The 72089-nt window shown below is 36.8% G+C and overlaps 1 long non-coding RNA gene across 1 annotated transcript; it reads right to left on the bottom strand.

The window, feature by feature from the left end:
• Positions 1 to 26927: 26927 nt before the first annotated feature.
• Positions 26928 to 65639, bottom strand: LOC115836294. Its single transcript, XR_004031240.1, has 3 exons — positions 65466 to 65639; positions 58222 to 58429; positions 26928 to 27061 (listed from the first exon to the last, which is right to left on the bottom strand). It is a non-coding gene; the product is annotated as an uncharacterized LOC115836294 (long non-coding RNA).
• Between the last annotated feature and the right edge of the window lie 6450 nt (positions 65640 to 72089).

The following is a 72089-nucleotide window of genomic DNA, read 5'->3' as shown; positions in this document are numbered from 1 at the left end:
TTTTGCTGCAAAGAAAAGTTAAAAAAAAAGAGTGATATATGAGGTGGAGTTGAGAGGGCTTTTGTTTGTTTAATGTTGTTTAAGATGGAGCTAGTTAAATATGCAAGACGCTAATGGAAATAATCCAGTAGATGAGCTTCCTTAGGAAAACAAAACTGCTCACAGTAATGTGGGCAGCAAGGACTGGCAGCACATGGCAAGATGAGAGCCTACTTGTCTGGGTTTAGTGCAGGATATCTGATCCTGAAAGGGCAAAAGGAGAAGAAGGAAGTAAAATTGCTGATTTAGGAAAATATGAGACTCCTGCAAGAAATTAGAGAAAGGAGTTGGGCTCACATCATAAGAAAAGACTCAAGTTACTGGAACTGGGACATGAAGCAAAAACTTGTTTTAGAAACAAAGCACAAGTTTAGAGGCAAAAGATCAGAGCAATAGCAGCAAAAGGTCCAGCTCAATGTTAAATTTTAGGACTACCAATTGTGATTCCAGTCAAGAGACAGCTTAAGAGACCTCTCCCCCAAGACACAGCTAAGTCAATAGCTGGTAATTCAGTTCTTACCAAAGAGCTGGACATTGGAGGGATATAAGATCAAAGCTATGAATAGTATTGTATATAACTCTTTAATTTCGTATATCTTTCTCTGAAGACTCAAAACATCACTTAAAAATTGTCTATCAACTCTACTTTCATTTCAGATTACTCAGCATTTAACATATTTTTCTATATTACATTTTATAATACATTTCATAATACATTTCCTGCCTCATTTTTTACATTTCTATTGCAAAATGTCATAAATCAGAAGAATACAGGTTTTATAATCCTACACACCTAGTTTTAAATCTTCAGTCTACTACTTACTACATATGTAATATTTTACAACTTAAATCTAAGTACTGATTTGCTTTTTGTAAAATAGTGTTAACATCTGATAATTTTAAGTGTTTTTTAAAAGTAAAATGGCATGTATGTAAAATATCTAGTGTGATCGAGTATATAGTAGGTATTCAATAAATATGAGTTTCTTTTTCCTTTCACAATTTAATCAACATAGATTAGAAAAATACGTGGTGAAATCTCCCCATTCTGTTTGCATTCTTTGTCTGCTTTATTCCTTTGACAATAACTTTGAGTAAGTTCATATCCCTAAAATACCCTTAGTCGAATGTTTAATAGATTATCAACAACATAATCTCTAGATTTAGATCTCCAACTATCTTTTATGTAAATTATCAAATTCCAAGTCAGACTTGGCCATTTAATTGCTGCTTAAAAATGTGCTTCTTCAGACTAGTGTTTCTTTCCGCTGCCTCTGTTTAGAATGTTCTTCCTAATTCTCTCGACCTAACAAAGCTTTATCCATCAAGGCCCAGATCTAGTAGTGTCTTTCATCCACAAAGCCTTATGGTATCCCTGAGCCCTTAATGAATGTTTCTCATCCAAAATCAGCACTTATTTTTTTTACCCCTCATTTGGCAATTAATCTTATATAAGAATTGCCATCTGCAATGCTCCCCAACAGTGTTAATTCTTGGTTCATTCACTGCTAGGTAACTAGGAATTATGCTCTCCTTTGCTAGACTTTACTTAGTACTATACTACTTTCTGGAACTAGACTTGGATAAGGCAATGGACAGGAGCAATACTAGTTGGTGTACTTCATTCATTTAAGTACCTGAAGGTCCTTTCCATGGAATCTCATAAATATCTGGCTACCTGCCAACATTTCAAGGATCCTCATGGCCCTTCTCATTCTCCTTACACAAATATTCTTTGACTCTCCCTTGGGAATTACTTTTTCTTTCAAGAAAAAGTGGTTTTGATGTTGGGAATGAAAAGAAAAAAGTAGAATAAAGGAAAAGAGAGAAAGCATCTGTCCATATACACATAATTCAAGTAATGAACCATCAAATATTTTCACATTTCTATGCCTTTTATAAAATAATATTATCCAATTTTAAGTTTAGTTTTAAAGCAAATAAAATAAATCTAAAAGCCTCAGCATGTTATAGAAGATTTCTTGAAGGACAACATAAAAATGAAAGAAAAGAAGATAGCTGAAATTTCTGTGGATGATCTTTATAGGAGATAAATTAACTTAGGCAGTTATTCATTTATCCATTCAATATATATTTACTGAACATGAACTAGATGCAAAGCAGCTTTGCTCCAACCTAGGCACAAAGATGAATAACCCATTTGCTTCCTGGCTATTAGGAAAGATACATGTTAATCAACTTATTAAAAAACATGAAATTGGCTAGGCACAGTGGCTCACGCCTGTAATCCCAGCACTTTGGGAGGCTGAGGTGGGCGGATCACCTGAGGTCAGGAGTTTGAGACAGCCTGGCCAACATGGTGAAACCCCGTCTCTACTAAAAATACAAAAATGAGCTAGGTGTGGTGGTGGAGACTTGTAAGCCCAGCTACTCAGGTGGCTGAGGCAGGAGAATCACTTGAACCCGGGAGACGGAGGTTGCAGTGAGTCGAAATCGTGCCATTGCACTCCAGCCTGGGTGACAGAGTAAGACTCCGTCTCTAAACAAAGACAAACACATGAAATTGTGATAATGTCAAGAGCTGTAAAAGGTGCCCAGCACTATGGTAGCCCTAATAGAAGGACTTTGTCCTAGAAAGGAAGCACATAGAAAGCTTTCTTAAACAAAATAGTAATTACCTAGGTAAGGAAGTGGAGATTTTCTAGGTAGAGAAAATCACATGTGCAAAGGTCTATGCTATGAAGAAATGTGAAAATTGCAATGAACCAAAAGAAAGTCAGTGGCATGGGTGAGAATGATTATGAAGAAGAGCAAAGGGCAAGAGGAACCTGGAGAAGTCAATGCCAATGACAAGCCTTCCTGGCCATGAGGAGGCACTTGCTCTTATCCCAAGATCATGGAGCTATTTTTAATTGTGTCAGACATGAGGAAGAGTGACACAGATTAATTTTAATTTTCAAAAGATCACTCCAGCTGCAAAGTTGCAAAAAGAAGAAGAGTTTTTGGGATAAAAGGTTAGGACACTGTTGCCATAATTTAGGCAAGAGAAGATGGGGGAATTAAAGATTGATATAGAGATAGAGGGATTCAAGAAATTTTTTATGGGTAAATTAATAAACAGCAATTATCAAAGTAGACTACCAGGTTTTTGGCTTTTATAGCTAGATGATAGGTGGTAGCTCTCACTGAAACAGAAACATTGGAGAAAAACCACATTGGTGGCAGACAACATACAGGTGATTTGTTTTGAACATACAGTTTGAGATACCTCTGATACATCCAAAAGAAGGCATCAACCATGCAGTTGTACATACAATAAAAATAATTGCTAAACTTATAAAGCATTTAACATATTCCAGGTTCAAGTGATTGAATATATCAACTCAAATGTGTTCTGGAAATCCAAGGAGAGCTTAGCTAGACATACAACTGTATGAACTACCTGCATTTAGATGGTAAATTTATCTAAGAGTTTGTATAATATTACCTAGAAAGAAAATATGGAATGAAAAGAGAAAGATTAGGATTGAGTCTTGAGCAACTCAAATTTTTAATGCCTCATAGATGAATTTAAAAACCAAGGACAGTGAAGAGGAGTTGCCAAAAATGTAGAAAGAAAAACAGGATATGGTTACTTTAGAAAAACTAAGGGAAAAGAATGCTTCAAAAAGGGCAAAGTGATTATCAACACTTAGTGCTACCAGGAAGTCAAGTAAAATGAAGACTCAAGACTATTTGTAGATTGTAGTGAGACACAGCCCGTGGTATCAGTAGTAAGAGCTCATTCAGAGGCATGGTAGATTAGATTCTTTTTTTATTGTGTAGATATGTGAGAGAAAGGTGAGAAATAAAAGAATGTAAGAATAAATAGACAGCTCCTTTGAGAAACTTTACACCAAACTGAAGGAAATATGTAGAGGAGAAGAGGGAAAAAGGAATAGATACACAGATGAGAAGTTGAGTGAGCATGTTTTCTTTTTTAAAAGGAGAAAAATTTGAATGAGTAAAACAACAGCAACAGTTATCATATCCAAAACAACAACAACACAAACATTGGAAAAAAATCTATTAGAGATCGAGAGGCTGACTACAAAATAGAGAAGCAGTAATTGTGCAATTGTTCTTGAGAAATCAACTGAAGAAGTTAGGCTTGTACAGAAGAGTGACAGAGAACGTGGATTTATTTTTTTGGTATCTTGAAAATGAAGAAGTTGCTGTTTAACGGATTATATTTTATTGGTAATATAGGAAGATGAGAAAACTAAATGGAGAGTTTGAGGAGAAATAGTCTAAGAGGTAGTGGGTGGTAGAGTGAGTAAACAGAAATGTGGTAGGACTTTTGAGTAGTATTGAAGGATCATTTGAGATTGAATCATAAATGTATAATGGATGCCATCTTCTGTGTTGTCTGTCTCTTACTAGCAAGATCAATGAGCTACTAAGAGACGGGCATGGAGGAGTGGATAATTGGTATATTGGCTATCATAAGGTTCAACTGTGAATAACCAAAAAAAAAACCAAACCAAACCACAACAACAATTGATGATAACAATAACAGTAGCTTAAGAAAAAGAGAAATTTTAGCTCCCTGAACATTCACTAACTTTGGGGATGTTCTATCTTTGAATGTTGGTCATGCTCCAGTGTTCCATCCAGTTCATTTGCTGTGTGTGGCTTTTTTCCACATTTATATCATGAAGCAAAAGAGTTTCTGAATTCCAGTTGTTATGTCTAAACTTTAACAAGCTTTAAACGGGAAGGAGTGAGCAGAGCGTGTACTCTTTCTCCAATGATACTTCCTGAAATTGCACAACGTAGTCACATGGTCACCACTAGCTGAAAGAGATGTTGACATCTTTGGTGTTTATTTCAGACTTCCATGTGCCAAAACAACATTCAAATGTTCTGTTACGGATATGAAGGGAAGATTAGCTATAGATGGAACCTTGAAGTCTCTCTCACAGTTGGGACAATCCAGGAAAAAAAATTTGTCAAGGTGGGTGGTGGTAGTAGTTGCAAAAGAAGCACCTGGATAACACAAAGGCTATCGCTGAAGTGAGATACTTAGATTGGAATTTGATAGGTGAGGCAATGATAAATAATGAAGTAGCCAAGGCATGCCAGAGGATGTCCGTGGACATGAGGTGAGAAGCCGAGACCCCTGTGATTGAGTCTCAGAAATTCATGTTAATGCTGTTTCAAACGAGAGCAGAGTTTGGAGCAGGGAGAAAGCACATCCCAGGAACTGAAGTTATTCCTGAATTAGAAGTTATCAGAGGCATGGCAAATTATAATAGGAGAGGACAGGAGAGAAGGATATGGCTGACTATCATGAGCTTTGGAGAGATAGGTTTTTAAGACCATATTGGTGGGGTGATGATCTGAAAGCAGCAACAAGTAGCAAAGATAAATCTAGACCAATTTCTAGTTTGAAGATGTAAGATTTGGGAAAATAAACTGCCGCCATCTAAGAGGTCTAGAGGAATCAATACCCTCTGAAGATCAGCAGGTGTCAGTTAAGGTAATGAGAAAAGAAATTAAAGACTGAGAAATATTTGTTGGTCCATGAGCTGCAATTTCATAGAGAGAAACTTTAGGAAGTCAGAGAGGCCAGGATGAGGGAGGGTTTCAGATAAATATGGAGTAGATAGTGGGGAAGACGATGAATGGGAATTGTAGGAAAACAGGGAGCAAGGGAAGGGACATTTTGTTTCTACAGCCACCTTGACTTGGATGGACCCCAGGCATAATGGCCTGGGAACTTCTCACTCTTGTGAGGTGATGGCAGACCCAGAAGGCAGAGACTCCACATGCATCAGAGACTAGATGAAGAGAGAGTCATAGCTGGAGGCTCGCTGGTTAGTTATTTTGGATCATGGTGATTCCAGGAACTTGGAGGCATCACTGACTATCAGTGGGCTGATATTAGACCCACTCAAATCACTCCCCGCTAAAATACTTATTTAAAAAAAATTTAAAATATTTAGTCATGTCTAAATTAATATATATTTTATAAAATATAGATATGTATCAAGAAGAAATTTTTAATCACTGGTATTTTCATCCTTCCAAGCAAATATCTTTTAAAGAACAGGGAAAATATTGTATATTAAGTATATAATGCATGTAGAAATTAATGCTTTTGTTAAAAAGTAATTAAATGTATTCAAAGTCTGTACCTTTTATATTATTTTTGGTTCTTTTGCATAATCCATGGATGCTGTACCTTCACATTTCAGTTATTGGACTCTGATTATAATTTAAATGATTACCAAGGTTTAGAGTTTGCATTTGCTAGGTTATTCTTTCTAGCTTTGATTTATGTAATATAGAATGAAGGGCAAGGAGTGCAACATCCAATGGTTCCATTATCATTAAAGTGGTCGATGGTAAAATGCAGTTTCCCAGGATCATAAAAAATCGAAGCTGGAGATAAAGTTAGAAATCGTCGTCTAAAATCCTCTCATTTTACATGAGGAAACTTGAGCGCATGAGTTCTTGAGCACAGCGCGGTCTTGTCATCAATCACTGAGCTAGTTAGTAGTAGGGATGAAACTAGAACAGTTCTCCTATCTACAGAGACCGTGCTCTCCCAATGCTTCGCTTCCATGGTATTTTCTGTTACCCTCTAAGTACAAACTGCTCTGAGTATCTGTTCAAGAACGGGGAGGCAGCCATCCCCTGTGCTGATTGGTGACATCTTTTGTGCCTCCACTTAAGCATCCCTGTGTATAAAGTTGCCCTTCCTCTTACATGTCATCATTGTAAGTTGCCTATGGGCAGAGATATGATCTGGTTCACTCCATATTCCCTCAGCACTAAGCAGACTATTGCAGACAGATTGGACCTTCAATAGTGTTTGCTGGATGAACACATGGCCAAATAATCCTACTTTTTCTCCTTAGGTAGGGTGGGATAGGAATTTTTAATAATGTGTAATATTTGGTTTGACAGAGGGGTAAATAAAGAACATCTGAGTGAGAAACAGTGTTGCTCCATCAGAGGCACAGAGTGATCCCCCTTAAATGGTGGCCCAGCAAGAAAAATAGGTTGTTTACGGTAGGGGATGTGTCCTGAGGGGGGACTCCCTGGTGAGGCGGAAGCTGGTTTCCGGAGGGATCATCTCATTTAAACAGAGATGGGAACATTCAGGTTAGTTTGACATATCTTTGAATGTTTTTATCATCTTTGTAAACCAAAGTTCTGAAGTGTATCAGGGCTCAAAGCCAGGCTCTCACTATGAATAATGAACTTAAATGAGGCCTTTTGTGTTGATTATCTGATGATTCATTCTAATGCAACCGTCATTTTGGGCTATACTGAGAAAAAATACAGGATGTGTTCAGGTGGCATTTTTGATTCATGGCCTTTCTTTTATAATTTATTATTCTGAGGTATTCAGTTTGAAAAGCAAATAGTTTGATACCAAGTGATAGATTATTTTTATTCAGTGTGAAGAAAGCCATGTTGACAAGCCCGGAGGAGGGACTAACAGTAGGAGGGGAGAAATTTCTGTCCTCATGATCCATCAGGAAGAGGGACTGACTCTGAAAATGAGACACTCTTTGTATAAAATAATCATTTGTTGAAGCCTTTTATTCCTTTAATAAATAATTTTGAATACAAGCCTAATTTAATGTCAAGGCCTTTACTAAGTACAGTGGAGGAGTAACAAAGTGGAAAACCGGCAGAGGCTCTTAGAGAGAGACAAAACATGTTACAGGAAATGACTCAAGAGTGGTGAAAAGGCCTCATAACAAATGCACACTAGAGTCAAGCAAAAAAATGAAGGGAAAAAGAGCAAGGAAGTGATCATAGTGAGATAGAATTTATCAGGAAAGGCTTCGGAAGAAAACCAAAGACGTTAAAATCAAACTGAATTCAGGCATTTGCAGAAAGCTGGGCTCTGGAAGATCAGGTGTGTAGATGTGGTTGCAGAATCTCTGCTGTCTTGAGATTACTTTAAAAATTCTGAACAGAGAGTAGGGAAGAGAAGAGAATTGTGAAACTGTACTAAGGGCTGGGAGCGGTGGCTCACACCTGTAATCCCAACAGAGGGATTTGAAAGGCTGAGGCAGGTGGATCACCTGAGGTCCGGAGTTCAAGCCCAGCCTGACCAAAATGGTGAAACCTCATCTCTACTAAAAATACAAAAATTAGCCAGGCATGCTGGCAAGTGCCTGTAATCCCAGCTACTTGGGAGGCTGAGGCAGGAGAATCACTTGAACCTGGGAGGCAGAGGCTGCAGTGAGCTGAGATTGTGCCATTGCACTCCAGCTTGGGCGACAAGAGTGAGACTCCATCTCAAAAAACAAAAAACAAACAAACAAACAAAACTGTACTAATGATATTTTAAAAGATCAAAATAAATGCAAAATACATATTATTTTATGGAGAAGAATATTGTGATAATATAAACTCTACCCAAGTCCATCTATATATTCAAACCAATTCTAAAATATTCCCAAAAGACTTTTATGAACTGGATTCTATGATTGTTAAATTTATCTGAAAGAGCAAAGTGCCAACGATAGCCAAGAACTTGCTATTTTTTTCAAAAAGAAGTAGAAAAAGGTTCTTGCTTTTAGGACTTTTAATAAAGCGATTGCAATAGCCTAAGGTCGTGAGCCTAGGAATAAATAAATTAGGCAAAGGGATAGACAATAGAGCTTAGATCCGATCCACATCTTTCTGTGTCTATGTTAGGGAAAGAATATAAAGCTAATTTGGGGCGAAACTCTAATTTCAACTAGCAACTTTTACGAAAATGTTGTTAGAATTTAAAACAAGTTGTAAGTACTTGGCTAGCTAAAATAGACCTCTTTAATCTTCAGTTCTATTCTCCAGTGAATGTCACAGATGTGGATGTCATTCATTTGGTCAATGTTTTTTACAATATATATTTTTGATTTTTAAAATTCAAAATTTAATTTTTAATCATTTCTTTATTTTAAATATATAATTCTCAAAAAATTGTAAGTTGTATAATGGCCTTATTTTGACCCCTTTAAATGTTGATTCCTTGGTGAAGGGGCTCCTGACTCCCTGTGACCAAAAAATTGCTGTGCTCTTTGAGTTTCCCCAGCTATCTGAACAAATACTCATTATAATGTATTTTATTAAAAAAAAAAATCTGTCTTCCCTTCTATACAGTAAGCTCATCAAGGGAAAAGGCAATATCTTTTCATCTTTGTGTCACTTGGGCTGAACAGGGCAGTCAGTTTATGGTTAAGCATTAAATAAATATTTATTGAAAGAATAAAAGAATGAATGGATCTTTCCAAGATGGTTTAGATAAAGTGCTTTCTGAATGCCAGGACAGAGCCTGGAATATTACTTAGGGAATTGTTTCCAGCATTGTTTTACAAGTCACTGATGAAACAGGAATGGGGATGTTAAAGACCCAAAAGTAAAAACAAATGAAAATTCAATTTATCCAGAAAACATTTTCTTTTCCATTGCAAGCATTTTAAAGTTACATAATTTATTCTCACTACTAAACTAGTAACTTCAGAATAGCAAAAAAGTTATATTTTATGCTTTCGCATTAGAACAAAACGTATTAATTATATTGTGTGAGAAAGAATAAAAGGTGCTTTAAAATTCCAAACAAAAGTGATTTCTCAATGACAAGAGGCGAACAAATTAAAATCTGATACTGAAAAGAAAAGTTTGGCAACTGCATTGTAACAGACATTTTTGAGAATGCTGCCGGGACAATGATGCTTGTCTATCATTTATTTCAACCTAAATAAGACTAGGAGCAAAAGAGACCTGTCGGGAATATTGCATAAATTGAGTTATGAACTAGCCCAGTGCATTGGTTTAGGATACACTTGTGAATTCCCAGAAGAGGTTTCTATATCCCTCTTCATATAGTTAATCACCAGTTTAGTCATTTGTTCATATATACACATCTCTACCCAACTGTATGTTTTTATTAATACAGAGAATATGACAAAAAAAATTACACATCTTCTCTAAGTTAAAGCCCCAATTTTCCTTCTTAGAAGCCTTTATTAGGCAGGACTTGCCATGTTGCCAAAAATCAGTAGTTTATTTTTATAATTCAAAACTGTGAGCTCTAGATATACCTTTACAATCATTAATTTAGGTAATTGGTATAGTTTGGGTTCTAATTTCATTATGAAGATCTTTTTAAATAGTAATTCTCATTTGCTGTATTCTACTTGCATTTGTTGAGGCATATTTATCATCAGAACATACTGTTTCATAGCCATTCCATAGACTTCAAAAATTAAAGTAGCATTGTATAGGGGTTACAAACAGAGACTCTGGAGCCAGAATACCCGGCTTTGAATGTCAACTGTCACTCACTCGCTTCATGATCTTGGGCCCATGGCATAAGTCTTCTGTGCCTCTGTTCCATCATTTGTAAGATAGTTGTGATGACAATGAAAGTACCTACTCATAAAGTTATTTTAAGATTTGAGAAGTTTACTCTCTATATTAAATCATTTACTTATTTTTTTTTTTTTAGACAGGGTCTCACTCTGTGCAATAGTGCCATCTCGGCTCACTGAAGCCTTAACCTTCCAGGTTGAAGTGATACTCTCACCTCAGCCTCCTGAGTAGCTGGAACCATAGGAGTATGCAATCACATTCAGATTTTTTTTTTTTTTTTTTGTAGAGATGGGGTTTTGCCATGTTGCCCAGGCTGGTCTCGAACTCCTGGGCTCAAGCAACCTGTCCATCTTGGCCTCCCAAAGTGTTAAAGCATTTAGACTACAGCCTAGCATACAGGAAACATTGTATGCACTTATTATTGCTATTATTATTTTTGTTGTTATTGTTATAGGCTTCTGCCAGGATACCATACTATTTTAACCATAACATCTTCAAACCTACTCACTATAAGTGATCCCCAGAAAGGCAAAGTGAAGTACTAGTGTGGAATCAAACATGTATAGACTGGCATTGTAATGTATTTATTTGAAAATAAACAACAGGTGCTGGAGAGGATGGGGAGAAATAGGAACACTTTTACACTGTTGGTGGGACTGTAAACTAGTTCAACCATTGTGGAAGTCAGTGTGGCAATTCCTCAGGGATCTATAAATAGAAATACCATTTGACCCAGCCATCCCATTACTGGGTATATACCCAAAGGACTATAAATCATGCTGCTATAAAGACACATGCACACATATGTTTATTGCGGCACTATTCACAATAGCAAAGACTTGGAACCAACCCAAATGTCCAACAATGATAGACTGGATTAAGAAAATGTGGCACATATACACCATGGAATACTATGCAGCCATAAAAAATGATGAGTTCATGTCCTTTGTAGGGACATGGATGAAACTGGAAAACATCATTCTCAGTAAACTATCGCAAGGACAAAAAACCAAACACCGCATGTTCTCACTCATAGGTGGGAATTGAATAACGAGAACTCATGGACACAGGAAGGGGAACATCACACTCCAGGGACTGTTGTGGGGTTGGGGGAGGGGGGAGGGACAGCATTAGGAGATATACCTAATGCTAAATGATGAGTTAATGGGTGCAGGAAATCAAAATGGCACATGGATACATATGTAACAAACCTGCACATTGTGCACATGTACCCTAAAACCTAAAGTATAATAATAAAAAAAAAGACATAAAAAAAAGAAAATTAAACAAACTGTCTATGAGTCACAGAAGTACCACCCACCCCTTTCATAGCACCACTATCCCTGGATACAATTTGAGAAACTTTACATGATTTACTTTTGTGCATCATTGAAGAGCGTGGGTCAGCAAACTTTTCTGTAACAGTCAAGAGATCATGTATGTTCAGCTTTGTTGGTCATACAGTCTCTGTAGTCATCTGGTAGTGCATTATGAAAACAGCCACAAGCCAAAAGGTAAGCAAAGAGATGTGACTGTTTTCCAGTAAGGCTTTATTTAGAAAAATAAGCCTGGGCTGGCTTTTGCCCATGGGTTATAGTTTGGTGACCCCTGATTCAGAGCATCAAAGATACTGATTTTAGTTTTGAGCAACTCTGTTGACTGCGCATGTTATGATTTTTTGCAGAGTAAAGGGTCACTAATATCAGCTTCTGCTTTCTTCCCTGCCTCTAAGTTTTCTAGCTCTATCCATGAAGGATTAAGTTATCCGTCCCAACTATAGATTTGGACCCTTGTTGACTTCCTTTCTTTTGCCTTCCAGATCAACTCTCCACACTTCAACAATCTTGTTGGGCTGATGTATTAGTCTGTATTCACAATGATATAAAGAAATACCTGAGACTGAGTAATCTATAAAGAGGAGAGGTTTAATTGGCTCACAGTTTCACAGGATGTACAGGAAGCATGGTGAGGAGGCCTCGGAAATTTACAATCATGATGGAAGGCAAAGGGGAAGCAGATATGTCTTACATGGCCAGAGCAGAAGGAAGAGAGCAAAGAAGGAGGTGCTACACACTTTTAAACAACAAGATCTCATAAGAACTCACTCACAATCATGAGGACAGCAAGAGGGTAGTTCACTCCATGATCTCATCACCTCCCACAAGACCCCTCCTTCAACATTGGGAATTACAATTCAACATGAGATTTGGGTAGGGACACAAATCCAAACCACGTCATTCTGCCCCTGGCACATCCCAAATCTCATGTCCTTCTCACATTACAAAATACAATCATCCCTTCTCAACAGTCTCCCAAGTTCTTTTGTTTTGTTTTGTTTTGTTTTTTGAGATGGAGTTTCACACTTGTTGCCCAGACTGGTGAGCAATAGCACGATCTCTGCTCACTGCAACCTCCACCTCCCAGGTTCAAACAATTCTCCTGCCTCAGCCTCCCTAGTAGCTGGGATTACAGGCATGCACCACTAGGCCCAGGTAATTTTGTATTTTTTTTTAGTAGAGATGGGGTTTCTCCATTTTGGTCAGGCTGGTCTTAAACTCCTGACCTCAGGTGATCCACCTGCCTCGGCCTCCCAAAGTGCTGGGATTACAGGTGTGAACAACCATGCCAAGTCCCAAATTCTTAACTCTTTCCAGCATTTACTCAAAAGTCCACAGTCCAAAGTCTCATCTGAGACAAGGCAAGTCCCTTCCACCTATGAACCAAAATCAAAAACAAGTTAGTTACTTCCAAGATACAATGGGGGTACAGGCATTGGGTAAATACTCCCATTCCAAAAGGGAGAATTTGGCCAAAAGAAATGGGATACAGACCCTGTGCAAGTCTGTTGCACAGTTCCAAAGTTGCTTCCAAATTTTCAGGTATCTTTATAGCAACACTCCACTTCTGGTATCAATTTTTGGTATCAGTTTATTCTCACATTGCTACGAAGAAATACCTGAGACTGAGTAATTTATGAAGAAGAGAGATTTAATTGGCTCACAGTTCCACAGGATGTATAGGAAGCATGGCTGGGGAGGTCTCAGGAAACTTACAATTATGGTGGAAGGCGAAGGGGAAGCAGTCACATCTTAACACGGTTGGTGCAGAAGAAAGACAGCAAAGGGGGAGCTGCTACACACTTTTAAACAATCAGATCTCATGAAAACTCATTCACTATCATGAGAACAGCAAGGGGGAAATCCACCCTCATTATCCAGTCACCTCCCACCAGGCCCTTCCTCCAACATTGAAGACTACAATTCAACATGAGATTTGGGCAGGAACACAGACCGAAGTTACATCAGTTGGTGTGATGAGAATGGTAAGGTTGGATGCTAGCCCATGGGGACTACATGACTGGGTTTCCACATCCTCTAGCTTTCAGTTACGTTCATCCAATAGGGATCCCAGTTAGAGATCAAAGGAAAAAGAGAATTGAGGTCAGGGTACTTCTTTCTCTATGTTCTCTAACTCCCTTCCTGTGACTACCCCAGGGTGGCTGTGTTCTTCCACAGAAGTACTAGTCTTCTCAAGGTGAGCAACACACTACAGCACTCTTTTCCTCTTTGGTTTTATGCACTCCTTTTTGACCTCATACTTTTGAGCTTATGAGGAATAAATTCTGGATGACCAAACTCTTTCTTGTGATTCCCTACCCCCACATCTATGGAGGTAATGCTTTGAGAATGAATCATTATCAACATGTCCTAATTTGAATGTTTGATCAGTTTCCTGTTGAGACCTAGGCTAACAAAGACTTGGTCTCTCAGAATAAACCCTATAGGAACAGAACTGGCATCAGCAGGCTCAACATCAATGTCTTATGAGCCTTAGCATTTGTTTTATTACTGATTATTCCCGCAATGTGAGGTTGGAGTTTACAATAAAGAGTAGTCGGTGTTGACTGTACAGGTCTTTGAGCCACACAGCATGTTGGGAAATGTTTCTCAAGAAGTTCTGAAGAGAGGGAGTTATCAGAAAGTTAGCATGGTAGCAGAGAAATGAAGGCAGAGATGAAATCTCTGGGAGATACAACTGGCAATTCAAGACTCAACACAAATAGATCAACTTCAGTTTTAGGCCAGGCACCAGATGAGGAGGAATTTGATCTGGTGAATCAGAGAAGAGCACAATTTTGCTGCTGAGACAGAAAGAAGTGGGTACTGAGTGTAAGAATTTCATATCCAATGTCACAGGTCCGTTGTGCTGGATCTATGAGTTAACCCATAGGTCTGCTTCTGTCTTGCCTTGGGTGTGGTACTGAAGTATACATATCTGAAACTGTCTTCTTGAGAGATTCCTTCAGGACATTGTAAGAAATTCCATCCAAGTCCATAGTATCCACCAGATACTACACCAATCCCTTCTATTTCCCTACCCCACTGTGTTGAGTCATCATTCTTTGTATTCCTAACTACAGGTTGGAGTCCTATTATATCACAATATCCAATAGCTAAAATGCAACAACTCCTTTGTAGTCAGAGTTCTTCTGAGAAATAGAATCAATAGGATATATATATCTAATATATATCTATATACATATTATATATGTATACATATATACATATGTGTATATGTGTATACATATTATGTATGTATACATATATACATATGTGTATATGTATACATATATTATATACATATGTGTATATATAATATATATAAATATATATATATATATATAGACAGAGAGAGAGACAGAGAGTTTTCTTTTAGAAAACTCTTTTAGGAAAACGCTTGTGTGATTTTGGAGGCTGAAGATCCCATGATGTCATCTGGAAGCTAGAGATCCAGAAAAGCCAGTGGTGTAATTCCACTTTGAGTCCAAAGGCCTAGAAATCTAGGGTGCTGATGGTGTAAATCTTAATTCAAGGGCAGAAGAAGACGAATGTCTAATCTAAAACAGGCAGGCAAGAAACAAAAGAGGGTAATTCCTTCTTCCTTTGCCTTTTGTTCTATTTGGGGCCTCAATGAATTAAATAATGGCCATTCACACTGGGGAAGGCAATCTACTTATGGAGATCACTGATTCAAATATTAATCTAATACAGAAACACCCTAGCAGACACACACAGAAATATTTAATCTGAGTACACATTGGCTCCAGTAAAGTTATCACATAAAATTTACCATTATGCTTTATTTAGTAAATTCTTGCCTTCTGTCTTAGATTGATATGTTTTCTCACCAGAATTGAATCTCCAGGAACAAACTCATTGTATTGGACCTTCTAGCTGTACTTGTGTAGACCAATCTCTATAGCCAGGTTAATTATCTGAGAACTATGTCATAAAAGTCAGAGAAAAGGACTCTGACCAACAGGCTTCACCTTCATTCACTGTGTGCTGCCCATTCTAAATGCTTTGCTATTCTAACTGCTTTCTATTTTGAAGTTGGCCTGTCTGAAAATTCACTGTGCTTCTTGACCTTGAAACATCCACACATTTACACACATGTGCACACACACATACAGGGAATGCAAAATGCTCTTTGATTTCAAATTGCATTTGGTTAAAAGCAACAAAATCTAAGTGTGAAGTATTGAGGAATCAGAAAACGCATCTACTGAGAGTCAGGATGCAGAGATAGTCATAGTTTTCATCTTTACAAGAAAAAAGCCAGGCCAGAAGTGATATATGGAGAGTGAGAAAAGTGCAAACTAATGGGTGGCTGGTTAAATTAATCTTCAATAATTCATTTAGATATGAGTAGCAGAATAGAGCCTGAGAAATCTGAAAATGTCAAGAAGAGAGACCTATTAAATGACTTTCCAACTGTTATCCAAGGTCAGGAGAAACATTAGCTTGAAACCATGAACGTCCTGCCTCCTAGGTTCCAATTTTAACAACCAGATGATGTGTCCTGTTTTTCCAGGTGCAATCTTCATTCACTGAGGAATGAAAAGGAAATAAACCCAGAGATAAACAAATTTAATCCAGATTATTCTGGCTTTATCTGTTAAAAGACATTTGTTTAGTAGAAGTAGCAGTAGTGTGAATTATTCAACGCCCATATCCTTCCCAACTTTAAGGATTTTTTAAAGCTAGGTATAAAGACCATTAATAATTGATAAAGCATTTGTAAACCCTTAGCAAATGAACTGTCAAGGGACACATTAATAAAACATCTTTTAAAATCTCCATCTCTGGGCTGATTCTCATCATGCTGTCCCAAAGCAGAGTACACCGGGCTGCTTACCCTGCAGCTCTTGGTACTGCCCAGCATGTGTAGCAAGGTGAGACAGAAGACAGAGGGCAGGGCCTTTTAGGAAACCAGTGCCATCTTTCACACAGGTATCCACACCCCTCCAGCTGATTCACAGCTTAGAACCATTCCCTAAGTAAATAAATCCTTAGCCAGAATTTTTCACTGGGTCACTAAATATAAATTTATAGATGGACCTTTTGACATTTCTATTTGCAAAGCAAAACATTCAAGATCCTAGGGGAATTGAAGTGTTAGGCATTTAGGAGGAGCCAATGAAAGTTTTCACCTTGCGGTCACTGTTCACATTCAGCCCAGGCTAAAGGAGTGGTCAGGGTCACTGAACAGCACAGCTTCGAGGCAGTTAAGTGGCTTGGCTCATCTTATTCTCACTGGTTAATGCAAAAGATATAAAAATGTATTTTACTGACATGGCATCTTTCTTCTTCACAATGAAGAGCAGTGCAGGCACAAGAAGAAACCAGCTATTAGCATATCAACCTGTCACTGCCCTTGGACAGAGCAGGGGTTGTCAGGAAAGCTCAGTGTAAATAAGACCAACAGCAAGGATCCAGAATCAGGAGCAGGAAGCATTTTCTACAATCCTATAAAAAGAACTACCCACCTGGGGTGTGACTAGAGGTTACCTAGTAAGGATGTATTCATCAGGTAATCTGTCCCTATGTCAAGGCACAGAATAGTCATTTTAGGTATGGTGAAAAATTTTGTCATTAGTAGCACCCCAAATACTTATTGAACTCTAGCTATATGAATGACTTTGTTGGCACTGAGTGTATAATGATATCATAAGAGCCAGTCTGTGCTTTCCTGATGATATCACCCCATTTTTGAAGGTAAAATTCATAGGTAAACAGGAAAATAATTTTTCAAGGTGGCACAAAATTTCAAGGTATCAGTAGAATCAATTTTACAGAAGTACTGAGATGAGATGGGTGTTTTAAGAGTCTACAACTGATATAATTAAGGACATTATAGGATAGTAAAACAAAGATTTTCTTGATTCCTATACATTTTGGCCTAACTTACTTAACACTGTGCCCACTTAGAATCCCATATGTCAGTTCAGTTCTGCTTCATCTAAATGAAGGATGTGAGCCTCTTATTTGCCGGAACACTAGTTGAGACGCAGAGTTTATATTTATTGCTCTGAAGGAAGTCTAGAGTCTTTGGTTCATCTTTTGAAAGCAAAACTTTATCAAACCTATATCCAAATTTCCAAAGGAGAATAAAGCCCTTTCTCTGTATAATTTCCCCACTATTCCCTTTAGCTTGTGGAAGGGTTAGAGTTTGGGTTAGGTAAGGATTAGAATTCATGTTGCCCCACATTTTCCTGATTTATAAATAAAGGTTGCCAAAATAAAGACATGTGTTCATTCCAGGAAGACTTCCTCTTTGTTTCATTTAATTGCCTACGTATTTAGTACTCAACAACCCCAGGGTGAAATGATATAATCCGCCTTGGTTCAAGACTCATTCACTCTCATCTGGGCTAACACATCCTCCTTATAACTGGTCTTCCTCTTGTCATTCTGGCACGCTTATAATCCTGTTCTACACAACGTTCAGAAGGGTCTTTATCAATGAAACTTAGTCTGTATTACCCATCTGCTTAAGATGCTCCTTCTCACAGCCCACTAGCGCTAGCTAATGGTTTCCCCAACTTCTATCCATCCCTTAACGTTTCCAAGAGCACATACCCACATACTAGCCATTTTTTCTTTGCTGTGCCTTCCAAGTTCATAATTATCTAAGAAAGAGGCTTGCTCTCTGTTGCTTGTCCATAAAACACTCTAATAAGATATATTTGCATCTTCAGTTCTTTCTTTTCCTTCAGGCCTCAGCTTGAACATCCCAGAAGCCTCTTCTGATTATTCAACTCCTCTACTATCTACCTCCTCATGCATAACAATCCACCCCACCTCCACCGCCTGGTCACTCTCTACAACATGACTGTTTTGTATCTTTTAAGAATGTTTACAGTGTTAATACGTTTATCTTATTATTTTATTTGCTTCTTTATTTTTTATTTTCTCTACCCCTACCTTCAATTAGAAATGCATTCCAGGAAAACAAGACTATGTTGAATGTTCACATTTATGTGACAGTGCACTTAAGATATAGACCCCACTCTTAAGAAAGATATGTAGTAAAGAAAATTGGAATGCACCAAAATAGGTATGAAAGACAATGTGCAAGAAGTATTATAAGTGAAGGTGAGCCACAGATTAGAAGAGGTCAAGGAAAGATGACTTCTACCTACAATGAATAAGGAAAGCATTGTGATCGAGGTGATCCTTTAATTGACAAAGGATCTGGGTTTGACGGTGATTTGGGGGGACTATTCCACTCAGGCTAAAGCATAGGCAAATATTTTTCAAGACATGTAGAAAATGAATCCCAAGCTACCATCCAAGAATGATGGAACAGAGACCAGGTGAGGCAGCCAAGGCCCTCCAGAGGATTTTATTATTTCTTTCACGATGTGGCAAAAATATTTCCCATCATTCAAACTAAGAAATTCAAGGCAGTTTTTCTTAAAGATTTGGAAGCAGTAAATAAATAACTTATTTTAGGGAATTATATTACCTGGCACGGTGGCTCATGCCTGAAATTCCAGCACTTTGGGAGGCCAAGGCGGGTGGATCACCTGAGGTCAGGAGTTCAAGACCAGCCTGGCCAACATGGTGAAACCCCATCTCTACTAAAAATACAAAAATTAGCCAGGTGTGATGGTGTGCACCTGTAATCCCAGCTACTCAGGAGGCTGAGGCAGGAGAATCACTTGAACCCAGAGGCAGAGGTTGCAGTGAGCAGAGATCACACCACTGCACTCCAGCTTGGGGGACAGAGTAAGCCTCTGTCTCAAAACAACAACAACAAACACAATAACAACAACAAAATGACCCGTTGGCAGGGCGCGGTGGCTCACACCTGTAATCCCAGCACTTTGGGAGGCCGAGGCAGGCAGATTGCCTGAGTTCAGGAGTTCAAAATAATTTGGGCAACATGGTGAAACCCTGTCTCTACTAAAATACAAAAAAAAAAAAAATTATCTGGTCATGGTGGTGAGCACCTGTAATCCCAACTATCTGGGAGGTTGAGGAAGGAGAACTGCTTGAACCTGGGAGGCAGAGGTTGCCGTGAACCAAGATCCAGCCACTGTACTCCAGCCTGGGTGACAGAGTGAGACTCTCTTTCAAAAAGAAAAAAAAAGGAAAAGAAATTACATTCTTCTGTAAAAGGAGCATATGCACATAGCTTATATATATCATATAATCAAATACTTGGCCACCTATAATAAACCATGCTTTACTTCCCTTGGACAGGAGATTGTTGCTTACATAACAGTAGGGATAATCTCAAAGAATCTTAAATCCGATGTTTCTTCTTCTCAATTATTGTCTCCTCAACGACAAGATACACACTATTTTTGAATATATAAACAAACTGACTATCTAAAATAAAAAAAAAGCTGTGACTGTAGATTCAAAAGGCCTGGAAATTATTCTTTGTTACCAAAAATGGTACTCTCTTCTCCCAGATGATATTTAAGCCCGGCCAGCATCCCAATCGCTCACTCCCGTTCCTAACCCAGATATTTGCTCTTATAATAGTCTTGTTCTTCTTGCAGCAACACAATTCTCTCCAACAACCTCCTATATCTTTATAGACAATGGGCTGTGTCCATCCCTATCAGCACGAAGGATGCAGTGAAATAGATCTTGAGGTATATACCGTGTAGTGCAAAGCCCAGGAAAGAGGTTTTGACTATGACATGGCCCTGGTTGCTTATGAGCACTGTCCAATAAATCACCCAGTTAGACCCTTACTGCCACTTTGCTTCTGTGCTGCTGTAGTCTGATATTTTTCAAAGCAAAGTCCACCCAGCCATTAAAATAAATAAGGAAACTATTACTGACTTTCAATCTCTTCACAGAAAAATAAGTTAAGAACACCCACACGCAAACACACATATACATAACACACTCCGAGACCAGTGGCACTGAAGATTTCATCAGCTGTCTGACAAGAAGATATTTAATTAACTCTCCTACCTGTCTCTCCCTGCATGAGACAAACAAGTCAAACAGCTTTGGAAGAATAATTAATTCAAGATGTAAAAGCAGCATCAGATTAAAAAAAAAAACAAAAAAAAAACAAGAGACAGAAGCGGTAGGAGTCTAGAGTGCTTAATTTTCATTAAACAGCACCCTTGCTAAGAATTTTGCCACCAAGCATGCCTCTGAGGTCAGGACTTAGCATGTCCTGATCCACCAAAATACATACAATAAACCCGAGGGCCCTAACAGAGGGCCACATCAGAAGGTGAAAGTACGCCTTTGGAAATGAGTGCACCCAGAGTATTAAAGCAGCTCTCCAATCTCATCTTTGGAAGTGTGTAGGCTGGGAGTTATTTTATTTATGGTGAGGATGGGTGTTGGCTCATGTGTGTAATCCCAGCACTTTAGGAGGCCGAGGCTGGAAGATCACCTGAGGTCGGGAGTTCAAGACCAGCCTGACCAACATGGAGAAACCCCATTTCTACTAAAAATACAAAATTAGCTGAGCTTGGTGGCACATAACTGTAATCCCAGCTACTCAGGAGGCTGAGGCAGGAGAATCCCTTGAACCCGGGAGGCAGAGGTTGTGGTGAGCCGAGATTGCGCCACTGCACTCCAGCATGGGAACAGAAGCAAAACTCCATCTCAAAAAAAAAAAAAAAAAAAAAAGTCAACTATATCCTGGCTGGGTACAGTGGCTCATGGCTGTAATCCTAGTGCTTTGGGAAGCTGAGGTGGGAGCATCACTTGAGGCCAGGAGTTTGCTGCAGTGAGCTATGATTGTGCCCCTACACTCCAGCCTGGGTGAGAAAGCAAGAAAGCAAGGCCCTATCTCTACCAAAAGGAAAAAAAAGAAAGAAAAAGAAAACAATTATTTCCCCTCTGTCAATTTATGTGTGCAGAGGAGCTCTATCCTCTCCTCCTATCTATAATCACCCCTACCCAATGGGAAGAGATGGAACTTTCTTAATTGATGAATTTGGAAGAAGTACTTGAGCGTGCTTAGTTCTGCTCTTCCTGCTCTCTGCTTTTGGCCTGATCTTGTCAACAAGAAACTTCTATTTTCTGATAGTTCCTCGCAAGGGAACTTCGAGTTTCCTGTTTTTCCTGTCATGGGGATGAGGCATTAACAAGATCAGTATATCACAGATATTACATCGCATTCTCCACATTTGCACTGTTTTGTAGTAATGAAGCTACTATTTTGTTCTCCATCTCTCTGGTGTCTCCATCTTTCTCTCAATGATTGTGGAATTTGGAAAAGGAGGATGGATGTATTTATTGGTACCACAGCATCTCTTTCAGCTTGTGAATGGAATGTTTAGATACCTGCTGTGGTTTAAATGTGTCCTCCAGAGTTCAGGTACTGGAAACTTAATCCCCAATGCAACAGTGTTGGGAGGTGGGGCCTAATGGTTGTTTAGGTCCTGAGGGACCACCCTCATGCAGAGATTAATGCTGATTATGAAAGAACAATGTCTGTGGTATTCTTTTACAGAAACACAAAATGAACCAAGACAATACCATAAAGATAATTTCAATGATTTTCTGTTTTCTTTTGCTACGTTAATAGACTCTTAATAACTTTTTGACTTCAGGCAAACCAGGATAAAATTAAAAGGAACAGTCACACAATCAGAAATTGTTCCTTTTAATGTGTGTTGATTTGAAGTTATGAAAGTTAGAAAATGGTCTTAGGAAAGAATTCGCAAACAGAGGGATGGGGGTCAGGAAACCCTACATGCATTTACAGGAAATGTCAGACTGAGAACAAACTGTCATTTACTTCCTATAACCTCTGTCTACTACATTTTCATTAATAACAGTGTGAAGAAATTTATGTATTTTTAAAAAGTAGCCACACTTGCCAAGCTTTCTGCAAGGAGAGTCATTTGCTTCCCTGGTTACATCTTTAATACTAGTTTGTTCTCCATGCACTGAAAACAATCCTGCTCCTGGTGGCCTCAGGCCCTGTCTTCTGACTCTGATTTTCCTCTCCCAAAACCTCTTGATTAGCTGACTTTGCAGATACCTTATTTCAGGTCAAGTTTAGTCCACATCTTTCTTCCCAACACACTTGGTGCTTTCAACCATCTCCTGATTTTCAAGCTTTATCAGTCAGAGAAAATTCTTTTTCTTCCTCTTTATATACCAAACATGTACAGCCAATAATAACCTCCTCCTAACATTGATACCTCAAACACTTCTGGATATGAGCCTAGACCCTCTACAAATTTGGAAGGGTTAGTGACTACTTTTGCTATATACCCAACACTTTAAAAATGTTATGATACTTATACCAATACAAAAGTACATAAGCACAAGGTTATTCACTGCAGCATTCTTTGTAAATGCAATATATTAGAAACAACCCAAATACCATAAATAGGAGAGCATTTGAATAAACTAAGTTGTAGCCACACAATAGAGAACTATGCAGCAATAAAAAAAGAATAAGAAGATATTAAGTCAGATGGATGAATTTCTTGGATGTATTGTTAAGTGAAAAAAAATCAAAACACATATAAATATCTATGGTATGCTACTTTTATTTAAGAGAGAGGAATATAAGAAAATATATATTTACCTAATAACATATGCAAAAATAAATATAAGAATAAACCAGAGACTAATGAGGTAAGTTACCTAGGTGGGGAAGATGACATTAAGGTAAAAAGAATGAGTAAATGAAAATGGGATAAAAGGATTGGCAGGAGTCATACTTTGCTGAGTACAACTTTTGTTATAGTTCTGATCTGTAGAACATATCCAAAAACGAATGAATGAAATTAATTCATTGCTAGAGAAATCATATAACCATATGTGTGTATATATATATATATATATATAACCATGTGTATATGTGCATGTGCATATGTGTGGGTTTGTATTATACACATATTTCCTAACGGTCTTTATTGTAAACACCTAGAAGCAATAATATCTTAGTAGGCATCAGCTCACCTAGCATATGGATCTTGATTTCTAAATGCAATTTCCCAATAAAGACACTAGGACTCCTTGGAGAAACATCTGATTCCAAAGTTGAGCAGAAAAAGTACAAGTTGAGCCTGGAATTTTTGTGGTTACAGAAAGTAAGCAAATACTCAAAAAATGATGGGACTACATTCAAACAACTCAGAGTCTAATTTGACATAACTCTCAATGGTCAAATCTAGGAAGATTCAAGCAAAGAATATACACTGATGGAAAGAGATTATAACCCATATAATAAAATAGATGTACATGAGTCCATACTGATGTAAGTAAATAATTAAATAAATAGGGAAGAAGAGATAGTTCTTCCTTACAGTAAAATTCCAGTTAATATGCAGGAATAGTGAAAAATAAGTCACCATTAGGTAGTCAGCACATAAGGGTTGCAGGCAGGAATCATGGATAGATAATACAATTAGTGGACAGAAGTATGAGAAAAGGGACACTTGTATGGTCACAAAATATCTCACCATAAAACATTCATTACAAAGAAAAAATGGTCACCTTACAGTGATAAAATCTGGCAGGCCCATCTTCATCAAGTGATCAAAATTAATATCACTAATAACAAGCCATAACATCATGTTCTCGCTGTTTTGTTGTACTGAGGAGGGCTCATCACACAATCATCACAATGCTACACACTGGGCTGCATTCTTGAAAAAAATGTGTAATCTCAATCTAATTGTAAGAATAAATCAGCCAAGTCCAAATGGAAGGAGAGTCTAAAAAATAAATTGATAGGACTATACAAGTCAAAAGTGTTAAGGTCATGAATGACAAAGAAAGACTGAGAAACTACCACAGACTGGAAATCACTAAACAGACTTGAAAACTAAATGCAGTACCAAATTCTGAATTGGATCTTGGACCAGAAAAGAGGACATTAATGAGAAAATTGATGAAATTTGTATAATACACATACATTAGTTAACAATCTCTAAATTTGAATGATATCAATGCTAGTTTCCTGGTTTTGATAATTGTAGTATGGTTATGGAAGGTGTTAACATCAGGAGAAGCTTGATGAAGAAACTTTGTGTTACTTTTACAACTCTCTAGTAAGTCTAATATTATTTCAAAATAAAATTCTAAAAAATTCTATACTTCATTCTCTCATTAACACTATTGTATAGATATTACTACCCCCACTTCATAAATGAAGAAACTGTAACCCAAAGAGAAAGCACCAACATTAAGGTTGCTAAACAAATGAGATGCTGGATCCGAGTTTATTTGACTACTACTATGAACAGGTATTTTCAATATACTACATTGCTTAATCTTTCCTTGGTTGTTTAATTCTAAAATTAGATGGGCTAGGTGTCATCTCTTTTACTTATGGTACAGACGATAGTAATAAAATATTCCTGCTTTAGATAGACAACAGAGGCCAAGAATAATTGTGTGATATTACAACAAATTGAAGAGTGATTGAGGACATGAACACTTCCAAACAGACCTAGAATTAAAACCAGCTTACCAAATTCATCAGAGAAAACAGTAATATCTCTGGAATCTTTATGCTCTATATTAGATGACAAATTCTTTTAGTGCAAGGGCAGTCACTTAATGTAGAGTATAAAGATGCTGTTGTCTACCTTATCTTGAACAGCTAACATTTTTCAGGGATCTACTATATAGCAGACCTCATACTAAGAGCTTTATATAATACAGTGTTGCATTTCTTCTTTGCAGTCTTCCATGAGTTAGGAACCAACATAATCTCCATTATCTCAGAAAGATATGTCATGGGTTAGGTATCTTCTCTGATGGGAAATTTAGATCCAGACTTTCCATCTGACTACAGAGCCCACGCTCTTCCCAACTGCACATAACACTCAGTGTAAATGGAGGATAAGTGCATTTAACTGTAATATGTTGTTCTCTTCTTCCTTTGGTATCTTTGAAAACTCAGTCTGCTTCTAGGACACATTTATGACTGCTGGTTTCTTGAAAAGGTCAGGCAGTACCCCTGAAGGTGCATTTTTCCATCACACACCATGCAAGCATATCTCTTCCAGCTCTGTCGTTTATTGTTATGGATTTCCTATATTTTCAATTATGTTCTTTTTTTCAGCAGGTTAAATCAGATTTGAGGAAAATAAAGGGTTAATGAAATGATCTTGGTGTAATTACTCATTATAAAACATCTCCCTCTTCGTTGAGGACTTATTTGGAAAAAAAAAGTCTCCTGTGGCAGCAGTAACAAAGGAAGCTGATAAAGGAAAGGAGAGCTGCCTATTCTTTAGTGAGTTTTATTGCAAATGGAAAAAGCATGTTACTTGTCAAAGGCGTTATTAGGAAACTCACTGAAAGATTAAAAAAAAAAAAAGAACCCCCCCTAAAAAAAAGTAACACACTGCTTTGCTTTTTCTCCTTGCTCAGGAATGTTTGTATTTGCTTGTTTAAAATGACAGTTTGAAATGTAAGATGGAAAACGGCTGGTTGACACGAGCCTTTGTTTTTCTACTCTGTGCCTATTGTATCTGCATGCACGGTATATGCATAAATCTTGCCAACCCTCCTTCCTCCCCTCTCCAAAGTGTCTTGATAATGACATGATTGGAATGCTTATAACTCAAAGTTGTATCTTAATTGAAAGAGAAAGAAAAGGAAAACAAAAAAGACAGCAATAATAAATATCTGGGGTTGTCTTTTACCTAAAGTCAAATGGATTTACTCTATACTTAATTTTTATTACCTAGTCATTTTGTGGAAGGCGTTTTGGTTGATGCTTGGCTTTTTTTTTCTACAGCAAAAAGCATTTATGTAACTCAAGCTGTTAAAATCATGCATAGAAATGCCAAGGTTTTGAGGTTTTGCCTCCCTCCGGTGTGGAAGCATGGTACATCGCCATCCACGAACCTGAAGTCATCAAATCCCCTTTTCCACTGATAAATTGGTGCTAAATGAAGCTGCATAAAAAAGTAAAGATCAAAGCAGAAAAATCTCATGAGATCCGTGCGCTTCATATTTTAGACAGCTTTCTACACAAAATTACTTAGGAGTAGATGGCAGAAAAACACTGAGTTCCAGTCCTATCTCAGCCCTTATCTGATTTGAACACTAGAAAAGCTTCTCACTAACACCTTTACCACAAGTCTCATTGCATTTTAGTTTTTAGTTGTACAGGTGTCTTCCTAAAAAGCAAAGTTAATCATGACATTTCCCCATATAAAAGAATATTTTAATTACCTGAATACAAAGAATAAAAGTAAAATTGTTCAGATAGACATTTAAGTCCCTTCACAACTGTAGACTTTTCTAGAATCTTACCACTTGTTTGTCATCTTTGTCATCTTTGACAGGCTTTGAAAAGTGGAATAGGAGCGTCCGTAGCCTCTGACAGGGCTTGGCAGATTACTAGGTGAGTCAATATGATTCTTTTCCTGGAGTTTGTGTTAGGAAACCTGGAGGGAAATCATCAAATTGTTAACAGAAAAGTAAGTGGACAGATAAAGAGGTAGATCTGAGTTAATAGTAAAGAATTAGAATAAAAATTGTGAAGCTTTGCTGCAGAGATTTCCAGAGCTGCTTAGGATTCAAATGATTGACTTGTCCAAGCTCAGAGACTTTAGTTTTGCTACTGTTTCTGCTCCTTCTTAGCTTGGATGCTTTGCTTTGCCTGGCTTCCCTTGAAATCTATGCATATGGCTGAAATCCTTGTTTACTTATTTACATGTCTATCTTTAAAATAAACTCTACATAGTTTAAGGTAGCCATAGTTAATCCTTGAACAACATGGGGGTCAGCGTTGCTGAACCCCCAATCCTGTGCTGTCAAAAATCTGCATATAACTTTTGACTCCTCAAACACTTAACTGCTAATAGTCTACTGTTGACGGGAAACCTTATTGATTACATAAACAGTCAATTGACACATATTTTATATATGTATTATATACTAAATTCTTACAGTAAAGTAAGCTAGAGGAAAGAAAAATGTTATTAAGAAAATAATAAACTAGAGAAAATATATTTACTATTTATTAACTGGAAGTGGATCATCATAAAGATCTTCATCCTCGTGATGAAGGTTGAGTCAGCTGAAGAGGAGGTGGAAGGGGAGGGGATGGTCTTGCTGTTTCAGAAGTGGCAGAGGTAGAAGAAAATCTGTGTAAGTGGACCCTTGTAGTTCAAATCTGTTTTGTTCAAAGGTCAACTGCATAGTGAGCTTATCATTCCCAAACATCACCAGCACGACCAACTTAAGTTCTGCCAACAGGAATGAAATGGTAGATTGGCCCTAAACTAACTTCACCTGGAAAATACTTACTCTTTTTTTAAAGTTCTGGGTCTAATATCATGTCCATTGGAAAACCACATTGCTCTAGAGAGAGCTTGGTTCTACTCCGTTTCACCATATATTTACTTCTATCTCTGTTACAGCAGGTAGGGAGTTCCTCGGGCTGCCACAACAAACCACCACTTAGTAATTGGAGACAGAGGACATTTCTGTTCTCACACTTTTTAGGCCTGAAGTCCAAAATCAGTTTTGGTAGGACCATGCTCCCTCTGAAGCCTCTAGGCAGGAATACTTTATTGTTCCTTTTTGCTTCCAGGGATTCCTGGCATTCCTTAGATTGGGAACCATAGCCCCAGTCTCTGCCTCTGTCTTCACATGGCCTTCTTCCCTGTGTCTTTGTGTGTCCCCTATTCTGTCTTTTTAAAGTACGTTCATTGTTGGATTTAGGGACTGCCAAAACCAAGATGATCTCATATGAAGATCCTGAACTTAAGTAAATCTGCAAACATTCTAATTCCAAATAAAGTCGCATCCTGAAGATACAGGTGATCGTGTCTTTGGGGGACCACAATTCAACCTAATACAGAGCAGTTATTACATTATTTTATAATTCACTTGGCTTTTCTTTGAGACTACAGTCCCTCAACCTCAAGACTCACACCTTACTTTTTTTATATCCTGGTATTCAGCAGTATCTGACACGTAGTTGAAATTCATTGAATAACACATTGAATAGACACACGAATAAAAATATTAAGCATTTCTCTCTATATTTCTAGGCTTTAATTTTCTGATATTTAAAATGAAAGTCTTACTTTGCTTTTTGGCCACTTTTAGCATTTGATTAGTGGAACAAACAGGAAGAACACTAAAATTTGGGCCTCTCAACCTTCCAGCAAATCTTTCTGAAAAGATTGTCCCTTATATTCTTTGATAATTTAAAATACCTAGCCCTGAAAATAAGTCTTTTTTTAAAAAAAGTTATTCTATCCAATGCTTGCTTTGGAGGTAAACCTACATACAGGGTTAGCAGTATACATTAATGCCCTTATGGAGATACATCTATTTTATGAGTCAAAAAACTGGGACTATGAACAGATAGGTAAGAACATTTTTATGGCAATAAAGTAAAATAATATTTTAAATCAAGCGTAGTTTATACTATGCTATACAGCCCAGATTACTCCTTCAGGACTGAGACAAACATTCCGCCCACAGCTGGGAGTAGCTGTGCAGATGACCGTGCACAGATGAGTCACTTTCAATGCCCTCTGTGGAAGAGAACTTTCTTGCCTAAATCATGATCTTCACTGGGTCCAAAGCTCAACCAATGGCAGGTCAATTGTGGGGAATGGTAGGGGGTCTAAAGGCCCAGCCCCCATTCCTCCAGGATAGGACACTTCTGAAGGGCCACCTTGGCACCAGAGATCTAATGGGATCAACATTTCAGTTAAAATTCTCCTTTGGCTTAATCCTATTTCCAGTCAGGCATCAGTCCTGAGGGCACCCTCCAATAATTTTGGGTACACGTCTCTGTCCTAGAGTCTCTTTCCCTTGGGCCTACACCTAAGATACCAAGCCTGTTCCAGAAGATAATTTAGCATATATTCTGTTTAGCTTTAGTCTTTTTAAATTTAGTTTTTAATTGTTTAAACTGAGACATTGTAATTGTACATATTGAGGGGGTAAAATTTGATGTTTTAATGCATATCTATGTTGTACAATGATCTTTCAGGGTCATTAGTGTATCCATCAACTCATACATTTATCATTTCTTTGTGGTGAGAACATCCAAAAGCCTCTCTTAGCTATTTTGTAATATACAATAGTTTGCTGTCAACCATAGTCACCCTACTGTGCAATGGAACACCAGAATTTATTTGTGCTATCTACTTGTAACTTTGTACCCATTGACCAACCTTTTTCCATCCTCTCTGTAACATGTCCCCTTGCAAGTCTCTGGTAGACACTCTTGTACTCCCTGTTTATACTCTATTTCTTTTTTTTTTTAATTCTACATATGAGTGAGATCAAGCACGATTTGTCTTTCTGTGCCTAGCTTATTTCACTTAACATGATGTCCTCCAGGTTCATCCATGTAGTCACAAATGACAAGACTCCATTTTTTTTTGTGGCTGAATAGTATTCATATATCTATATCTGTATATCTATCTATCTATCATCTATCTATCTGTCTATCTATCTATCTATCTATCTATCATCTATCTGTCTATCTATCATCTCCCCTTTTCTCCACATCCTTACTAACATTTATTTTCTTTTGTGTTTCTGATAATCGCCATTCTACCTAAAGTGAAGTGGTACTTTGTTGTGAATTTGATTTGCATTTCCCTGATAAGTAGTGATGTTAAGCATTTTAAAAACATCCCTGTTGGTGACTTGTATGCTTTTTTTTTTTTGAGAAATGTCTATTAAGGTCTTTTGCTCATTTTTAAATCAAGTTACTTGTCTTCTTGCTGTCTGAGTTTCTTATGTAGTCTGGATATTAACATCTTGTTAGATGTGTAATTTGCAAATATTTTCTTTTATTCTGTAGTTTTTCTTTTCTCTCTGTTAATAGCTTCATTTGTTGTACTTTTTAGTTTGATGTAATCTCATTTGTCTGTTTTTGTGCTTTTGAGGTCATGTTTAAAATATCCTTGCTTAGCCAATGTCATGCAACGTTTCCTCTGTGTTTTCTTCTAGTAGTTTCATAATTTTCCATCTTACACTTAATTCTTTACTACATTTTGAGTTGGTTTTTCTATATGGTGACAGATAGGGGTCTCATTCTTCTTCATGTAGATATCCAATTTTTCAGGCACCATTTATTGAAAATACTGTCTTTTCTACAATCTGTGTTCTTAGAAACTTTGTTGAAAATCAGTTTGCTGAAGACCTATGAATTTATTTCTGGGTTCTCTATTCTGTTCCACTGATCCATGTCTGTTTTTATGCCATGGTTACTATATGTTGGTAGTATATTTTAAAGTCAGGTAGTTTGATGTCTCCAGCTTTGTTCCTTTTTGCTGAGGATAGTTTGGCTACTCAGAGTATTTTGTGGTTTTATATAAATTTTAGAATTTTTTTTTCTATTTCTGTGAAAAGTGCTCTTATGATTTTGATAGGGCTTGCATTATATCTGTACATCTTTTTGGGTAGTTTTAACTACCATTATTTTGGCTATTTTAACAATATTAATTGTTTCAATCCATTCCTGTGGGACATCTTGCTATGTTTTTCTGTCTTTTTAAATTTCTTGCATTAATGTTTAATAGTTTTCAGTGTAGAGATCTTTAACATCTTTATTTCTAGGTAGCTTATTTATTGTGGCTATTGTAAATGAAATTATTATTATTATTTATTTGTTTTCAGATAGCTCACTATTGGCTTATAATGAATTATGTATGTTGATTTTGTATCCGGCAACTTATCTGAATTTATTTATTAGTTCTAACAGTTTTGTTGTCTTTGTTGAAATCCTTAGTGTTTTCTGTATATAAAATCATGTCATTTGCAAAAGGTACAATTTGACTTTCTCTTCTCAATTTGGATGAGTTTTTTTTTTTTTTTTTTTCTCTCTTGGCTAATTTCTCTGGCCAGCATTTCCAGTACTATGTTGAATAGCAGTGGTAAAAGTGGGCATTCTCATTTGTTCTTGATCTCAAAGGAAATGTGTTCACCTTTTCTCCATTCAGTAAGATGTTAGCTGTGAGTTTGGCATATATAGCCTTCACTGTGTTGAAGTACATACCTTCTATGCCTAATTTGTTATAATTTTTATCAGGAAGGGATATTGAGTTTTGTCAAAGGACTTTTTTGCATCTATTGAAATGAACATATAATTTTTATCTTTCTTTCTCCTAATGTGGTGCATCACATTTATCGATTTCTGTAAATCGTCCTTGCATCCCTGGGATGACTCCCAGTTGATCACAGTGAATGATCTTTTTAATGTGCTGATGGCTTTGGTTTGCTAGTGTCTTGTTGGGAATTTTTTAATCTACGGTCATCGGAGCTACTGGCCTGTAAATTTTTGTTTTGTTTAGTTTTGTGTGTGTGTGTGTGTCCTTTTCTGGTTTTGCAATCAGGGTAATGCCAGCCTCATGAATAAGTCTGGAAGTATTCCTTCTTCCTCAATTTTTTGGATCATTGATATTATTATTATTTGAATATTTAATAGAGTTCAGCATTGAAGTAATCAGATTCTGAGCTTTTCTTTGATAAAAGACTTTTTATTAGATTCAATTTCCTCACGCATTATTGGTCTGTTCAGATTTCTGTTTCGCTATAATTTAATCTTGGTAGGTTGTATATATCCAGGAGTTTATCCATTTCTTCTATGTTAACAAATTATTTGACATTTAGGTGTCTATAATAGTCTCCTATGATTCATTTTATTTCTGTGATATCAATTGTAATGTCTCCTTTTAAACTGTTTTTATTTGAGTATTCTTTCATTTTTTTCATAATTAATCTAGGTAAAGGTTTGTTAATATTGTTTATCTTTTCAATAAACCAACTCTTCATTTTGTTTAGTCTACATTTTGTTTATTTCTACTCTGAGTTTTAGCATTTCTTTCTTCTACCAATTTTGTGTTTAGTTTGAACTTGTTTTTCTAGTTCCTTGAGTTGAATCATTAGCTTATTTATTAGAAATCTTTCTTCTTTTTTGATATAGTAGACATTTATTGTTATATATTTTCTACTTAGAATTGTTTTTGCTGTGTCCCGTAGATTTGGTGTGATGTATTTCCATTCTTGTTTGTCTCAAAATTTTTAGTTTTTTTAAAAATTTATTAACTCCTTGATCTTTCAGAAGCATGTTAATTTTATGTATTCATAAAGTTTAGAAAGTTTTACTTATTGTTAATTTATATAGTTTAATATCATTGTGGTTGGAAAAGATACCTGATATTATCTCTGTCTCATTAAATTTAAGACTTATTTTGTGGCGTAACATGTGATCTATCCTGGAGAATGTTACATATGCAGTTGAGAAAAACAAGTATTCTGACACCATTGGATGAAATGTCCTGAATGTTCTGTAAATGTCTGTTAGGTTCATTTTGTCTATGATATGATTTATATCTAATATTTCTTTATCTATTTTTTTTGTCTAGATGACCTGTTCATTGTTGAAAGTTAGGTGGTAAAGTCTCATACTTTTGTGATATTGCTGTCCTTCTCTCTGCTTAGGTTTATTAATATTTGCTTTAGTAGCTGAGTGCCTCAGTGTTGGGTGGACATTTATTTATAATTGTTACAGTCTCTTCTTGAATTGATGTCTTTACCATTATATAATGACTTCTATGTCTCTTTATACAATATTTGATTTAAAGTCTAATTTACGTGATATAAATGTGGCTACTCCTTTTCTCTTTTGGTTTCCATTTGTATGAAATGTCTTTTTTCGTTTCTTCACATTCAGTTTGCTTGTCTTTAATGGTGAGATGAATCTCTTACAGGCATCATATAGTTCGGTCTTCTGTTTTTTGTTTGTTTGTTTTTGTTGCTGTTTCTATCCATTCAGCTACACTATATATTTTTATTTGAGAATTTGACCCACTTACATTCAAGGTTATTATTGATAGATAAGAACTTAAGGATTTACTCCTTCCTTTTTGTTAATTTTTTTTCTGAATATTTTGTAGATCCTTTGTTTCTTTCTTCCTCTGTTTGTTGTTTACTCTGTGGTTTGGTGGTTTTCTGTGGTGCTGAGCCTTGTTTTCTTTCTTTGTATTACTTGTATATCTGCTACAATTTCTTTCTTTGTGGTTACCATAAGGGTAACATAAAAAGTCTTGTGACTGTAATAACCTATTTTAAGCTGAGAGCAATTTAACTTTGGTGGTATAAAAATACTCTAGACATTTTCTCTCCTCTCCACAACTTATATTTTTGTTGTCTTAATTTACTTTTTAAAAATCTATTATGTGTTCCTTAGCTGCTAATGATAGCTTACTGTTTTTGACTATTTTGACTGTAAACTTCCATACTAAAGGATTGAGAGATTTACATTACACTGTTACATCACTGGGGTATTCTGAGTTCAATTTATGAATTGGCAAGTTTTCTATTTTATTGTATTTTCATTATAGTGATTATCGTCCTTTAGTTTCCAGATGTAGCACTCCCTTAAGCAGTTCTTGTAAGGCTGATTTAGTGGTCATAAATTTCCTCAGATTTTGTTTGTCTGGGGAAGTCTTTACTTCTCTATTTCTGAAGTATAGCTTTGTTGAAGGTAGTATTCTTAGTTGACAGTTTTTATTCTTTCTGAATTTGAATATATTATTTTATTCCCTCCTGGCCTGCAAGGTTTCTGCTGAGAAGTCTGCAGGTAGTCTAATAGAGATTCCCTTATATGTAACTTGGTGCTATTCTCTTTCATCTTTTAGAATTCTCTCTGTTTTGAATTTGATAGTTTGTGTATAATATGCCTTCGAGCAGATCTTTTTGAGTTAAATGTAATTGGGCACATTTGAGCTTTCTGAATCTGGATGATCATATCTTTCCCCATATTTGGGAAGACTTCAACTATTATTTTATTAAATAGGTCTTCTGTGCCTTTCTCCCTCGCTTCTCCCACTGTAACTCCTATAAAGCAAATAGCTGTTTGTTTTGTGGTGTCCCATGAGTCCTGTAGGCATCCTTTAGTTTTTATTACTTTTATTTATTTTTAATATTCTGAGTCGGTTATTTCAAAAATGCCTATCTTCAAATTTAAACACTTTTTTCTTCTGCTTGATCTATTCTATTGTTGAAGCACTCAGTTGTGTTTTTCATTTTATTTATTGCATTATTTAGCACCAAGGTTTCTGTTTAATTCTTTTTTGTAATTATGACTTGATTTTCATTCAGACCGTGAATCGTTTTCTTAATTTCACTGAATTATTTGTGTGTATTTCCTTGTATCTTGATGAGTTTCCTTAAGATCATTATTTTAAATTTATTTTCAGGCGTTTTGTGAGTATTCTTTTCTTTGGGGTCTACTACTGGAGACTTATTGTATTCTTTGTAGAGTGTCATGTTTACTTGATTATTCATGTTTCTTGTGTCCTTACATTGATATCTGCATATCTGTTGGAATAAAAACTTTTTACAATTGTATGCAGTAACTTCTTAAAAATTTACTTATTTATTTAATTCAGAAATGGGATTGTGCTCTGTTACCCAGGCTGTAGTGCAGTGGTGTGATCTTTATGGAGTAGCTTTTATGAGAAGGCTCTTTCCTGTAGATGGGTTCTGGGGTTTTATTTGGTTATGTTGCATTCAATTTGGTTCTGAGTAGACTCAGTAGCATGGTGCAGTCTCTTTAGCTGTAATCCCTGTCAGCATCTTTTGTGTCAGCAATGTCTGCAATTGCCTCAGTGGCCTAGGCTGTGAGAATTTGTGATGACAGTGTTATGGTTATCTTATACTGAGGACTAGCTTGGCGTGTATGGGCACAGCTAGGCAGGCATCTGTCTCTCTGGCTGCTGTTGGGTCACCTTTCATGCTGGGTGGCTCTGCAGTGGTCTGTCAGTGGGACATGGCCACTGCAGGACCAGCTGTTGGGGCAGATGTATGTATGGGAATGATGCGACCAGGCAGCTATACTGCAGTCTTCTTTGGGGGAAAAATTGCAAGAAGACTATGTTTTGTTGTACAGCTGCACTGTCCAATATGGTAAGCACTAGCCAAATACAGCTAGACAAATTTTAATTAAATACCATTGAATAAAATTGACAATTCAGTTCTTCATCCACATTACCCAAATGTGGCTAGTGACAATAATGTTGGACATCACAGATATATAACATTTTCATCATCACCACAAAAATTTCTACTGGGTGGTGTCTTAGTCTGCTTGGGCTATCATAACAAAATACCATAGACTGGTGACTTAAACAGCAGAAATTTATTTCTTACAGTTCCAGAGGAAACATCCCTCTTACTGGCTTGAAGACTGCTGCCTTCTTGTGTCTTCACATGGAGGCGAAACAGAGAGAAAATAAGCTATCTGGTATGTCTCCTTATAAAGGTACTAATCTCATCGTGAGAGCTCCACTTTCATAACCTCATCTAAAGCTAATTACATGCCAAAAGACTAATCTCCAAGTAACTTCACACTGGAGGTTAGGGCTTTAATATATGAATGCTATGGGAACACAATTCAGTTCACAGCAGTCAGTGATATGTTAGGGTACAGAATCATTTTACTTATACTTCTCAGCCTTTCCTGCATTCCTACCTTAACCAAGAACCATTTCTATAGTCTTTGATAGATGGGAGAATAGAAATGTAGGAACCAGGGTATCTTGTTTGCTTATATAAATAGTGTTCTGTTGATCCTCTCCAATTGCTTTCTGGGAAGGAATGCTGATGTCTGTGGCCTGGCAGAACATGCACAGCCACTTTCTTGTATGCTGGGCATCTTTCCCTACACGTATGGACATTCTCCCCAATTCTTGAGAATGTGGCATCTGTGAAATGCAACCGGTGGTATTTTAGAAATCTCTGAAAAAAAAAAAAAAAACCAGAAAGTGAAGGAGCTCATTGGAAGACCTAAAATTATAAATACTATAGAGATATGTATGGAAAATAAGAGTGAGATAAGAAAGAAACAATGTACTAAGCTGCTTTTAGTGATAAACTTCTCATCTATTTCAGGGGGAACTGGAAAGTATGAGGCATAAAGTACTAGATTTGAATCTTGCCTCTTTCACGTATACTCTATATAAACCTGAGTCATTTTGTCTCTTTGAGCCTCAATGCTTTGCCTGCACAATAGACCTAAATTATATTTTGATAGTTAAATAAGAAAATATGTAAATTCAATTTAACCTTTTACCTAATACAGTGTAAGCTGGCACCAAATATTTGTTCTTTCTGCATCCTATTCCATAAAGTTCCACAGGAAATAATTTTCTTAGCCATTCTTTTTAATGGTTGCTTCCATTTACTTTTGTTTACCTTTATTCGAAAGTATAAACAGTGAATTGTATACTATCATGGCCTGAAGTAGACTGAAATAATGCAGTATGAGAAGACGGCTTGAATTTGGGCTCTGAAATCAGATAGATTCAGCTTTGAATTCCAGTTCCATAACTTACTTTATTTATAACCTTTGACAAGTTTGACTCTCTAAGTCTCAGTTTCTTCATTTATAATATAAAGATAATAATTGTAGTAATTATCCTTTGGTTATTGCTAGAATAAAATAAAATAACGTCTGCATAGTGCTTATCTCCATGTCTGACAAATAAAGTGGAAGATAAAAAGGGAGAACGAAGAGAGAAGACGAGCATTTCGAAGTCATGGAAAACTTTAGAGTAAAATCATTTCCATGGCTTCAAACTTCCTTTGGTCCCACTTCATTCCTAAGTAGTGGAGGCAGTGTGCCACAGGAGAAGGAACACTGGTTCAGGGGGTTATATTCATTTTCTAGAGCTGCAATAACAAAGTATCATAGACTGAGTGGATTAAAACAATGGACATTTTTCAAATCTCCCTACTTGTTTGGTCCTGTGTGTCTATCTCTGTGTCCCTTGTTGTTTTCTTATAAAGACACCAGTCATATTGGATTAATGGTCCACCCTACTCCAGTATGACCTCATCTTAATTAATTAATCTAACTCATTTGCAATGAATCTTGTTTCTTTTCTTTTCTTATTTTTTCTTTTCTTTGTTTTTTTGAGACAGAGTCTTCATCTTGTTACCCAGGCTGGAGTGCAATGGCGCGATCTCAGCTCACCGCAACCTCTGCCTCCCAGGTTCAAGTGATTCTCCTGCCTCATCCTCCCTAGTAGCTGGGATTATAGGCGTGAGCCACTGTGCCATGTCAACAAACCTATTTCTGTATAAGCTCACATTCTCAGGCACTGGGGATTAGGACATCAACATCTATTTTTGGAAAACACAATTTAACCCATAACAGGGGCCAAAATTCCTGGGTACAAATTGCATATCACCTTCATCACCCTCTAGCTGTGTTCATTGAGTCCAGTTATTTTAACCAAATCTCCCTTCCTTCTTCTCTAAATTTGGAATTATAATACGCATTTAACTGTTTTTTTTTTTTTGTAAAGAGTAAATGAAATATTTGATATCTGTTATATAGCAGGTATCCCAAAACTCTGGTGAACACATACACACATAATCATTCACCCACAGAAATCCATATATGTATGTTTAGCAATATATTCTGTTATATAAAATATAATTGAAAGTACTGGAATAAAAAAAGGTTATTCTGGTTCAGAGAATTTTTTCATATTCTAGTTTTTTTTCCAAGTGAATTTTTTTAGAAACTATATCAGAACTCTGTTCTGATCACATTGTTTCATAATTCTCAGTAGAAGAAAAGAACAAAATAAAGCAAAATTAAAAATTCTACAAGCTCAATTTTGGAGTCTTAATACTCATACTACTTGTTATCATTTTTAGTTGACAATTTAGCCCTATTCAAGTCCCTGGTAATTACTACAGTCATCTTGGTTTGTGTAAAGGATGAGTGGTTTTCCTGTTATAGAGTGATTATTTATTTGCTCTATTGCTTAGCGAGACTTGTGGGTGTAGCAGTAAATTGAAATCAAAATGATAATTTAAAATGTCCTCTTTGTTGTTGATTCATCTTCAGCTTCCAATGAACTGTGACAAGCACAGCAAACCCATTCATGCCTACTACACTTGTGTATGTCCTCACAAGACATGAATGCCTCTGCATTCAACTGGATGCTTATAAATTGGATCTCCATGTCACTCTTAAGTGAGAAGGCAGGAACACAATATAGCTTAACGTAAGAGCAGACTTGTACTGGATGCCCGAGTGAAGTTAAAATAGTAAAAGCTCTGTCCTATTTTCAACAAGTTGTGTGTGCATTGTACATACAGCATTTTATTTTTAACAAAAGATCATTGATGAAAGTCATTGCATTGCAGAAAGTAAATAGCATAATTGAAGGAAAACAAACCTGCCTGAAGTACTAACATCTATTTTGTCCCTTTGAGACACAACAAGAATGCTCATGTGGCTGAGTGTTGGACCAATGAGAACTTGGGATCAATGCTAATTTTATAACAGGTCAAAATTTTAGGAATTAACTTTTTACAAAGATTCAAAATTAGCTTTTTTTATTCTCTTATTGTTATATAAGTCAAAATATTATTAAGAGTATTTCACACTGGACTTTCTCATTCATTTGCTTGCATTCCCTGTCTCTGTGTGCATTTATATCATGTTTAGTAATTCCTCTTTGACTTTTTAGGTCCACTGGTACTTTAATTTTGGAATTTTACATTCATTACTTCCTTAGGTTTCTCCTGCTATAGATAACAATCTCTTTCCTTAGCTTTTTAAAACTTATTATTTCTAAATGGATCTTTTCTCATTTTTCATACTCATCACTATGCTTATAATTGCTTGTTTTCCATCTGTCTCCCTTCTTTCTTGCCTCTTGGGGCTTCTTAAAATCTCATCAGAAGCTCATCAATGAACCACATTATTAGGAATCAAAGTGGAGTGCTCATAGATAACTATTTACATCAAATAAAAGAAATATGGGAGATTATCAGGGCTTCTGGCTAATTCTGCTCTTTTCCAGGACAAATACCCATAAATCATATGCTAAGAAAGATTGTCTCATAGCTTCCCCAGATATTAGGGACAGCTCTTAACAGAAAGGCAGGAAAGGGAGATTGAGAGGGTAAGTTCCTCAGGTAAAGAAGTGCTTAGTGCATTGAGAACTATAAACTAAGGGGAATAGTATGAGCTAAGGCTATGGGGGAAGTGTATCTCGCAGGCCATTTCAGACCCATTAGTACAATCCTGGAATCAAATTGAAGTATAACTGAAAGTTATTGAAATGGTTCAGATAGGACAATAGTATTATCCAATTCATTATATGTTCAAAGGATTCTTCTGAGCACTATGAGGATAATGGATGGAGATGGATGGTAAGAATAGATGCTAGAAGGTGTATGGTCCCAGAAAGTTAAGGGTTGCTTCAGCAAGATGAGAGAAGAAAGTGTGAGTATTTTGTAGGTATTTGTAACACAGTCTAAAAACTTCTACAAATCAGAAAGCAAAAGTATGAGATTGGTGTTTCCAGGTATTTTTTTTTTAAGGACTGCTATTTTGAAAAGAGAAATCCCTGGAAAAATAAGAAAGTTAAATTGGTTGTGATACAATTATGCCCTTTTAATATTAGTATTCCCCAAGGCTTAGTGTCCTGTAGTAATTTGGGTTGTAGGGATATACTACCAGACTATTTTTTATTTTAATATATCCTTTTTATATTATTATATATTACATATATAATATGTTATATTTTATACTAACCACCAGGTTTTTTTTTTTTGGAAGGACTACTAGTTTGAAGAGAGAAATCCCCAGAAAAATAAGAAAGTTACATTGGTTGTGATACAGTTATGCTCTTTTAATATTAATATTCCCCAAGACTTAGTGTCCTATAGTAATTTGGGATATACTATCCACCAGACTTCATCTGCATACCCTGTTCCAGGACCTTGCCACTTTACTAACTGCTGAGTTTATGTAATTAAGATTTGGTCACATAGTCTTGCTGTCATAGTGTTTTGATCAAATTAAACTGTGATATAATATTAAATCATGATTGTAAGAAAGAGTTGAATTGAGTGTGCTTTACTGCTGGGTAGCTGCTTCCTGTGGATGGTTGAGCAGGTTGGGCACTGTACACTCATACCTAATGACCTTGCATCCACACCAATGACCTCTTTTTGTGGCAGTGAAGTCTCCACCCCAGCCTCCATCTCTTTCTGCTGCAACTCCTCATGCTCCATTGCAGGTGCTTCTCTGGCTTCCACTGCCTGTACTGTCCTTAGTTTAACTTACCCCATCTTGATTCTAACAATGCTTAATGAACTTTCCCTCTGTACTATTGCAATTTTGTTCTCCTGGAAGTATTGGTCTAAAGCATCCACTATAGGTTTTGAAATGCATCAAAGAGAAAAATGAGAATGCTCATCACAAAGCAGCCAGCATGTGAGATGTGGGATGCATGCACATAGCTGGATTAACATGCACTACACCAGAAGGTAAATCCTTTTCTCTGTTCATTCAGACAAGTCATTTGGTTCTTTACAGGTGCTCACTCATTTCTTATCACTTATGTTTATTATGCCTCCTGCCATAGTTTGCCTTTTTTCCTTGCTGTCTTTCCATTGGACACAAATAATGGTTCTTCATGAAAACCAAAGACTACTATTTATTAAGTCCTTTCAGGTGAAATTGTTTCATTTCTTAGAACATTCCTATAAGGTACCAATTTATATCCCACTTGTGTCCTTCTTGGTTTTGTTTCTTTGTTTTTCCTATCATTTGTTAGATCTTGATTAACTTAATAAAACATCAGTGAGAAAGGTTTAGATATATCTTTTTTTTCTCAGCTTCCTGACCTAGGATGTTTCTGACTTATTTTCAAAGCCCTTTCTAGGTTGTTTCTAAAAGGTTTTCAATTCAATATAATGCAATTAGCTGTTTCCCTGGTGTTATTTTTTAAAAGAATGGCAGGTATAAATCTTGAAGTCCATCACCATCAATGCTGTCATTTCTATCCATTTGTCTAATTGCTATTGACCATGGAAAAGTAGTTTTTGATTGAGGCACAATGTAAAGTAATATTGATTATAGTAAATGAACTTTTCTGCAGTTGCTGAATCAATTAGGGAAAAAATATCTAGAGTTGCTTCTAATGTAATGAAGTCCAATTTTCATGTCACTGACTCGTAGCCCTTGTTCCTTGCTTGGTTTAGGCCTAGATATTTAAAATAAATCCCTTCTTTTGTTTAATATAAAAATCCCATTGCTCTAAGCAGAAGGATAGTAAAAATAAGTCTGTACTCCGGCTGTTCAAATAGAACAGAAGGAAATGAGAACAAAACCAGATTTTACTTTTAATCCTTCAGATAAGAAGCTTTTCTGCATGCATTTTATATCAAAGCAATATACATTGTATTCTAGGTTAACAATCAAGAAATCCATATCAAGAAGATATCAGCAGTTTTCAGCTGCTATCACACAGGAAGGAGGCTCAGCTCTGATTTTTCTGAGATGACTGATAATGATAGCATTGTAGGTGGATGAAGCACCTTTCACCCTGAAATGCTTTATAGAAATCACTCATGACAGCTGTGACTACTGATGCTTAGGCCTCTAGGGACTTATATGCAGGAACAGAAATGCTACATGGAGGGAAAATGGAGAGAGAAAAAAGAAAAGGCTACAGTACAGGTATAACCTTATGGCTAAAGACCCATTCAGGAGCAGGGAGGAACTCTTCAGGTATACAGTACTCTCAAGATCTGAAGATGGGGGTCTGAAGGTGTACAACCTTGTGATCTGTTGTTTTAACATAACTATTGAAATTCATGCTAGCCTTTGATCTTGGGGCCTCAGTGTCTCTGGGGTGTAAAAGTTAGCAGGCTCAAATGTAACATTAGAATAGCTGTTATTCCATGTAATTTTTATTGAATTTTCATAGCAATCTCTGCTGTGTCACAAATGGGTGGGACTATTTCCGTGCATTTGGGTGCTCAATGTCTAGCAAATCTGTGTATCATTATTACCTAAAATTCATAGCTCACCTTTAATAAGGCATTGCAACTTACAATGTTATATCATATGTTTTTTCATTTGCACCCTCACTTTTCATATGTGATAGGAAGGAATATTTTTGTAGTTGTTTTGTTTTTGTGTCATAGAAAGAGATATTAAGGCTTTCAGAATTTAATAGACTTGTACAAAACTATGAAGGCACAACTGATTCTCTAACACCAGATCCACTAATGTCTTCCTCTAGACAATATTACTAAATGATGATTGAGGTTCCATTTTTTTTAAATTTGTCATGAAAATATTCCCTAATAAAACCTTCCACTCCTATGCCAATGATTCTGGAACCCCTAATCCACTAAATAGCCCTTCTTTGTGAATACACATTTTCTTGGCAATCTATATATCTATGACTGTAGTCACTTCATTTGTTTTAGAGTTTAGAGGGTGTTTTTAGAGTTAAAATTCACTTTGTATAATTTGAGTGATTCATACTGGTGTTTATGATCAGCTTTTTCTTATGCCAACATTAGCTTGATATGCTTTTAGAAAAAAATACTGAATATGTCTGTTTTACAGATTGCTCAATGAATTTCATTCTTCTGGTTCCCAGACTAAAAGGACTGAACATCTTCATTACAAAACTTGATTGCTACTAATTTATTGTAAGATAAAAATTAGTGTAATTATATTATACTCCTGAATAAATCAACTACTCATCTCCCACCCTGCCTTCCTGCAAAGATAATACTTGCCATGGTTCTAATATGAGAGTGATCAAGACTTTTGCCAAGGTAATAAATAATGTAATCTTGAGCATATGCGGAAAAGGAATTAAAATGAAAATTTTCCACTCACCCCTTATATATGGCTCTATAGCATTCTTAAGAATGTTAAATCATGATTCTAAGGAAGGGTTTTATTTAGTGTGCTTTACTTCTGGGGGGCTGCCTCCTGAGAATGGTTGAGCAGGTTCTGCACTGTGCTCCCATAGGTAATGACCTTGCATCCACACTGATGACAATAATTATTTCATTCAAACATTAAGTGCTTATTTTGTCCCTTTTTCTAAAAGATAGGAACATCATTAAACGAGATGGCCTAGGTGTCTGCTTTCATAGAACAAATATTTCAGCATATGTGTGTGTATTGTGCATGTGTGTCAGAGGGATGTAAATAAACAAACAAGAAAATATATCAGTTATTTATGTGGTATGAATAAAATAAAACAGAATGATGTGTAAGTGATTCAAGGGCTCTTTTAGATTAAGTGGTCAGGAATTGTATTCCTGAAAATGTGACATTTAAGCTAAGATCTGAACAATAAGAAGTATACAACCAAGCAATGTTCTGGAAAGGAGTATTTTAGGTAGAAGAAACAGAAAGTCCCAAGGCTGTATGAAGAGAACATGTGTGACTGGAATTTAGTAAACAAAGGAAAAGTGATACTAGATAAAGTCATAGAAGTAAAGAGATAAAGAGCAGGTTGTGTAGTAACTAACTAACAAGAGTAAAGCGTTAAGATTTTATTTTAAACTCCATATAAAGGGATAGGAGTGTTTTGAGCAGTGGAATGACATGATCTGACAGATGTTTTTTAAAAGATGCTCTGGTTGTAGAGTGTCAAATAGAGGATACCCAGCAGGAATACCAGTTAGTAGTTGCTTCTGTTTTCCAAGTGAGAAATAAAGATGGTGTGGTTGAGGATGCTCTTCATGGCTGTGGTCAGGATATATTTTGAAGGTACAGACAATATAATATGCTAATATCCTACAAATAGGATAGATATTTTATATGTATGAAAATAAGGCATTAAAACCAACCCCTGTGTTTTTATCTTTTTATCTTTTTCTTTGTTTCTTTTTTTTTTTTTTTTTTTTTGAGACAGAGTCTTGCTCTGTCGCCCAGGCTGGAGTGCAATGGCACGATCATGGCTCACCACCACAACCTCCACCTCCTGGATTCAAGCAATTCTCCTGCCTCAACCTCCCAAGTAGCTGGGATTACAGGCAAGTGCCACCACACCTGGCTAATTTTTGTATTTTTAGTAGAGGCGAGATTTTTCCACGTTGGCCAGTCTCAAACTCCTGACCTCAGATGATCCACCCACCTCAGCCTCCCAAAGTGCTGGGATTACAGGCGTGAACCACTGCCCCAAGCACCCTGTGTTTTCATCTTAAGAACCTAAAAAAACTTTGTTGTCATTTACTGACATGGAAAAGTCCACTGTAGAAGCAGGTTTGTGGTGTTGAATGGATAGAATAAAGAGTTATTTTCTAGATACACTAAGCTTAATATGCTGTTTTTAGATACATACTCAAATGAGTTGCTGAGTAAGCTGTTTGATAAACATATCTGGGGCTCAAGGGGTGATTGAGGCTACAATTAAATATTTTTCAATATTTGAAAATTCAACAGAAACTCATTGAACATCTATTGAGGTCAACCACTATGCTAGTAATTAAAACACAGAGGCAGAAATATCTATTCTTAGTCTGATTGTAGTAACAACAGAAAATCTGAACACAATATTTGTGTTATGATATAGATATGTAAAGGATGCCTTGGGTATCATGAAGTTTAGAAGAGGTCATGAGTGAACTGAGTCTTTAGAAAAAAGTGAGAGTTAGCCAGTTGAAGCAGGCAAGTTAAAGATATTTTATGTGCAATCACATGGAGGTAAATGAGAGCTTAACTTTACCATGTGATTTTAGCATAGGTGACTTGTGGTAAGGCCTTGGACATTACACTGTTTACATTTTCTTTTAAAGCTAATGGGAAGCAGGGAAGGATTACAATCAGATTTTGTTTTTAGAAAGAATTCTCTAAAAGCAGCTTGGAGAATAGATTAGAGGAGGATAGTACTGAAGACTGGTTAATCATTGCATTCATTTTCTGTTAACGGATGAGAAATAACTACTAATGCACAAGGGACTTAAACAAAACCCATGTATTAGCTCACGGTTCTGCAAGTAAGAAACTGCAGTGGGTTTGGCTGGTGTATTAGTCTGTTTTCATGCTGCCAATAAAGATATACCCAAAACTGAGCAATTTACAAAAGAAAGAGGTTTAATTGGACTCACAGCTCCACATATCTGGGGAGGCCTCACAATCATGGCAGAAGGCAAAGAGGAGCAAGTCACATCTTACATGGATGGCAGCAGGCAAAAAAAGAACTTGTGCAGGGAAACTCCACCTTATAAAACCATCAGATCTCATGAGACTATCATGAGAACAGCACAGGAAAGTTCTGCCCCCATGATTCAATTACCTCCCACAACACGTGGGAATTCAAGATAAGATTTGGGTGGGGACACTGACAAAACCGTATCAGCTGTATTCACTGTTTAAGGTCCCACAAGGTTGACAGCAAGGTTTGACTGGGACATACTTTTATCTGGAAACTCTGAGACTATCCTAAGCTGCACCTCACTGAGGAGCATCACCAGAAGCTTAACACCATGGAAGGAAAAGCTATGTCACTAAAATAATGAGTCATGAAAAAATAAATAAGCAAACAACAATAATAAGCCCCAGGGGAGAGGCAATACCCAGAGTTGTCAAAATAATATATTTTAGGCAGGGTGTGGTGGCTTACTCTTATAATCCTAGCACTTTGGGAGGCTGAAGCAGGTGGATCACAGGTGGATCATCTGAGGTCAGAAGTTTGAGAACAGCCTCACCAACATGGTGAAACCCCATCTCTATTAAAAATACAAAAATTAGCCAGCCATGGTGGTGGGCACCTGTAATCTCAGCTACTCGGGAGGCTGAGGTGGGAGAATTGCTTCAACCCAGGAGGCAAAGATTGCAGTGAGCCGAGATCCACCACTGCACTCCAGCCTGGGTGACAGAGCGAGGCTCCCTCAAAAACATACACACACACACCCCAAAAATATATATATAGTCCAGTTTCCAAAAACAAAAAATTATGAGCTACACAAATATAAAAATATGACCCATATACTAGAACAAAAAAAGCATGCAACAGAAACTGCCTATAAGAGTGACCAGAAGTTGGATTTAAGAGAAAAAAGACAACAAAAGTAGCCATTATAAATATGTTTAAATAACTAAAGGAAACCATTATTGAACAAGTAAAGAAGATATAATAGGTGGGAGTAAAGTTGTATTAGGCTGAGGAAATGACTCCAGATGGCAACTTTAAAATCCACAAGAAGTAATGAAGATAATTAGAAATCTTAAATAAGAATGTGAACATTCTTATTTAAGTTTTTTTTTTTCTTACTTTCTTTCCTCCTCTCAGCTTCTCTGAGACATAAAATTATACACAGTAATAATCATAACAATATATTGTTGGATCTGTACCATTATTAGATATAATGTGTGTAACAGTAATACCACAGAAATAAGAAAAATAAATAGAAATATACAGGAATAATGTTTATATGTCTTAATGGAAATAAGGTAGTGTAAACCTGAAGCTGGTTCTGGTAAGTTATGATGTATGTGGGAAGCTGCAGAATAGCCACAAAGAAGCTACTTAAAAAAAAAAAAGAGCAAATTACTAAAGAAATTTAGTGTCTTATTAGAAAATATTTGCTTAAGGAAAAGGAAAGCAATGAGAGAAGAGGAACAAAATAGATATGAGAGACATGTAAAGCAATAATTAAAATAGCAGGTGTAAATCAAATTATGTAAAAAGTAACAAGTGTGAATGGATTAAACAATCCAATTAAAAGGCAGAGTTCATCAGATTTGATTTTAAAAAACTATATACTATTTACAAGAGACACACTTTAGATTCAAAGATAAAAGTAAAAGGTTAGAAAAAATTTTATCATGCAAAAAGTCATTACAGATAGCTATAGCAACTATAGTAGTATAAATCAAAATAGACTTCAAAACAAAAAGTTACTAGAGATAAAAAGGGGACTTTTATAAGGATAAAAGGATAAATTGATCAGGAAGGTATAACAATTGAAAACATGCATGTATTGAAGAACAAATAATCAAAATATATAAAGAAAATACCTTACCAAAGTGAAGAGAAAAAGGGGAAATTTACCATAATATTTAGAGATTTTAATACATTACTTTCATTAATGGACAGAACAACTGGCCTAAATATCAACAAGGAAATTGAAGATTAAAATAGCAACATAAATTTATTACACTTAATGATGTCTTTAGAACACTCTACCCAATAAAAATCAGAAAAGGAAAAGAAGGAACAAAACAAAGAAAAAGCTCAATAAATTTAAAATAATAGTAATAATACAAAGTATGTTCTCCATTCACAGCATAATGAAATTAGAAACCAATAACAGAAAAAGATTTGGGGAACTCACAAATAATGTGGAAATTAAACAACAGACTCCTAAATAACCGATGGGTCAAAGAAAAAAGTCAAAAAGGAAATCAAAATACTCTGAATGAAAATAAAGACTGAACACATCAAAATGTGTAGAGTGCAGCTAAATAGGTGCTTAGAGGTAAATTTACAGTTCTACATGCCTTTCCTAAGAAAGAGGAAAGATTTCAAATTAATAACCCAAACTTCAACTTCAAGACACTGGAAAAAGAGGAGCAAACAAACCCTACAGCAAGCAAAAAGAAGGAAATAATAAGAACTAATGTGGAAATGAAGTGAAGAATATTAAAAATAAAATAGATAAAATCAGTGAATTCACACTCTTGTTCTTTGAAGACATGAACAAAATGGACAGACCTTGAGAAGGGGGAGGTGGGGAGATAAAACAACATGTAAAACTAATGGAATTATAAATTCATAAATGTAAGATGGGACATTATCGCAAACTATATACAAATAAAAGGAATAATAAAGCGATATTTTGAACAACTGCATGCCAATAAATTAGATGACTTAGATGAAATACACAAGTACCACAAAATAAACAAACTATTCAAAGTGACTTTTGAAGAAGTAGACAATATAGAATATAGATGATACAGAATGTAGGATAGACCAAGAACAAGTAATCAAAAGCTGCCAACAAAGAAAAGCTCTGGACTTAGATGGTTTCACTCGTGAACATTTAAAGAATTAAAATCAATTCTTCACAAACTTTTCCAAGAATGTAAGAGGAGAAACACTTCTCAACTCATTCTATGAAGTCAGTATTACTCTGATACCAAAACCAGAGAAAAACAAACATCTAAAGAAAAAAAGAGCTACAGACCACCATTGTTTATAAATATGAACACAAAATATACTCAAGGAAATATAGTCCAACTAATTCCAGAAACATATAAAACAATTATTCACCCTGACAAAGTGGGATTTATCCCTGGAATGCAAAGTAGATTTAACATTCAAAAATCAATTAATGTAATACACTATAACAACAGAATAAAGAACAGACACAATATGATCATCTTAATAGACATAATAATAAATTTAATAACATGTAATACAATTTTATGATCAAAACACTCAACATATTATAAATTAAAGGGAACTTCCTCAACCTGATGAAAGTCATCTAAGAAAAACTCACAGACAACATTATACTTAATGGTGAAAGACTGAATGCTTTCTCCCCAAAATCAGATGACATAATCTTGTATGCAGAAAAATCTTAAGGAACGCACCACAAATATATTAGAACAAATAAACAAGTTCATCAAGATTGCGGTGTACAAAATCAGTATGTGAAAATCAATTGTGTATTTATACATATGCAATGATCAATCTGGAAATGGAATTGAGAAAACAATCCAATAAAATGCTTAGGGATAAATTTAATGAAAAAAGTGCAAACTTACTCTAAAACTACAAAACATTTTTTAAAGAAATTAAAGAAGATCTAAATAAATAAAGAAAATATTCCATGTTCATGATGGAAAGACTCCATATTGTCAAAATAGAAGATTTCATATTGTCAAAATGGCAATACTTCTCATACTGACCTACTTATTCAATGAGATCTCTGTCAAAACAAGAGATATATGATAAAAATGTTCTAAATTTTATTGAGATAATGGTGATATAACTCTGTGAGTACATTAAAAAAATTGAATTATCCGCTTTACATGAGTAAGCTGTATGGCATGTTAATTATATCTGAATGAAGCTATTAAAAATAAAATGAAAACTTAACAAAGAAGGGGGGGAAGAGTTAACACTGATTCCCATAAATTTTTAGTTCTAATATTTAAAATTATACAGAAATTTACATTTTAAAAATAATAAACTGTAAAAAATAGCAAAACAGCAACTATTTGATTATGCTATTCCTTCTCTTACAATGTTGCTTTGAACATGTCCACTATTTTGATATTCTCCAGGTTATCACACTGAAGAGATGGTGTCCCAAAGTGAATTTATGGCCCAGGATGGAGTGTTTCTCTCTCTTCCCTTGTCCTAGACAGTCTTCTTCTAAAGATACAGTCAAATAGCTCGGTAAATCCTGCTTTCCTCTCTAAATGCTCACAGAACACTCTTTCATTAGTGAGTTCTAAACTGTGGAGCGGAATGGGTATCAAACTCACTTTTAATAATTTCAAAAATTTACCTTTTTCTACTCCTTGAAATTGCATTATCTCAATTTCATTCTCTCCCAATCATAAAGCTGCATTTTCAAAGTTTCCTGCTCATATTTTAGGGATCTCAGTACTTTGAGCTCAGCTCCTTACTTCTCTTAGACTCCAATTTCCCCGTAACGATGTTTCTTTATCTATCTGTCTATCTATCTATCATCTATCTATCTATCTATCTATCTATCTACCATCTATCTATCTATCTGTCTGTCTATCTAAAGAGGGGTTGACAAATTTGTCCAGATAGCTTTCATTCATTATCACTGTGTCTTCAATACCAAGCTAAAGGTCTGTTATCTTTTCCTTTAGAAAATGTCTTGCAAAACCTCTTTTTTTAAAGTTGAATTTAACTTTATTTTATTTTATTTTTTGAGATAGGGTCTTGCTCTGTTGCCCAGGCTGGAATGCGGTGCTTGATCATAGCTCACAGCAGCCTCAAACTCCTGAGCTCAAGCTATCCTCCTGTTTCGGCCTCTCAAGTAGCTGGGACTACAGGTGTGTGCCTCTAGGCCTGGCTAACTTTTTCAAAATTTTTAAATTTCTAATTTTGGTGGGTACACAGTAGATGTATATATTTACTGGGTATATGAGATGTTTTGATATAGGCATGCAATGTGAAATAATCAGATCATGGAGAATAGGGTATCTATCTCTCCAAGCATTTATCCTTTGTGTTACAAACAATTCAATTACTGGCTAATTATATTCTTTTTTGTAGAGACAAGGTCTTACTTTGTTGCCCAGGCTGGTCTTGAACTCCTTTGCTCCAGCAATCCCCCTGCCTTGGTCTTCCAAAGTGCTGGGGTTACAGGCATGAGGCACTGCGCCCAGCATTAGCTTTTTTTTTTTTAATATTAATTCATGGGGTGCCCTTTCTATTATATACCATTTTAATAATAATAAATTATTTCCAGCATATTATTTTGAAAACTGTATTTCTCCAAAAAGTTTCTGTGTGATTTCCTCCTTTTTTTGTGGTCTAAGATCTGAATTTTATCAGACTAGCTTGTTTCCCAGCAAGTCATTGTTTTACTCATCTTTGGCTATGTAATGAGTAATGAAAATACTAGCTGATACTTATTTAAAGTTTACTATGTGTCAACTTCTTTCCATTAGTTTGATATGGATTATCATATTTAACCATTACAACAACCATATGCAGGAGGTATCCTCTTTAGATGAGGAAACCAAAGCACAGAGGATGCATAACTTGCCTAATCTTATCTGGCAGGAGAGTGGTGGAGTTAGAATTGAATTCTGAAAGTCTGACCTTAGAGATTGTTATCTTGATCATTATTATAGATGTTGTCTCCCTTCAGCCCCCTGACCTCTGTCCTTGGTTCCCGGGTGTCCCAGGAGTTTTGTGAATTTTTTTGCCTGCTTGAGTTTTTTATATGCGCACGGGATCAAGTACCTTCTTTTCTTAGTATCCATGGCACCAGATGACCTTTTGCGTCTGCTCCATCCTCATCACACAAGCTTTCTCTAGGGTATGTTAAAACAAATATAGATGAGGTTTAGAGGTAGAAAGATTTGGTGTGTATATGTTTTATACCACTTGTTTTGTTATGTAGGTGTCAGTTAAGTTTTGAAAGGTAAGCTGAATACCGTGGGAAAGAATATTTCCAGTAAAAGGAGCAGCGCATGCAAAGGCGTTGCTAGTGGTTTGGTAGGTAGGCGGACAGGGCACCTGGGAGGTGGGCCAAAGTGAGGCTAGAGAGGAGGAAGTAGAGGGCAGAAAGATCATGATAGGGTGGTAAGTTATGTGAAAGAGTTTATGATGTTGGCCTGGCGCGATGGCTCACGGCTGTAATCCCAGCACTTTGGGAGGCCGAGGAGGGTGGATCATGAGGTCAAGAGATCAAGACCATCCTGGCCAACATGGTGAAATCCCATCTCTATTAAAAATACAAAAATTAGCTGGGCTTGGTGGCACGTGCCTGTAGTCCCAGGTACTCGGGAGGCTGAGGCAGGAGAATCGCTTGAACCCGGGAAGCAGAGGTTGCAGTGAGCTGAGATTGTGCCACTGCACTCCAGCCTAGGGACAGAACAAGACTCTGTCTCAAAAAAAAAAGAGTTTGTGATGTTATCTTTACGTTTTTGTCAGGGGAATAATCAAATCATATTAAAATTTTAGAATTCAAATTTAAAATCAAATAATAAAAACTATGCTACTTCAATTTTTGCGTAAAAAAGATATGCAGCAAATGTGGCTAAATATTACTGTTTTTTTATATTTGTTTGCTAGCAAAAATAACCATTTATAATTAAATATATGAATCAATATTACATATATTTTAATAGTTTATAATGGAAATAGTAATAATAATAAGCACTGCCATGGTGAAAGTGAGGGGGAAAATTGTGAATCTAAAGCAAAGAAGAGGCTAGAATAGAGAGAGATCTTGGTAATAAGAGGGAAAGGAAGGAAGGAAGGAAGGAGAGAAAGAGAGGAAGAAAGAGAGAGAAGGTAGGAGGAAGAAAGGAAAAAGGAAGCAATGAAAGAAGAAGAAAGGAAGGAAGGAAAGTAGAAAGGAAGGAAGGAAGGAAGGAGACAAAGAAGGGTGTTTAAAGAGAAAAATAAAATGAGATGTCAAATATTCAGATGAATATGTATGGGTTAAAGGTCAAAGTTGGCATCTTTCTCATTTAGAATCTAAATTTTAGGTAGTAGCTAAAGGTGTGGGAGTGTATGATATGGCTAAGGAAGACAGCATAGAATAAGAAGAGGAAAGGGAGCACAAAGTGTCTAACTGTGGAAAACATCACATTTAAGCAGCAAGAAGAAGCAGACATGCTCAGCTTAGAGTATTTGAGAAGGGTTTTTGTTTGTTTGTTTGTTTTTTGTTGTTTTTTGTTTTTGCCATGACTGTATTGTTGACCTAATTGTGGGGGTGAAGACCTTTTACCTGTACCTTAAACCATCCAGCCTCTTGGTGGTGAGCCAAAATGTGTTCTCTCAAGTATACCTGAGTTACGTGCTGTTTCCTTTCAACCTGGAGGCCGACCCAGATTGTGTCTGAAAGTGACCCTGCACTTGTTTATTGTCTGTTCTATATTACTCATCCCTGATCTTTAAGATATAATAAGTTTCACTGAAATAAGGTACAATTCCAGGATTCTTTTTTATTCATCATTCCAATATATTTGCCCATTTTCCTGCCCCCATTATAGTTATATTAAATAAAGTCTGAAGATTTTTTAGTCGATTACTGGGAAGAATTCATCTACTTGCTTCTATTTGCTTAGGGTTAGAACTTCTTGATTGCAATATGAAGATTGATAAAGTGACAAGCAACTTTGTCTACTACACTATATTGTTGTTGACTGCAGCAATATAAAAACTGAAATTAAAAATCACGCTGTTCACCTTCATTTGAGTCCTCCCAGTTATTCCAGACATAAATCAGGTAAGTGAACTTGGAGCGTCCTTGAGATTCTTTACTGGTGATCTTAGTACTGAGCATAAAGCTCAGTACTGCAGGAGTACTGCAGCCACATTGGTCTCTTTGTGGTTTAACTCACTTTGTATTTATTGTCAGCACTGCACAACTGCCAGGTTGTTTCATTCGTTAATTGTTCTATAAAGTTATTGTCACTATTGCTTTCTATAAACTTATTAATTGTTGAATGTATGTAGACCATCTTTCAACAGTTAGTATAAGGTCTTCTTTAGGGGTGAAAGCATGTTTTATACACCTCTTGAATGCTGCAGTTTTTGGCATATTGCCGAATACAGGCAAAGTACTCAATAAAACCTTTTGATTTATCAATTAATGTACTGATTACTTACTATCATTCTTATAAAACCATGGTAGGTAAAATAGAAATACTAATGATGCCTTTGCCTTTTATATGATTGTTGTGAGGATCAAATCAGGTATGAGAGGGGAAATTACTCCACTAATATTATGAAGACCTATTAGGTCATTAACAGAAATTCAGCTGAAATTGTTCTTTATTTTATAGGATGTGCTTTTTTGCCTCCTGCTTTGGAATTTCATCAAAACAAAGAAAACAAACAAATCCTGAATATACCCTGAATGGTTTGACTCTAGTTAGAGATTTTTAAAGTTTTGCTCCAGACCTTGGCTGACTCCAATTCTAAAGACAGCTGAGCAGGCTAGTTAGGAAATTCTTATGCAACTTATGAAATAGAGACCCCAAAGGGTTTTTTGGCAGAATAGAATAGAATAGAATAGAATAGAATAGAATAGAATAGAATAGAATAGAATAGAATAGAATAGAATAGAATAATACTTTTGATGTGTTGTTAGAGTTTAATCCCTTCCTCTTCGTCACCACTAAGGAAGAGAAATACTCCTCTAAGATCGAAGCGAAGATTTTGACCTGTATTTCCCAAACACTGTGCAGAGGTATTCAATACCATGTCATGGCACCTTCCTTTCAATGACATATCTTTGTGAAGTTCAGTTTGTAGCAGGTATGATAAAAAGCAAATATGGGATGAAAATTGGGGTGGAACAGGAAATGAAGATGGCTATATGCAATCTGATTCTAAGGTTTGAGAAGTCATGCGGTGCCTAACAGTGCTCACATGCCAACCCCAAACAGACTAGTGCCCCCTTATCCATAGCAAATACATTTCAAGACCCCCGATCGATGCCTGAAATCGCGGACAGTATGAAACCATATACATACTGTGTTTTTTCCTATACATACATATCTCTAGTAAAGTTTGATTTATAAGTTAGGCACAGTAAGAGATTAGAAACAGTAACTAATGACAAGTTAGAACAATTATGACAACATACTGTAATGCAAATTATGTGAAAATGTTTTCTCCTCTTTCTCTCAAAATACTGTAATGTTTTTAGATCACAGCTGATGGCGTTAACTGAAACTGCAGAAAGTGTAACTGTGGATAAGAGGTGACTACAGTTTTGGGGATAAGAATGAAATAAGAATATATTTTTATTTTACGTATTATATTTTTGGAGTGCTAATAAGTTGTTAAGACATAAATACTTGCTAAGGTGTTTGGATCTACTTTAATAAACTGAACTGTTAGGTCTTTATTTTTGCCCAAGTATGCTATAAAAAATTATTGAGACATTGTGAGCACTGAAGATCAAGAAAGTTTGGGAGCTACTCGCTTAGTGCAATGAAATATGTTTGATTTTCCATAAGCCAAATATTTTATATCTGCTTAATTTTTATGTCAATTCCTTTACTCTCCTATGACAGTTTTAAGAGATTTTTTTGTATAATCTATCTAAATAAAATGTATTTTTCTCATAGGGCACCCAGGAGAGGTTCTGATATACGAGTGTCACCTTTTGGATTAAGAAAGTCACTTCACCACTGTTGGCCTTGATCTCTCCACATTTGTGAAATAATAGTGTGGATTATTTGATATTCCCAGTCTCTTTCCAATCTAGAATTCCATAATACTATAAACTTAGAAGATTCTTAAAATATAATGAGAAGGCCATCAGATGGTGGAATCAAGAGAGTTCTCCACCCATTGTTAATTGAAGAGAGAATTCGCATTCTGTCTGGAAGCAATGGCCTACACTTTTGAAGTCTGATATGCTGCACTGATGTGGGCATTGTCCAAAGTAAAGGGTACCAGAGAAAGACCCTGGATCAATAGGTGTCAACGCTCATGGTACATGAGACAGGGATGTCTGAGCATTGTGGAGCAGGCAATTCTTCAGACTTTATAATTTTACTTGGGTCTTGGAGTTGGAGGAAGGATGGTGTAGAAGAGAACGTGCTACCATATTTTTGATAGCAATGTACTTAGAACTCAGTCCTGTTCTTTGAAATGTCCTAAAACTCATGTCATATGTGTAAAGAAAAAGTTCACAACCATTTTCTTTTGCTCCTCTTCAGGGAGGTTGATAACGTAGCTAAATTGTGAATGCAGGCAGAATCATCTCGTTGGATATTTATGGTGATATAAGGGTCCCTGACATAAATTTTCTAATATTGCAATAGCTGCTTTTATGTATAAATAACTCTTAATTACAGTTTAAGAATACTTTTATCATCCTGTTGATGCTCATTCAAGCAATATCAAATGCTTTTGCAGTAGATTTAAAAACAAAATCAAAACTCAGCCTATTTGCAGTTTACATTTTCCTTACACCCATCACCCACTTTTGCTCTTCTATGCTGTGAGTAGTGCTCTCATGCCGTCTGTGTATTGTCTTAATATCTGTCACTTCCTAAACACTTTTATCCTTTTTGTCTTCATCTTTTGGTTCCTCTGATTTTTTTTTTTTAAAGTAGTGTGTGAGTAGTGCTCGCATGCCTTCTGTGTATTGTCTTAATATCTGTCACTTCCTCAACACTTTTATCCTTTTTGTCTTCATCTTCTTGGTTCCTCTGATTTTTTTTTTAATTCGCCATGCAGTTTCTCTCTGATGTTTTTCTCGCAGTACTTTTATAATCTGTAATGCATTTATTGTTCTTTGCAGAACCTTGTCGTTGCCATGTTCATTTGTTTTCCAATAACCTTTATTAGATCTTTTACTTTGTATTTTTTCAAGTCTTTTAAGTCCCTTCTTATGCAAATTCTATTTTTTATTTAACTCGTTTAGCTTGCCTTGTCTCTGATCTTCCTTTGACAATTTTATTACAGTTTCTCTCATCATCTTTACACTTTTTTTATGTCTTTGAAATATGATCTTCCCACTTTCCTTTTACTGTTTCTATGATACCACTCCTATGTCCCCTCTCCCATTCTTGGCCTTATAATTTAAAATAATTCATTATCTTACCTCATCTTTTTTCCTCTCCCCCTTCCTTTGTTTGGAATTGGTCCTTTACAAAAGAATTGGTTACCCAGAATGGCTTTCTTAGTTGTTTAAAGGAGGACGAAACTTATATTGCCAAATACCTAAAGCTTTACAAAAATCAAGGTCTGAGAGATGACAAATTGAGGGTCAGGGCTGAAGGGCAGCTATATGACTTGAAAGAAGAGGTTTAACTCAGGCAAAATTATATCATTTTGTAGGTTATATGTGCCATATACATTCCATAGTTTTCTAAATAAGCCCTCCAAAATACAGGTGATTTCTAGGTTCTTGGCATTTTTTAAATTTTTATCTTGCTCTGTCACTTTGGCTAAAGTGCAGTGGAGCAATGATACCGCACTGCAGCCTCGAACTCCTGGGCTCAACCTTCTGACTAGCTGGATTACAGCCCAGCTAATGTTTCCTACTTTGTACAGATGAGGTCACTATGTTGCCTAGACTGGTAACTCTTGACCTCAAGCCATCCTACCACCTCAGCCTTCCACCCTCCCACGTGAACCTCCCAAATATCTGAGATTACAAACACATGCCACAGAACCCAGCAGGTTCCTGGCATCTTTTATTTTCTCTCTCACCATTAGAAACTAAAGTCCAAATTTCTAAGTTAACATAAGGCCTATAATTAGAGGGAAGACAGTCTTTTCCAACCTCTGAGCTAACTTGGGATGGGGAAAAAATATAGTAGACACTTGCTACGTCTCTTTCTTCCTTTTTTAAAATATTTGCTTTTAAAGTTCGGCTGCCTCTTCAGAATGGGGTAAAATAAAAATAAAGCTCGGCCGGGCGTGGTGGCTCACGCCTGTAATCCCAGCACTTTGGGAGGCCGAGGCAGGTGGATCACCTGAGGTCAGGAGTTCAAGAACAGCCTGGCCAACATGGTGAAACCCCATCTCTACTAAAAATACAAAATTAGCCAGGCATGGTGGCATGTGCCTGTAATCCCAGCTACTCGGGATGCTGAGGCAGGAGAATCGCTTGAACCTGGGAGGGGGATGTTGAAGTGAGCTGAGATTGCACCACTGCACTTCAGCCTGGGTGACAGAGCAAGACTCTGTCTCAAAAATAAATAAAAAATAAATAAATAAATAAAACCAATTAATCCTTTCTTGCAACAGGATGGTCCCAGAAGAAGGCATAATTGTTTGACAGTAATTGATTAGTGAGTATTCTCCTAGTAAGGCATTGCCAGTGTCCTTGCTATTTTTAGGTGCTAAATATCAATTTAGTATACTGCTCTCTAGGATGAGAGGCTCAGCAGAGTGCTGAGCTCAGGAACTGATCCAGCTGCTATTGGATACGAGCATTGGGTAGACAGGACAGCAAATCTTAGCTGCTGATAGTAACGTAGCTACTGCTGAGTCTTCCCTCAAAACAAATGGCACGTTAGGCAGAGCATCCTGTTATGAGTCTGTTAACCTGAATCCCTGACTGAGTTACTGACCTGGGGCTGTAGTGTGACACCTGTCGTTTCTCTCTCTCCTTCTAAGTTTGCTCATGCAGAAGATGAATGGGTTGCACTCAGTGATGTCTAAAAATTCCTTTCAGCTCCTTCTCCTTTGTCATAATGTTTCAAGTTCCATCATTAAACATTGATTTCTTCTGGTTTCTAAGGCTTTTAGGTTTTCAAGGATTGCCATTAAAATGCGAACCTGAGGGGAGAAATAACATATTAGAGTGTTTTTAGCCCATATATTTGAGGAGGTTTTGAATGATCTCTTAAGGGGCAGGCCATTTGGGAATAAGGCATGGGTGATCCGCCAGGACAAAGGGGACTAGGAGGATCAGGGAGGGACACAAATGGGGTGACAGAGGAGACAACAGACAAAGAATAACTAGACGCTAGTTTCTTTTACATATATTTTATCAATTCCTGCAGAAAATCTGGGATTTAGTCATTACCATACCCATATTTCATATGAAAAACTGAACTTCAAAGACCGAACATGACACATGTACAGTTACTTGGTGAAGCAGAGATAACATGGGAACCCAGGTGGTAGGATGCCAGGGTCTATGCCCATATTCTTTCCACTGCAGCCAGCTGCTTTTTGCTTATTGTTGTTTACAATGTTACCTAGAGTGAGATCTGCAGAAATAAAGTACTTCGCCTAGATTATCACATTCAGTCCTCACCAGTGGATACCATTATTTTTTTCCAGCTTTCCAGAGGAAGACCCTGAAGTTTAAGTTTAGTAGTCTGAATAATAATACATAGCTCATATCTCAGGGACAGATATAATAGGTATGTACATATACATGGAAAATATGTTTTGGAACTTTTGACAAAGGCCTTAGCTCACACTGTCTTGAATCACTACTGCTGAAAAAAAAAAAAAAACCTTTTATTTCCCTCTATCTCTTTGGCTTTTCTATCATATTCTCATTTCTAATAATCTAAAGTTTTAAGAAATCGATCCCCTTTCCCATCTTTATTTTTTATCAGAAAACTATTTCCTGTGGGCCTCTTTCAATTCAAACTGCCTCAGTCTTGGATCTGAAAGTCAGGTTATACAATCTGGTTTATTCTTTTTAATCAATTCAAAATTTTAAGAGGCATTTTTTCAGGTGTCAGATGTCATAATTAATTTCCACAAATACTTGTTGTTGAACAGCTAAGCCACTTCTGTAGTCAAATTTTATAAAGTTTGTCTTCTTTCAGTATTACTAGATGGCATTGCACAAATTATGTCATTTCTCTAAGACCAATTTTCTGTAATTATAAAAGAAAGGAGTTGCACCAGATCGTCTGTAAGAGGCCTTGCAGCTCCCAAATGGTGTGCTTCTTACCATGCCAAAGCCTTCACTAATTTATCTGAAAAACATTGAGAGCATAGAGTGTGCCAAGTACTACATAAGGCATTGTAAATATGATCATTAGGTAGCCCTGTGTCAATGAGGTGAGAATCTGCTGCAGAGCTCACTGTAGTAGAATTACAACATTGATTTATGTTTGCGTGCTGCTTACATATATTTAACACACATTTTCTATGTAGTTTCCCTTGTGTCTCACACTATCCACCCCATAACAACATGCATTTCTACTCTTCTTCCTTACCACCATCAGTGGGTCCATTCTCAATCTGCCCAGATTTCAGGCTTCCCCAGCTTTCTCTTCCATACATAAAAATCACAGATAGAGGTAGAGTTAATAATAAATTGAGTAGATGCCTGATTTCCTGATAGGGCTTAAAGGGATTTTCTGCTTGTAGATATCTATATCTATATCTATATCTATCTATCTATCTATCTATCTATCTATCTATCTATCATCTATCATCTATCTATATATCAGGCTGAAGTGCAATGGTGCAATCATAGCTCACTGAAGCCTTGATTTCCTGGGCTCAAGTGATCCTCCCACCTCAACCATAGCTAGGACTACAGGTACACGCCACCACACCTGGCTAATTTTTAAAATTTTTTGTAGAGATGGAGGTCTTTCTATGTTACCCAAACTAATCTCAAACTCCTGGGCTTAAGCAATCCTCCAGCGGCCTCTCAAAGTGCTGGGATTACAGGCATGAGCCACGGCACCCAACTGAATTTTATTTATTATTTTTATAGTGTTTAAAGAAGAATAGAGATAATAGAGGTTTTAGGCTGGGAGGAGACAAGCTAGGGAAAAGTAATAGCAATGGATATAGTGATGAAAGGGATGTTTTGGTGTGAAGGATATACCCACTAAAGGTTTTCAGCCTACCCCAGTTTTTTTGTGGCCTATCACACTTTTGAGCTGTTTTAGTCTGAGTCATAACAGTTGTCAGCCAGTTTAGAAATATATTAATGTCTTGGTGTTTGTACAGTTTGTTATTCCTTCATGGACCATTTCTCCACTTAGCTTCCTGGGCGCATACCCCCCTGACTCTTCTCTCTCCTTCTTTGTTCCTTAGCAGCCTCCTTTGCTAGGTTCTCCTTCTATTCTTAGAGGGTCTCATGGCTTAGAATTTGCTGATAATCCTACATTCACCTCCCACCACCACCCTTCCTAAACTTCATAATCATATACCAAACTACCGACTTAACATTACTAGCTGGGTGCTTAAAAGGCATCTCAAATTAATATATCAAAAACGCAGCCTCTGATGCCCCTGCATACTCATCCTTCACTAGTCTTTCCTGATCTCTTCATTCTAATTACTTGGGCCCCAAATCTGGACGTCATCCTTGCTTCTTTATTTTTCCTCTTTACTTAGCACAACAAATCTATCAGTAAATCTTGTTGTCTCTACCTTCAAATTATATCCTGGAAATAATATACTCCTACCTCCATCTCTACCACCCTAATCCAAACCATCCACATTTGTACCATAGACCAAAGCAATAGTCTTCTAAGTACTTTGTCTGTCAGAAGCTATTTTTCTATTTTTCTCATTACAGCCACAGCAATCTTTTTAAAATCTATTTTTTTTTTTTTTTTTTGAGACAGAGTCTCATTCTATCGCCCAGGCTGGAGTGCAGTGGTGAGATCTTGGCTCACTGCAACCTCCACCTTCTGGGTTCATGTGATTCTCCTGCCTCAGCCTCCTGAGTAGCTGGGATTACAGGCACACACCACCACACCTGGCTAATTTTTGCGTTTTTAGTAAAGATGGGATTTCTCCATGTTGGCCAGGCTGGTCTCGAACTCCTGTCCTCAAGTGATCTTTTTGCCTCAGCCTCTCAAAGTGCTGGGATTACAGGCATGAGCCACTGCTCTTGGCCTAAAAATTTAACATTTAATAGACTGTGAAACCTCTTGAAATCCAACATTTTCCCAATATATGAACTCCCTACCATAGCCTTCAAGGCAGTCCATAATCTTGCCCCTATACACCTTTTCTATCTCATCTCGTGATTCTTCCTGGCTTGCTTCACTGATATTACAGGTCCTTTTACTGTTCTTCCTGGTATACATCATCCCATTGTGATTTTGTATGACAGCTTGGCTAGGCTATAGCTTTTACACATTTACTCAAACAACATTTCAGGTGTTGTTATGAAGGTATTTTGTAGATGTGATTAACATCTACAATCAGTTGGGTTAAAGTAAGGCATATTAACCTTGATAATCTGTGTGGCCCTGATTCAATCAGATGAAAGGCTTTAAGGGCAGAGCTGAGGTTTCTGTAAGAAGAGGAACTTCCACTTGTAAACTACAGTCAGCTCCTGCCAGAGAGTTTCCTGATGGTCTTCCTTATAGATTCCAGACTCACCTAGCCAGGCCCTAATGCAAGCCAATTCCTTGGAATAAATCAATCTCTCTCTCTCTCTCTCTCTCTCTCTATATATATATATATATATATACACACACACATATATATATACACATATAGGCACACACACATATATACACATATATGTACACACACACATATATATACACATATATAGACACACATATATATACACATATATGTATATATAAACTAATAATCAGAGTTGTATGAGAAATGGAGCAATATTATACATAGGTTTTATGTGTAATTATATACATATAAAACCTATGTAAAATATTATTCTATTTATATATTGCACTCTCTCTCTCTCTATATATATATATATAAACTAATAATCAGAGTGCTATGAGAAACAGAGCAATATTATACATAGGTTTTATGTATAATTACATATATATATAACCTATGTAAAATATTCTATTTACATATTGCACTCCCTCTCTCTCTCTCTCTATATATATATATATATTTATATACATGTACAATGGTGCAAGCCAATTCCTTGCAAGAAATCAATCTCTATTCACATTTCATACACACACACACATATATGTGTGTGTGTGCCCCTGCATACTCATCCTTCACTAGTCTTTCCCATAGTGGTTATGATCTCTTCATATATATATACATATATATATATACACACATACACACACACACATATATATATATATACACATATGTGTGTATGTATTAAATGTGAATGATAGAGAGAGCAATTGATTTCTTTCAAGGAATTGGCTTGCACCATTGTATGTATATCTATATATATATACAGAGAGAGAGAGAGAGAGCACGTGCAATATGTAAGTAGAACACTATTACACATAGGTTTTATATATATTATTATACATAAAACCTATTTATAATATTGCTCTGTTTCTCATAGCACTCTGATGCACCCATACACCTCATTCTTCTCTCACAGCTTTTGCTTTTGCTGTTCCCTATTCCTGGAATGCTTTCTTCCAAATATTTGCATGGCTCATGCTCTTACATGATTCAAGTCTTTGATCAGTTGGCCCCTCCTCAGAAGGGCCTTCTTTAATCTCCTTGTTAAAAGTGACCCAAGTGACTCCATATCAATCATATTTTCTTCCCCTCACTGCTTTATTTCATAACTTTTACCCCTATCTGAAACTATGCACTTGGTCATTGTCTCTTCTTTTCCCCATGTCTAAGCTCCATGATGGGGTGCGTTTCATCTCTCTTGTTCACTGCTGTATCCCCAACCTCTAGATCAGTGCCAAGTCCAGGAATGCACAGCATATCTTTGTTGAATGGTGAGGAAATGGGACACTGTATTGATTTATTGGAGTTCAGAGGGTGGTCCTCAGAGGGAGAAAATAGCTGAAAAAGCAGAATGAAAACTATAAAAAGCTTTTTTACGTCTGCTAAGTTTTCAATCTTAGCATTCCTTCTTTCTAAAAATAATTTTAAAAAATCCAGACTTATTATCTGCACTTCTCTTTCCCACGTTATTTTATACCTGCCAATTTTCTTTTATTTATCAAAAATTTACTTAGAGCCTAGTATGTGCTAGGAATGATTAGACAAGCCAAAAACAACCAACCAGAAGGGAGAATTTCTCAAAGGAAGGACTTGTAAGCTAAGATGTGATAAAGCCAACTAAGCAAAGAGGAGGGGGAAATGAACAGGGTGGAGAAAAGTGTGTGCATAGTGGCCTGGAAACGAGAAAGAACATACTGTCTGAGGAAGTAAAAGAAGATCAGGTTGGCTGGGTGCTGTGGCTCATGCCTGTAACCCCCCCAGCACTTTGGGAGGCCAAGCCGGGTGGATCACGAGGTCAGGAGTTCGAGGCCAGCCTGGCCAACATTGTGAAACCCCATGTCTACTAAACATACAAAAATTAGCAGGGCGTGGTGGCACATGCCTGTAATCCCAGCTACTCGGGAGGCTGAGGCAGGAGAATTGCTTGAACTCAGGAGGTGGAGGTTGCAGTGAGCTGAGATCACGCCACTGCACTCCTGCCTGGGCAACAGAGAAAGACTCTGTCTGGGGGCTGGAGAGAAAAAAATGCAGATCAGGTTGACTAAAGTATAGTTTTTGAGAGAATGTATGTGGGTGCATTAAGAGGATACATGAATCTGGAGAGGTATTAGAGCATGAAGCTGCTTTCAGCTTAGTTATGAGTTTTTAATTTTGTCTGTGAAAGATGAGAGAATAACAGCAGCACTAAGTAAGAGACTAATACGTCACCTTTGTAATTCAGTAAGACACAAGGGCACAAAGACCAGTGTCACATGGAGTTTTTGCATTTATTGTTGCTTCTCCTTAAACCTCTGAAACTTACCGGTTTCGCTGAAAACTTTGTTCCCTGCTTTTTAACTTCAGGTAAATGAAAACAAACAACAGCACAACAAAAGAAAGGCCGACCGACGAGAATTCAGACTATGCTTCCCTTTGTAACCCTAACTGAGTGGCTATGCGTTTCCTGGTAACAAATAGCTATAGAATGACTTAAAATTTTTAAAAGATCAGGATTATATTTACTTTTTATTATTCTTTCTAGATACCATTTTTGAATGTGAGATTACTAATCAAAAAAAGATCAACTTTATGCAATCATACAGTAAAGAATCCCTCCAGAAAGAGGAGCTAGAGACACATTGGGGCTTAAGAAAATATATATTTTTAAGAAGGTGGCAGTATATATATGGAAAAATGAACCAAGCTGCACATTTAAGATTTGTATACTTGACATCACTTGAGAATAATGTGAAAACAAGATCACTCTCTCTAGGAATTAAATATGTAGCTAGTTTGGCTTGTTAGAACATACCTATTACAGTGAATATTCTGGCGCTCAGGTAAGTTAAACCAAGTAAAATTGTTCTCGCCTCCGGCCGGGCGCTGTGGCTCACGCCTGTAATCCCAGCACTCTGGGAGGCCGAGGCGGGCGGATCATGAGGTCAGGAGATGGAGACCATCCTGGCTAACACGGTGAAACCCCGTCTTTACTAAAAATACAAAAAATTACCCGGCGTGGTGGTGGGCGCCTTTAGTCCCAGCTACTCCGGAGGCTGAGGCGGGAGAATGGCGGGAACCCGGGAGGCGGAGCTTACAGTGAGCCCAGATCGCGCCACTGCACTCCAGCCTGGGCTACAGAGCGAGACTCCGCCTCAAAAAAAAAAAAAAAAAAAAAAATAGTTCTCTCCTCCAACACCCATGTCAGCGTTACAGGGTTCCTGCTGTAGAAGCCTATTTCTGTTTGCATGTGCAACGTATTACTCCATAAACATGAGAAAAAGCCCTGATATAGCCACAAGAGTAATTTCCTTCCATCTGGCCCTGCCGAGGCTTTTATAAAGAGCTGAAAGCAGTCTGTTTCAGCATCTCATAGAGCCCCCTCCTTTAACCAAGCGCCAGCTTTCTACTTCTTTGATGATCATGGCTCTTATTAGAGAATGCACACTTGTGTTTGTGGCTAAGTTTCTACTATACACACCTTCAAATGCCAGAAAGCACAGGCAGTCTGGGATCCTTGCGTCTTGGTGCAAAGTCCTTCACACTCTATTGGTAAGTGGCCCTCCCTCCTAGAAATTCTTTCTCTCTCTTCAGCTCTGCTGAGGCTTGCTCCAGGCCAGGGCATTGAGTGGTGTGTGCTAATGACATATTGGATGTAGTGTGAAGACGAGAGGGACGAATAGCAAAGAAGATGAATTAAGTTCCAAAATACTAACTTTAATTGCTTTTGCCTGTTGAAATAGAGTTATGTAGAAGGACAGCTAGGGTAGAAATATACAAAGCATTATGTGTTACTGAGAACATCCCAGAGGCTGCTAATACTGGAATCTTTCATGGTTTGAATTATTTTCGATTCTTCTATAAACTCTTCAAATTATAACTTTACATTGCCTAAGTGTTTCTTGGTGTTTTATCATGATAATGGCTAGCATTTATACTCCACCTGTAACACCGATAGGTCTGTGGGTAGTTCCAGAATGGTACATAAATTCTAATATATAAACTAATTAGAGAAAACCCCTCTGTTTCAATCAGATCTAGAGAAGGAATAAAAATGTACAGTAAATGTGTCAAATTTAATATACTTGGCAAGAGAAGGCATAAATATGATATAATACCAATACTCATAATGGAGTGCTTGAAAAAAATGTAATGCCCCTTCCTATGGATGTTAATGGACTTTTCAGGAATTATCTGGTGGCAGATGTAGAAGTCACTGCAGAGGAAACACATGAGGTTTAATTGAGTTCAGATGTAAGGTTCTGAGCTTCTTTCTGCCAAGCAGACACTAAGTGATCTTGAAGCAGTGAATTTTGACCGACACGGGGGCTTTTCTTAGCCTTGCTGTTGGCTAGACAACTGAATTTAAAAATGTCACCAGCCCCTTAACTCTTGGTGTCCTTGTCTCTGAAATGGATTCAATAATCGCTGTTGTTAAAGGTGGTATGAAAATTACACAGGTGGTCAATAAATAGTAGTTTTATCTTTACTCGGCTTCCTAACATTTATGCCAAGCCCATTGTATCCTGAAAATACTTCTCTTACTGTACCCTTCACATGTTCTTCTAATTGATTGTTTATTATTTGTCTTTATATTACATTTTGAGCTTCTTGAGGTTGAGGGCTTTGTTCTATGCATGTTTGCATCCTCGTAGGCCAGTGCAGTGACTGTCACATAGTAAGTAATTTAAAAATGGTGAACCAAGGAAATTGTTTAATGCCTAAATTTTATTAAATGAGTTACTCATTCAGTTAATTAGTCATTTTTTTCAGAGGCAAAGGAATTAAGATAATAGGATACTTAAGCCACTGTGATTTAGTAAAAGAATTGATGGGAATATAAGGTTGATTAGAAAGCTGTCCCCATGGAAGCTGAACTAGCCGGGCCCGAGGGACAACTGGAGCACTCTGAAGAGCACCACACAGCTCTGATGACCAATCATTCTGTCATTCTCTCAGGAGACCCTGCTCCTCCTGATTCTGGACATAAAGGAACTTGGAGAGTCCTGATATAGTTTGGACATTCATACTTGCCCAAATCTCATGTCAAAATGTAATCCCCAGTGTTGGAGGTGGGGCCTGGTGGGAGCTGTTTGGGTCACAGGGGTGGATCCCTCACGCCTTGGCAATGTCCTTGTGGTAGTGAGTGAGTTCTCTCCAGATCTGGTTGTTAAAAGTGTATGGCACCCCCACCCCCTCACTCTCTCTTGTTTCTGCTATGTGATGTGCTTGCCCTGCTTCACCTACAGCCATGAGTAAAAGCTCCCTGGGGCTTCATCAGGAGCCAAGCAGATGCCAACACCATGCTTCCCATAAAGCCTGCAGTACTGTGAGCCAATTAAACCTCTTTATAAATTACCCAATCTCAAATAGTTCTGTAAAGCAATGCAAGAGCAGCCTAATACAGTTTCATTCAGAATGAGAGATCTTCTGATGCCGGGACCTAGTTATTATCAGGGTCCACTTATTCCTGGGCTGAGCCTGTCCTCACCTGTGCTAATGGTTTCAAAAGTACAATATATCACATATGACATATAGAGTTATGGGTTTCCATTTACCTAATCTCAGGGTAGCCTCCAACAAATTCCATGATATATGGGTGTTATTTCCCCACTTTTCCACATGGAAAACAGGCCCAGGGATATTCAGTCCATTTACTAAGCTCACATAGACAGTAAGTTAGAGGGCTATAATTTAAATCCAAGTGTGGCAGCAGCCAAAGCACATGTCCGTGCTTTCCTCAATATTTTGTTGCTGCCTCAGGATAAAGCCTAATAGACACAATTTATGAAAGGCAATATTTTTGTAGAACAAAATACCTCTAAAACGGGTATAAAACCTCATTTACCAAGTAAATAAATGCCACTTTGTTTTTACATGACATACCACACTCTGCTGGGGCTAAGGAACTTTATGGGGATTGCTACAACTCAAGGGGCAGTCTGCAGACAAGGGCATGAGTCATATCCTTTCTTAGATTCCAAATCTGTCCAGAATTTCAGTCATTTTGCCTTCACAATGGGAACATGACTCAAGATGTGAAAAGCAAAATGGCAGGTCAGATGGGAGGCAGATCATGTAGAACCCTCTGAGTATGGCTCTAGTGTGTCCATCTAGACATAGAAAAGGGAGGACCATGGTGTAGCTTGGTTATTGGTGATAAACAGCCTAATGGTCTCACCACCCTCTTCACCCACCCACATATATAAGGAGTTATGATCTCTCAAGTCACTGATTCTCAAGCAGGGAGACCTCATTGTGGCTGCCTTGAATCTGTAACGAGCATGGAGTTTTTTTAACATAGTTTATTTCTTGAATATGGAGGGTACACCCAATCTCATGTTTGGTTCTGAATGCATTCTAATGCATCTCATTAGAATGCACAGTATATTTCAGAATAGCTGAAGACTAATGTGAGACCTGGGAGAAGGGCTGAAAATTCCCCTTGAGAATTGTGGTTTGAGATATTTCTGGGACTATCCTTCCTCTCTTTCCTGGTGAAGCATGAATTGGGGTGAAGGTTTTCACTCTCAAATTAAAGCTATCCCTTTTAGAGAATCCAAAGAAAAGGATAGATGGTCTAGACTATCACATCCTGATAGACTAACATATCCTAAAGAATGTTTCTGCTTCTTCCCACCTGAGACTAAAAGGTAGGGTCATTTCATTTTAATTTTGAAGGAAAGACTTGTTTGCTGTTCAAACTTGGCAATGGAACTAACAATCATTTCATATCAAATGCATCTACCTATTGTTGTTCAAAGCAGTCCTGAAGTGAAAAGAATTACCTCATTCCTTTCCTTTTTTTCTTAGATGCTAAACCTGTAAGTTTTCATCCTTTTTTTTTTTTTTTTTCTTAAGACAAGGTCTGGCTCTGTTACCCAGGCTGGAGTGCAGTGGGTCACTGCAGCCTCCTCCTTCCAGGCTCAAGTGATCCTCCTACCTCAGCCTCTCAACTATATATACATATATTCTGTGTTTATAGGAACTTTGCAAGTATTATGCAGATTTCAAAGTCGAGGAAACTGAAGTTCAGACAGTTTTTTGGTTTGCCCAAGTCCATGAAGTAGGTAGTTGAGAGTTGTTGTTTTTGCTCCCTCATACCAAATATGTGGTACTTTTCCAACTTCAACAACCAGTTTTCCAATTATCTGACACCAACTAGGTATCTAACAATTCAATTCAATTCTGAAACTATTTGGAGTAAGCCCAAACCCCACAACTTAAGCACCGAATCCCAGAAGACTTTCCTATCTCAGGCATTAGCTGCAAATGAAGTGTGCAGAACACCTACATTTCTCCCCAGCCAGCTACAAATTGAGTTCCCATAACTCCTCTCTGGTATGTTAATTCCCAGAACAAATCACAGAACATAGCAAAGTGCTTTACTTACTGTTACTGGTTTATTATGGAGGCACACAGAGCTTCCATGCCCTATCTGGATGTGCTACAGTTTTAACACCACAGTGTGTTCACAAATGCAGCTCTCTGGACGCCATTATACTTTTTTTTTTTTTTCTTTTGAGACAACAGATCACTCTGCTGCCCGGGCTGGAGTGTAGGTGCGTGATTATAGCCTCAACGGCCTGGGCTCAAGCGATCCTCCCATATTAGCCTCCCTAGTATCTGGTACTACAGACATGTGCCACCACTCTTAGCTAATTTTTGTAGTTTTTGTAGAGATGGGGTTTTAGATCCAAGGTGGATCTAAAACTTCCAACTTACTCATAAATGCTTGGTCTCTCTGGCAACCATCTCCAACCTCAAAGCTATCTAGGGATCCCCATTTCCTGCCTCTGGTAAACCACTATTCTACTCTCTACTTCTATGAGACATTTTATTTTGTTTTAGATTCTACATATAACTGAGGTCATGTGGTGTTTGTCTTTCTATGCCTAGCTTATTTTGCTTAATGTTACATTTTACAGGTTCATCCATGTTGCCACAAATGACAGAATTTCATTCTTTTTTTTTGTAGCTGAGTAGTATTCAATTGTGATATATATATAACATATATATACATAAAAAGTATTTTCTTTACCCAGCCATTCTTTGATGAATACTTAAGTTGAGTACATCTCTTGGTTATTAATAGTGCTGCAGTAAACACAGGAGTGCAGATATCTCTTTGACAAACAGAATTTTCCCCCACCTTTGGATATATACCCAGTAGTGGAATTGCTGGATCATATGGTAGTTCCATTTTTAATTTTTTGAGGAAATTTAATGCTGTTTCCTGTAATGACTGTACTAAATTACATTCCCACCAACAATGTATAAGAATTCCCCTTTCTCCCCATTCCTGCCAACATTCATTTTTGTCTTTTTGATTACAGCCATTCTAATTGGGGTAAGGTGCTATCTTATTGTGTTTTGATTCGCTCTTCCCTGATGATTAGTGGTGTTGAGCTTATTTTTGTTTATCTGTTGGCCATTTGTATGTCTTATTTTGAGAAACACTTATTCATGTCCACTGTACACATTGTAATGGGATTATTTGGTTTATCCCCTGTTGAGTTGTTTGAGTTCTTTTGTATTCTAGATATTAACCCCTTGTCAGTTGCATTGCTTGTAAATATTTTCTCTCATTCTGTTTCTTTATTGTTTTGTTTTCTTTGCTGTGCAGAAATATTTTAGCTTGATGTGATTACATTTGTCTATTTTTGCTTTTGTTGCATGTGCTTTTGAGGTCTTATTCAAAAAATCTTTGCCCAGACCAATGTCATTAAGCATTTTCCCTATTTTTTTTTTTAGTAGTTTCATAGTTTAAGGTCTTACATTTAAGTCTTTAATCTATTTTGAGTTGATTTTTTTTTTTTTTTTTTTTTTTTTTTTTTGAGATGGAGTCTCGCTCTCTCACCCAGGCTGGAGTGCAGTGGCGCGATCTCGGCTCACTGCAAGCTCCGCCTCCCGGGTTCACGCCATTCTCCTGCCTTAGCCTTTCCGAGTAGCTGGGACTACAGGCACCCGCCACCACACCCGGCTAATTTTTTGTATTTTTAGTAGAGATGGGGTTTCACCATGGTCTCGATCTCCTGACCTCGTGATCCGCCCGCCTCGGCCTCCCAAAGGAGTTGATTGTTACATATGGTGAAATATAGGAGTCTAGTTTTACTGTTCTGCATATGGATTTCTGGTTTCCCCAGAGCCATTTATTCAAGAGACTGTCCTTTCTCCAATGCATATTCCTGGCAACTTTGTTGTAAATCAGTTGATGTAGATGTGTGGATTTATTTCTGTGCTTTCTAGCCTGTTCCATTAGTCTGTGTCTGTTTTTCTGCCAATGCCACGCTGTTTTTGTTATTATGGATTTGTTGTATGTTTTCATACCAGGTAATGTGATGCCTCCATCTTTGTCTCTTGGCTTCAGATTGCTTTGGCTGTCTAGGATCTTTTATGATCGTACACATTATAAGACTGTTTTCTGTTTCTGTGAAGAATGTAATTTGTATTTTGATAGGAACTCTGTTGAATCTGTAGATCACTTTGCGTAGTATGAACATTTTAATGATATTTATTCTTTCAATCCATGAACATAGGATATCTTTCCATATATTTGTGTCATTATTTCTTCAATGTTTTATAATCTTCATGTAAAAATCACTCATCTCCATGGTTATATTTATTCCTATATATTTATTTTGTAGCTATTGTAAATAGGATTTCATTCTCGTTTCTTTTTCAGGTAGTTCACTATTAGTGTATTTAAAAACTACTGATTTTTGTTTATTGATTTTGTATCCTATAACTTTATTGAATTTATTAATTCTAGTAGCTTTTTGGTGAACTCTGGGACACATATATATGAATATATATTATATAATATATATGGATATATATAATTTTATATTCACATATATACTACATATTAAGATATAAATATATAATTATATATGTATAGCATATATATTAGGATGTAATCTGCAGACAGGGAGAGTTTGATTTCCTCATTTCCAATTTGGATGCCCTTTATCTCTTTCTTTTCCCTAACTGCTTATTGCTCTGCTAGAACTTCCAATACTATATTGAATGGGGTGGTGAAAGTGAATGTCCGTGCCTTGGTCCAGATCTTAAAGAAAAACTTTTCTTCCTTTAGTATGCCATA

Source organism: Nomascus leucogenys, chromosome 8, assembly GCF_006542625.1.
Source record: "Nomascus leucogenys isolate Asia chromosome 8, Asia_NLE_v1, whole genome shotgun sequence".
Lineage (NCBI taxonomy): Eukaryota > Metazoa > Chordata > Mammalia > Primates > Hylobatidae > Nomascus > Nomascus leucogenys.
Note: the sequence above shows the minus strand (reverse complement) of the source record. Positions and strands in the feature narration are given on the sequence as shown.